Source organism: Bufo bufo, chromosome 4 (genome assembly GCF_905171765.1).
Source record: "Bufo bufo chromosome 4, aBufBuf1.1, whole genome shotgun sequence".
NCBI lineage: Eukaryota > Metazoa > Chordata > Amphibia > Anura > Bufonidae > Bufo > Bufo bufo.
This window is the reverse complement of record NC_053392.1, coordinates 284,506,479-284,578,567: the sequence shown is the minus strand read 5'-3', so window position 1 is coordinate 284,578,567 and position 72,089 is coordinate 284,506,479. Positions and strand designations below refer to the sequence as shown.

At 43.6% G+C, this 72,089-nt stretch overlaps 1 protein-coding gene across 1 annotated transcript; it reads left to right on the top strand.

Annotated features, from left to right (window-relative positions):
• The first annotated feature begins 39,751 nt into the window (after positions 1–39,751).
• On the top strand, positions 39,752–70,397 carry CGAS (cyclic GMP-AMP synthase). Its single transcript, XM_040428647.1, has 5 exons — positions 39,752–40,703; positions 47,400–47,625; positions 58,492–58,746; positions 59,890–59,998; positions 69,825–70,397. Exons 1-5 carry the CDS (start codon positions 39,807–39,809, stop codon positions 70,168–70,170), a joined length of 1,833 nt encoding a protein of 610 aa, XP_040284581.1. The 5' UTR covers positions 39,752–39,806; the 3' UTR covers positions 70,171–70,397.
• Positions 70,398–72,089: the final 1,692 nt, after the last annotated feature.

Sequence of the window (72,089 nt, the reverse complement as noted above, 5' to 3'; positions counted from 1 at the left end):
TGCCCTGACCACCCTGCCCTATGCTTAGGGGAGTGTTTCCGGAAGTACCACACACAGGTACACTATTAGTATAGGGATTGCGTGACACAGGACAGGCACACAGGGGTCTTAGGGCCCTTTCACACAGAGCTGCCACAAACCTCTCCTTGCCCTACTTCTTCTGAGTGCGGCGATACCACATGTGTGACACTTTTTTGCAGCCTAGGTGCGCAAAGGGGCCCAAATTTTAAAGAACACCTTTAGGATTTCACAGGGCATTTTTTAGGCATTTGGATTCCAAACTACTTCTCACGCTTTAGGTCCCCTAAAATGCCAGGGCAGTATAAATACCCCACAAGTGACCCCATTTTGGAAAGAAGACACCCCAAGGTATTTCGTGAGGGGCATGGCGAGTTCATGTAAAAAAAAAATTTTTGTCACAAGTTAGTGGAATATGAGACTTTGTAAGAAAAAAATAAAAATAAATCATTTTCCGCTAACTTGTGCCAAAAAAGAAATATTATAGGAACTCGCCATGCCCCTCACGGAATACCTTGGGGTGTCATCTTTCCAAAATGGGGTCACTTGTGGGGTATTTATACTGCCCTGGCATTTTAGGGGACCTAAAGCGTGAGAAGTAATTTGGAAACCAAATGCGTAAATAATGCCCTGTGAAATCCTAAAGGTGTTCTTTAGAATTTTGGCCCTTTTGCGCACCTAGGCTGCAAAAAAGTGTCACACATGTGGTATCGCCGTACTCAGGAGAAGTTGGGGTCACTTGTGGGGTATTTATACTGCCCTGGCATTTTAGGGGACCTAAAGCATGAGAAGTAATTTGGAATCCAAATGCGTAAAAAATGCCCTGTGAAATCCTAAAGGTGCTCTTTAGAATTTGGGCCCGTTTGCGCACCTAGGCTGCAAAAAAGTGTCACACATGTGGTATCGCTGTACTCAGGAGAAGTTCGGCAATGTGTTTTGGGGTGTCTTTTTACACATTTAAATATCTCTCTAAAATGACAACTTTGTATAAAAAAATGGGAAAAGTTGACTTTTACAGAGATATTTCTCTCACCCAGCATGGGTATATGTAAAAATACACCCCAAAACACATTGCCCTACTTCTTCTGAGTACGGCAATACCACATGTGTGACACTTTTTTGCAGCCTAGGTGCACAAAGGGGCCCAAATTCTAAAGAGCACCTTTAGGATTTCACAGGGCATTTTTTAGGCATTTGGATTCCAAACTACTTCTCACGCTTAAGGGCCCCTAAAATGTATAAATACCCCATAAGTGACCCCATTTTGGAAAGAAGACACCCCAAGGTATTTCGTGAGGGGCATGGCGAGTTCATGTAGAATTTTATTTTTTTGTCACAAGTTAGTGGAATATGAGACTTTCTAAGAAAAAAAGAAAAAAAAAATCATTTTCCACTAACTTGTGCCAAAAAAAAAAATAATATTCTAGGAACTCGCCATGCCCCTCATTGAATACCTTGGGGTGTCTTCTTTCCAAAATGGGGTCACTTGTGGGGTATTTATACTGCCCTGGCATTTGAGGGTCTCCACAATCATTACATGTATGGCCAGCATTAGGAGTTTCTGCTATTCTCCTTATATTGAGCATACGGGTAATGAGATTTTTTTTTTCGTTCAGCCTCTGGGCTGAAAGAAAAATGAACGGCACAGATTTCTTCATTCGCATCGATCAATGTGGATGAAAAAATCTCTGCCAAAAAATGTGCAAAAAAAAAAGAGGGGAAAGGCGTCTGCCAGGACATAGGAGCTCCGCCCAACATCCAAACCCACTCAGCTTGTATGCCCTGGCAAACCCGATTTCTCCATTCACATCAATCGATGTGGATGAATAAATCATTGCCGGAATTTTTAATTTTTTTAATTTTTATACAAAGTGTTTGCCAAAGCATATGAACACCGCCCCTCAGATCATAAGCCTCGGCAAACGTATCTTTTTTACTGCAGAGGAGAAATCTCGTCTTGCAGCGCCGCATACACTGACTTTTGTGTAATCTGACAGCAGCGCAATGCTTCTGTCAGAATGCACATCAGTGCTGCAGCTGGTTCAACGCTTGGTCCACCTAGAACAGGGATCAGCAACCTTCGGCACTCCAGCTGCTGTGAAACTACAACTCCCAGCATGCAAACATGCTCGGCTGTTCTCACAACTCCCATAGAAGTGAATGGAGCACTCTGGGAGTTGTAGTTTCAGAACATCTGGAGTGGTCCTAGAAGGTAAAAAAACAAAAGCAAAAAAAAAAACAGGCCGCAACGCAATAAATTTATTAACATTAACTTTAAATAACATTTGAACAGAACATTAACTTTTATAAACTTTTTTGAACTTTTGAAACAGAACATTAACTTTTTTGCTTACCTGTGATTTTTTTTTTTTTTTACCTTTAGAGGATAAACCTCTCCTTCCCCATGGGACAATGTGCAAAGCGCATACAGAGATGTGGCGAAGTACATGATGCACTTTGTCCCAGGTGAAAGGAGAGGTTTGTGGCAGCTCTGTGTGAAAGGGCCCTAAGACCCCTGTGTGCCTGTCCTGTGTCACGCATCCCTACACTAATAGTGTACCTGTGTGTGGTACTTGCGGAAACACTCCCCTATGCATAGGGCAGGCTGGTCAGGACAGTCAGGACAAAAAAAGGTGGTGTTACGCCTTATTCCACCCCTGCTACAGACACGACATCTTTTTCTTGGGGAACGTTGAGTTGGGGTACCAGGATAGACACTCGGGAAGTGTCTGCCATGTAGCCGGCTCACTACATCAGGGACTTGGGACACGGACCCTCCTGGATACAGGATTTCCGAAATGATCTCTTCCTGGAATTTTAGGAAGGATCCTGTTCTCCCAGCCTTACTGTAGAGAACAAAACTATTATATACAGCCAATTGAATTAAATATGCAGACACCTTCTTATACCAGCGTCTGGTGCGGCGGGACACTAAATAGGGAGCCAACATCTGGTCATTGAAGTCCACCCCTCCCATGTGAAGGTTATAGTCGTGGACAGAGAGAGGTTTCTCAATGACTCTAGTTGCCCTTTCAATTTGTACTGCCATGTCTGCGTGAATGGTGGACAGAAGGTAAACGTCCCTCTTGTCCCTCCACTTTACCGCGAGCAGTTCTTGGTCACACAAGGCAGCCCTCTTCCCTCGTGCAAGTCGGGTATTAACCAGCCATTGGGGGAAGCCCCGGCGACTAGGTCGTGCGGTGCCACAGCATTGAATTCCGACTAGATGTAAGTGCCGAAAGAGGGCCACGCTTGAGTAAAAATTGTCCACGTATAAGTGGTACCCCTTGTTGAGTAAGGATGACACCCAGACAATCTTGCCACTGCTCCCCAGGTAGTCAGGACATCCGACCGGCTCCAGTTTTGAGTCTTTTCCCTCATAGACCCTAAAACAATATGTTTAGCCTGTGGCCCTTTCACAGAGGTTATACAGTTTGACCCCATACCGGGCACGCTTGCTGGGGATGTACTGTTTGATGCCAAGGCGCCCGGTAAAATGTACTAGGGACTCGTCTATGCAGATGTTCTGATTGGGGGTATACGCATCTGCAAATCTGGATGACAAATGGTCTATGAGGGGCCGAATTTTGTGGAGCCGGTCATAAGCAGGGTGGCCTCTTGGATGACAGGTTTTATTGTCAGCGAAATGCATAAAGCACATGATGACCTCAAAACGTGCCCTGGAAATTGCAGCAGAGAACATGGGCATGTAATATATTGGGTCTTTAGACCAATAGGACCGCAATACATTTTTTTTTAGTTAGACCCATGCTGAGGATAAGGCCCAAAAAAATTTTTTATTCGGGAACTGTGACTGGTTTCCACCGGTAAGGCTGGGCATAGAAGCTTTCCGGATTGGCGGTTATATAGTCTGTGGCGTAGCGGTTGGTTTCTGCCACAACTAAGTCATAGAGATCCGCGGTGAAGAACAGCTCAAAAAATTCAAGAGCCGATCCTAAATGAGCTGTCTCCACGCGAACTCCAGACTGGGCGGTGAAAGGGGGCAATACGGGTGCGGCGGAAGCAGGGGAGTGCCAATTAGGATTTGCCAGCACCTCTGGGAGACTAAGGGCTCTAAGGGCCTGTGAACGTGGTGGCTGCGATGGGGGAGTTACTGTACGTGCCACCGTACCAGCTTGAACTGCCCTTCTGGTGCTCGCCACTTCACCGGGGAATACGGCAGTGCTGGTAGAAGGTCCAGGATGTGCTGCGCTGCTGGTGTATGCCGAACCATAAAAAAGATTAGCGCTAGCACCACTCTGCTGCAAATGAGGCTCATCATGTGGGGTATGCAGAACACTGACATGGGATCGGGTACGCCTGACCGTAGCAGGGACCTCAACCTCGTCATCTTCGCTAGCGGTTAGAGTGCCACTGCTGTCTACAGGTTCATATTCTGAACCACTGGATTCAGCGGGTGAGGCGTCCCCATGGCTTTCATCCATCACGGACAGAATCCTGTAGGCCTCTTCAGCGGAATACCCCTTATTTGACATTTTAGGCTCACTAAATTTAGGGGGTATTCCTCTGAGACTACCCAGGAAAAAGAGCAAACCTGCCTAGTAAAAAGGAGTGCTTGCGAAGTAAAGCTGCGATCGCTAATAAAGATCCAAAAAGCTCAAAAGTGATCTTTATAGCGGCGTAGCGATTTTACTGTGTTTTTGCAGTGATCAGAAAAAAAAAATTCTGTCCCTGCGGTGGGGCGGACTGAACGCAAGTGTGCGCACAAGATCAGGCCTGATCGGGCGAACACTGCGTTTTTTGTAGAGCCTAAGGTGACCCTAATGTACTTATATAGATCTGATTGCGATAAGTCTTGATCACTTACAGATACTATATAGTACTAGTGCTGATTAGCGACAGCGATGACGCTAATCAGCGACTAATCAGTGACTGCGGTGCGGTGGGCTGGGCGCTAACTACCTAACAAGTAGCTAACTACCTGGCGGTGATGAGGGACCCTTACAGGGGGTGATCAATGACAGGGGGGCAACCGGGGGGTGATCAGGGAGTTTATATGGGGTGATCAGGGGTTAATAAGGGGTTAATAAGTGACAGGGGGGGGTGTAGTGTATGTGTGGTGTTTGGTGCTACTTACAGAGCTGCCTGTGTCCTCTGGTGGTCGATCCAAGCAAAAGGGACCACCAGAGGACCAGGTAGCAGGTATATCAGACGCTATTTTGTAAATAGCGTCTGACATACCTCTTTGATTGGATCTATTAAAAATCTACAGACTGCCAGCCAATGATCGCTGCCGGCAGGCTGTAGATGAACTTCTGAACTGCGCGATCCTGTGAACGCGCGCTCCTGTGAGCGCACGTTCACAGGAAATCTCGGGTCTCACGAGATGATGCCTATTGAGAGAGCCGCCGCACTCACGCCTTTCGGCGTTAGTGTGACGTCAAGCGGTTAAACATCCCCTATAAAGGAGGGAATAGCCTCCAGCCCATTGTGTTTTTTTCTGTCCTCCGGACAGGTGGTGATCTCCCCCTTTTTTTTTCTTAGGGGGGTGATCTTTTTTTCAGCTTGTCAGACGGTTGTGCCTCCGTCTTTATTATGTATCTGGACTGGCAGCTTACCTGCTGTCGGCACTGTGCTGCAGCGCTTCGCTGCGGTGTGTTGGTCGGCGTCCTCGGTTCTCTTCCTTGCGGCCGCTGGGCACCGCCATCTTCCGGAAGTGATGTTGGAGTATCTGACGTCACTTCCGGAGTTTTTCCTCGGACGCGATTTTGCGTCCTCTGGCCATTTTTTTAATATGATTAGCGATTTCTTACTCCTGTAGGAGGATTTATGGTGTTCCTTCTTGGGGGTGAAACTTTTTATTTCTAATATGTGTTTCTCCTCTGTGGGCGAGGGCTCGATTCTGGGCCCATCCGCGCTCTTATTTAAAGAGGACCTTTCACCAATCCTGACATTGTGAACTAAGTATACAGACATGGAGAGCGGCGCCCGGGGATCTCACTGCACTTACTATTATCCCTGGGCGCTGCTCCGTTCTCCCGCTATGCCCTCCGGTATCTTCGGTCACTAGAATGGATATACCGTTTTCGATCCCAGTCGCCGAGTGGTCTCAATGAGAGATTAACCTATACTTGCTTTTTATGACCTGGTTTCTCTTCCTACCTATAATCCTGCCTCTACCTCCAGTATTCAGTAGAGTTCAAAGCTGTACCTTGTGACGCGTGAAGCGCCTTATTTTTTCTGATGGCATATATCAGTCATCATATATCTCCTTGGGATATGACCTGGTCGTCCACCATAATGTGAAGGGCCTGCTCTCCTCCCACCATTAATGTTTATATATAACAGAATTTATTATTTTTTTGTTTATTTTCTTTCACAAAAATACGAAAAATATTCGGCTAGTACCCGCTACAGATTAACTCTAGGTGCGCTCGGGCAGGAACTTTACCTGTCCCTTTAAATTATCTTCCTATGTCTATGTTCATGAATCGTCTTACGTATATACGCTTAATACATGCGTTTGAAATCTCGGAAGGCATGTATTTACTTTTGTTTTCATTAACATAGTGACATATGCGCTCCAAATCCCGGATGTGACGCGATTGTGCGTTCCAAATCCCGGAAGTGACTTTTTTTTGCGTTCCAAGTTCCGGACGTGACGTTTCTTTCATCGTCACATTATCCACTTCACCGGAAATGACGTTGGGTAATTGTCTAAGGCGCCAGTCTTTAAATAAGAAGCGCAATAAGACAAACATCAGCCGTGTTAGCTCTCTCATCATTCGGCATACGCTCTGTCCAAGTTCCTATCAGTAAGTAAATATCTTTAATATAGGTATATACAACTGTGAAGAGTATACTGTAGGTGATGTTTATTTTACATTGTTACCTTCAGGTATATCTCTTTCTGATGTGAAAACTATTATCTGGACCTAATCATATATGGGAGCTAAGTATCTTTTTTCTTCCTTCATTATTATCTATGTTACACGATTTTATTACCCCCTGATGAGCCGCTGTGGCGGTAGAAACGCGTTGGAGTTTATGTGTTTCTATACATCATTATATTTCTAGTATCGCTCCATAAGCATCCTTAGAGACTATCCTATTAGTCTAACTTATGATATTGGATATAGGGCAAGTTTAGGAGTGCAATAGATTTAGGTACGGGGACAGGGCACCCCCACCATTAGGAGGTGTCCCTGGGCTGAGTAAGCCATAGGGTCATAACTAGGGACACATTTTTGAACCCTTTTACATCAATAAACCATATACCCCCACCAGCATTGCTCGTATATCTCCCCTTGCATTTTGGTCCTTGATTGGGGGGAATAATTGATTATTTTTAGTTTTTTTGTGGGAGTATCTGGCAGATACTGGCATTGTGGACAAGCATGGCTATCAGCGCAAACGTTTTGGGCTAATTTTTGCAGTTCAAATACAAGACAGCAAAGTAGAACCCCCACTCCAACTCCTGCCCCACCCCCATATGTGCCATTGTACCCTGTAGTAACTAAATTAACAACAGAATTAGATGATGAGATATGCACACGGTTAACTGTACCACAGGTTGCTGGCTTTACCCTAAGTTCACACTTGCGCGTTTTACAGCGCGTTCGAACGCGCTGTAAAATGCATAACCGATGCAAATTAATGCTTCCCTATGGGACTGGTTCACACTTTCGCATTTTACAGCGCGTTCGAACGCGCTGAAAAACGCCCGACGCATAAACAAGTTCTTGAGCTTCTTTGGGGCGTTTTGTCGCGCGTTTGCGGCCATAGGACACTGCTGTCAATCACACAAACGCGCATAATACGCGCGTTGGCTATGGACAAAAACGCGCACAAAAACGCGCATATCAAATACGCTCAGGTCTGAACCCAGTGTTAGAGAACCTGAGGAACAGGTTTTCTCTGAGCATGCTAATCAACCTATTGTAAAGTCTGCACGGCCCAGTAGAACAATATATGCAAGGGCAGCAAAGATTAAGGGTTTTTGAACTAGGAGATACCCCTCCCATAGCAGCTGAAGCATTCCCTTTTGTAATAATGGGGAATCAGATGGTAATGAAACCATTACCATCCACTGTCTTAAATGATAGATGCTTTTGAGATGTTCAAAATGTATCTTGTTTCAGACCGTGCATTGAGCATTCCACAATACAATGTACCATTTCACCTGTATGCACGTGAACGCTGCTGTGTTAGCTCAGGACCATGGAGGGTTGTTGAGGCTTGTTACATATACACTCACCTAAAGAATTATTAGGAACACCATACTAATACGGTGTTGGACCCCCTTTTGCCTTCAGAACTGCCTTAATTCTACGTGGCATTGATTCAACAAGGTGCTGATAGCATTCTTTAGAAATGTTGGCCCATATTGATAGGATAGCATCTTGCAGTTGGTGGAGATTTGAGGGATGCACATCTAGGGCACGAAGCTCCCGTTCCACCACATCCCAAAGATGCTCTATAAAAGAAATGCTCCAGCAGCAGAAGGACGTAATGAAAAAATTCCCGGTCTTTATTCAAATCACCAGCATATCGGTGCATACAGCGACAGTGACACAATGACCCACTTGTCCCCACGATATTGGGTTGAGATCTGGTGACTGTGGGGGCCATTTTAGTACAGTGAACTCATTGTCATGTTCAAGAAACCAATTTGAAATGATTCGAGCTTTGTGACATGGTGCATTATCCTGCTGGAAGTAGCCATCAGAGGATGGATACATGTTCTCATTCTGTTTACTCCAAATTCGGACTCTACCATTTGAATGTCTCAACAGAAATCGAGACTCATCAGACTAGGCAACATTTTTCCAGTCTTCAACAGTCCAATTTTGGTGAGCTCGTGCAAATTGTAGCCTCTTTTTCCTATTTGTAGTGGAGATGAGTGGTACCCGGTGGGGTCTTCTGCTGTTGTAGCCCATCCGCCTCAAGGTTGTGCATGTTGTGGCTTCACAAATGCTTTGCTGCATACCTCAGTTTTAACAAGTGGTTATTTCAGTCAACGTTGCTCTCCTATCAGCTTGAATCAGTTGGCCCATTCTCCTCTGACCTCTAGCATCCACAAGGCATTTTTGCCCACAGGATTGCCGCATACTGGATGCTTTTCCCTTTTCACACCATTCTTTGTAAAACCTAGAAATGGTTGTGCGTGAAAATCCCAGTAACTGAGCAGATTGTGAAATACTCAGACCGGCCCGTCTGGCACCAACAACCATGCCACGCTCAAAATTGCTTAAATCACCTTTCTTTCCCATTCTGACATTCAGTTTGGAGTTCAGGAGATTGTTACCACTGTGCAGGCTGGTGGTGGTGGTGTAATCGTATGGGGGAAGTTTTTTGGGCACACTTTAGGCCCCTTAGTGCCAATTGGGCATCGTTTAAATGCCACGGGCAACCTGAGCATTGTTTCTGACCATGTCCATCCCTTCATAACCACCATGTACCCATCCTCTGATGGCTACTTCCAGCAGGATAATGCACCATGTCACAAAGCTCGAATCATTTCAAATTGGTTTCTTGAACATGACAATGAGTTTACTGTACTAAAATGGCCCCCACAGTCACCAGATCTCAACCCAATAGAGCATCTTTGGGATGTGGTGGAACGGGAGCTTCGTGCCCTGGATGTGCATCCCTCAAATCTCCATCAACTGCAAGATGCTATCCTATCAATATGGGCCAACATTTCTAAAGAATGCTATCAGCACCTTGTTGAATCAATGCCACGTAGAATTAAGGCAGTTCTGAAGGCAAAAGGGGGTCGGTCCAACACCTTATTAGTATGGTGTTCCTAATAATTCTTTAGGTGAGTGTATATATATATATATATACACACAAGGCCTTAGGCCTCATGCACACGACCGTTGTTTGCTTCCACGTCCGTTCCGCCGATTTTAGCATTTCAGGTGCGGACCCATTCATTTCTATGGAGCCGTTTGCCATCCGCGTCCATGATCCGTGGTTTCAGTCCGTCCAAAAAATATAACCTGTCCTATTCTTGTCCGCGGAAAACGGTTCGCGGACCCATTCAAGTCAATGGGACTGCTAAAAAACGCGGAGGCACACAAGATTGTCATCCGCGTCCGTGTGTCCGTTTTATTCCTATCATTTGCATGGCAAACCTGTCTTAGACTTTTTTTCACCTTCCTTTATGGTGGTCCTCCAAAAATAAAGAAAGACACACGGAAACGGATCACGGAATAACTGAACCCCATTTTGCGGAACAGAACACAACAACGGTCGTGTGCATGAGGCCTTAGATGGAAGAAAATATACAGTGATCCCGTTTTTATATATACAGTGGGATGCGAAAGTTTGGGCAACCTTGTTAATCGTCATGATTTTCCTGTATAAATCGTTGGTTGTTACGATAAAAAATGTCAGTTAAATATATCATATAGGAGACACACACAGTGATATTTGAGAAGTGAAATGAAGTTTATTGGATTTACAGAAAGTGTGCTATAATTGTTTAAACAAAATTAGGCAGGTGCATAAATTTGGGCACTGTTGTCATTTTATTGATTCCAAAACCTTTAGAACTAATTATTGGAACTCAAATTGGCTTGGTAAGCTCAGTTACCCCTGACCTACATACACAGGTGAATCCAATTATGAGAAAGAGTATTTAAGGGGGTCAATTGTAAGTTTCCCTCCTCTTTTAATTTTCTCTGAAGAGTAGCAACATGGGGGTCTCAAAACAACTCTCAAATGACCTGAAGACAAAGATTGTTCACCATCATGGTTTAGGGGAAGGATACAGAAAGCTGTCTCAGAGATTTCAGCTGTCTGTTTCCACCGTTAGGAACATATTGAGGAAATGGAAGACCACAGGCTCAGTTCAAGTTAAGGCTCGAAGTGGCAGACCAAGAAAAATCTTGGATAGACAGAAGCGACGAATGGTGAGAACAGTCAGAGTCAACCCACAGAGCAGCACCAAAGACCTACAACATCATCTTGCTGCAGATGGAGTCACTGTGCATCGTTCAACCATTCGGCGCACTTTACACAAGGAGATGCTGTATGCGAGAGTGATGCAGAGGAAGCCTTTTCTCCGCCCACAGCACAAAAAGTGCCGCGTGAGGTGGGCTAAAGCACATTTGGCCAAGCCAGCTTCATTTTGGAATAAGGTGCTGTGGACTGATCAAACTAAAATTGAGTTATTTGGCCATAACAAGGGGCATTATGCATGGAGGAAAAAGAACACAGCATTCCAAGAAAAACCCCTGCTACCTACAGTAAAATATGGTGGTGGTTCCATCATGCTGTGGGGCTTTGTGGCCAGTGCAGGGACTGGGAATCTTGTCAAAGTTGAGGGACGCATGGATTCCACTCAGTATCAGCAGATTCTGGAGACCAATGTCCAGGAATCAGTGACAAAGCTGAAGCTGCGCCGGGGCTGGATCTTTCAACAAGACAACGAACCTAAACACTGCTCAAAATCCACTAAGGCATTTATGCAGAGGAACAAGTACAACGTTCTGGAATGGCCATCTCAGTCCCCAGACCTGAATATAGTTGAAAATCTGTGGTGTGCTTAAAGAGAGATGTCCATGCTCGGAAGCCATCAAACCTGAATGAACTAAAGATGTTTTGTAAAGAGGAATGGTCCAAAATACCTTCAACCAGAATCCAGACTCTCATTGGAACCTACAGGAAGCGTTTAGAGGCTGTAATTTCTGCAAAAGGAGAATCTACTAAATATTGATTTCATTTATTTTTTGTGGTGCCCAAATTTATGCACCTGCCTAATTTTGTTTAAACAATTATAGCACACTTTCTGTAAATCCAATAAACTTCATTTCACTTCTCAAATATCACTGTGTGTGTCTCCTATATGATATATTTAACTGACATTTTTTATCGTAACAACCAATGATTTATACAGGAAAATCATGACGATTAACAAGGTTGCCCAAACTTTCGCATCCCACTGTATATATAAAAGTTGGGATCAATGTTGGGTTGAAAGGGATTTTTCATAATTTTACTATTTAGACATCATAGATTATACAAGATATACAAGCCTCATCTCTTGTGGAATACAGTACCCCGAATTAGCACATCTCACACCCTTTGCCAGTTGCTGGACACAATAGCAGCCTCCCTTAACAAAAGGCTATTTAAAATCACACCTCACATACAATGACAGCAACCTATGACAAGTCATTCAACGTATTAGCATTTAGATCAACCTGGTCAATATGTAAAATAACCCTTTTCATGTTTTGTATATAGCAGATACCAGTATTGTTTAATGAAGTTTCAGTTGTATTTTGTGAAACATTATGCTCCCACCCCCAAAAAGCCCTATAAGTATGTGCTGTGAAATAAAGATTTCAGGTATATGACAACCCAAGTTAAGTCTGGGCTGATATTTACCTCCTGGCCAGAAGCAAACCGGATATTCGTTGTACAGGGAAATATTCACGGGTTGGAGGTCTGATGCCTCCTCATATAACCATCATAAACCTGCCTGAAGAAAAAACGCTAACAGGTAAGTACTACCCTCACTGGCATTACAGTGATTGGCTGGCCGAAATGCATCATTGGGTGCTATGTAACACCCGATGATGTGTGTTCGGCTCATTCTAAGTCAGGGAGAGCCATGGATAGGAAGGGACAGAGAGTGTAGGGGGTGTAATCGAATATTAGAAGTGTACAAAAACGTTTCAAAGACCCAAAAGTCCTTGTAAGGACTATTGTGTGTGACAGCAGCAATATATTTTTGTAGCGCAACCTGCGCTAAATTGCTCAGTGTTAGGGAGAGTTGTGCATAGAAAGGGACAGACAGTGTAGGGAGTGTAATAGGAATATTTTTATACAAAAAACTTTTCAGAGACCCAAAAGTCCTTTTAAGGAATATATATTTTTTTGCACATACTGCGCTAAATACTGTGTAAAAGGCCGCTGCAGACAGTTAAATTATCCGCGCCACATCTCCTGTGTAAAGTGTGCGCATCCCTAAAATATTAGTGACATCCAGTGCACTTTTTCTGTAGATGCTGTCCCTTGCGGACAGTGAAATTATCTGCGCCATATCTCCTGTGTAAAGTGTGCGCATCCCTAAAATATCAGTGACATCCAGTGCACTTTTTCCATAGACTGTGCCCCTGTGGACAGTGAAATTATCTGCGCCATATCTCCTGTGTAAAGTGTGCGCATCCCTGAAATATCAGTGACATCAAGAGCACTTTATCCGTAGACGGTGTCCGCTTCTGACAGTGGCCTGACCAGGCCCACATCTGCTGTGTAAAGTGTGCGCTTATAAAAAATTTCTGTAAAATTTTATTAAATTTTTTAATAGACGGTGTCAGCTTCTGACAGTGACCTGACCAGGCCCACATCTGCTGTGTAACGTGTGCGCTTATAAAAATTTTCTCTGACATAAAATGTAATTTTTCAATAGACGGTGTACGCTGTGGACAGTTAAATTATCCGCATAACATCTCCTGTTTAAAGTGTACGCATCCCTAAAATATCTGACATCCAGCGTCCTTTTTCCGTAGACGGTGTTCGCTGCGGACAGTGACATTAGCTGCGATACATCTCCTGTATAACGTTTGCGTATCCGAAATATCAGTGACATTCAGTAAATTTTTTTTGCTGCTGGTGGCAGTGACATTACTTGCGACATTTTTTATTAGCAGGTGGTGACAGCGACAGTACTTGCGCTATACCTCCTGTATAACGTGTGCGCATCCTAAATATCAGTGACATTCATTCAGTTAAATTTTTTATTAGCCGGTGGCGGCAGCGACATTTTCAAGTGCTTTTGGCCAGGGACGCTACATTTCCCTGATGACACACTGGGTGAATGTTGTGGAGGCCAGGAGCAAGTCGTACCCTGGGATGGCACAGGTGCTATCGACGCCAAGGATTACAGGCCCTACTTCCATCAGGGTTTCCGCCGCCACCTACGTTAGTGGCTGCAACCCCCCCCCTTCTCCTCCTCCACTTCCACCTCTGAATTATCATCTTGCAGCACCAGTCAGCCATCGGTCAGTATCTGGAAGCAGTGTAGCACTGCAGTGAGGAAGTGGCAACTGACCGTGCTGAAACTTATTTGTTTAGGTGACAAACAGCACACCCTCGCAAAACTGTGGTAGGGGATAAGGGACCAGACTGAGCTGTGGCTCTCGTCCACAAATTTTTTTTAAATGCTCAGCTCGGCAGCAGGCTTTCGCCCACAACATTTTTTAGATGGTCATCACGGCAGCAGGCCCTTGTTCACACAATTTTTAAAATGGTCAGCTCGGCACCAGGCCCTCGTCCACGCAATTTTTTAGATGGTCAGTTCGGCAGCAGGCCCTCGTCCACACAATTTTTTAAATGGTCAGCTCACCAGCCGGCCCTCACCTACAATCTTTTACAGGGTCAGCTCACCTCCTGATGACGACAGTGAAATCTTGCCTGTTGGTACTCTGGCACACATGACTGACTTCATGTTAGGCTGCCTTTCCCGCGACCCACGCGGTATATGCATTTTAGACAACACGGATTACTAGTTGTTCACCCTTTTCGACCCCCGCTACAAAGAGAACTTATCATCTCCAATTCCTCTGGTGGAGAGGACAAGCAAAATGGCGCTATACCAGAAGGTCCTTGTTGAAAAATTGCTCCACATTTTATAGGGCTGACATCCAAATGGATTGTCAACGTCACGGAGACATGTGATCAGGCAGAAGTTATCTAGAGTCAACAAAGCAGCAGCAGGCCCTCGCCCATAATTTTTGCGATGGTAAGCTCACCTGCAGGCCCTCAACCATAATTTTTTTGATTGTCAACTAAGCAGCAGGCACTCTCTCATCAGAGTCTGGTCAACACAATCCTCACCGCCGGAGGTCGCGTAACTAATTGTCTTGTTGGTTATCGGAATTAACTAGACAAATAGCTCCACCAACTCAGAACGGCCATGCACCACCACCCACAAAATCGAGAAAGAGCTATCAATCTGTCAATCCTTTCCGTGTCCGGGCGAGGTTTGTCGTGTTGAGTCAAATTAAGCACTACTCCTGGTGGTGCCCCTTCGTCAATTAGTTTAAGTTTCAGCTTTGCAACCATACTCCCCCCGGAAACCAAAGACTTTGGTTTCCCGGAAGCTACTCCGCGGGTCATGGGAATAACGCCTCCGGATCGCCTTTGAACCTCTGACTTTCGTTGTTGATTAAAACATTCTTGGCAAATGCTTTCACTGTGATTCGTCTTGCGCCGGTCCACGAATTTCACCTCTAGCGGTGCAATACAGATGCCACCTGCTGTCCCTCTTAATCATGGCCCCAGTTCCAAAAATCAACAAAATGTTTGGCTAAACTTGCACTTTATATACAAGTAAATATACAGGAAAGAATGTTTCCTATCAATTTTTCCTCTAAAATCGATTTTTTTTCTTCAGTTTGGTGCGTATTATTGTCAGTCTGTAAAAGTGGCGTACTATTCGGACAACATCGTTCCCAGCAGCGACCTGCGACTCCAGGATGCATCCAGACAGCCTCCCCATGCTGTTCCAGAACCATTTCATTGGTGTTTCCATCAATTTCTGACATTTTCCTATGAACCAGGCACCCACCCCTCTTCAGAGCAGGGGGTACCTGGTTTAATGCTCGGGTTCTCCCATTGACTTCCATTATACTCGGTCGAGCACCTGAACATCCCGATGTGTTTGGCCCGAGCCCCCGAGCACTACGGTGCTCGATCAACACAAATACTTTTGTAGTCATCTTTCCATAAAAACATCTGCATATGGTTTTGAAATAAATCTGTGGTATTGCAATAGTTCTAACATAATATAAAAGCTATCATGAGAAAAGATATCCAACCCAACAAGCAAAGAGGTCATCCACGTCCCTTTGTCATACATGTAATTCAACTTGTCTAAATTTTGGCTGTAATCTTGATCTCATGGCCACAAATAGTCAAATACTTGAATACTGTAGAGCCCACATTTATACTGTACCTTTTATGTCCAGTTCCATGTGAATAATCATAGCTAAGTGCTCTATAACAATTTTGTATACAATGGCTAAGAAGGGGCAGTCCTGTTGAGTACCTCTTTGAATATGTTTAAGGTCTGTTAAAAATGTTTAAGGTGTTTGTGAATTATCAACTTTAGAAAAGGACTAATTCAGCTATGCCTTTGTCCCATCTAGAGATGAGTGAACTTCTTGAAATTCCCTTGTCCGATTTGGCAAACTTTTCAAAAAGTTTGATTCCTACACAAATCAATTAATCATGAACCAAAGTTGCTCTAATTGCCCTAAAAATTAGTATATAACACCTTCTAGTGTCCTAGGATTTTTTTTAATTAAAAAATTGTTCTCTTGTACAATTTTTATGAATATTTGCTTTTTCTTACCCCCCCCCCTCTCTTTTATGCTCTTGAACACATTGATAGCAATAGTGAGACTGATATATACAGTACAGACCAAAAGTTTGGACACACCTTCTCATTCAAAGAGTTTTCTTTATTTTTATGACTATGAAAATTGTAGATTCACACTGAAGGCATCAAAACTATGAATTAACACATGTGGAATAATATACATAACAAACAAGTGTGAAACAACTGAAAATATGTCATATTCTAGGTTCTTCAAAGTAGCCACCTTTTGCTTTGATTACTGCTTTGCACACTCTTGGCATTCTCTTGATGAGCTTCAAGAGGTAGTCCCCTGAAATGTTTTTCACTTCACAGGTGTGCCCTGTCAGGTTTAATAAGTGGGATTTCTTGCCTTATAAATGGGGTTGGGACCATCAGTTGCGTTGAGGAGAAGACAGGTGGATACACAGCTGATAGTCCTACTGAATAGACTCTTAGAATTTGTATTATGGCAAGAAAAAAGCAGCTAAGTAAAGAAAAACGAGTGGCCATCATTACTTTAAGAAATGAAGGTCGGTCAGTCAGCCGAAAAATTGGGAAAACTTTGAAAGTAAGGGCTATTTGACCATGAAGGAGAGTGATGGGGTGCTGCGCCAGATGACCTGGCCTCCACAGTCACCGGAGCTGAACCCAATCGAGATGGTTTGTGGTGAGCTGGACTGCAGAGTGAAGGCAAAAGGGCCAACAAGTGCAAAGCATCTCTGGGAACTCCTTCAAGACTGTTGGAAGACCATTTAAGGTGACTACCTCTTGAAGCTCATCAAGAGAATGCCAAGAGTGTGCAAAGCAGTAATCAAAGCAAAAGGTGGCTACTTTGAAGAACCTAGAATATGACATATTTTCTGTTGTTTCACACTTGTTTGTTATGTATATAATTCCACATGTGTTAATTCATTGTTTTGATGCCTTCATAGTCATGAAAATAAAGAAAACTCTTTGAATGAGAAGGTGTGTCCAAACTTTTGGTCTGTACTGTATATAGTGTAGGGGATCTTCTCTTTTCAGGGGGTCACAATCACAGATATCTTCGCAGACACGATTATAATGTCCAAACTCTTGCTTTATTTCAGACACTTTAGCAAAGCATAGGTTAAGAAGTCGCAGCTTCATTTTATCACGTGTGACTTCCACACAAAATAACAAACTCTTGCCCGGCTAGGCTCTAACTAAACACATAAGCGTATACCTGACTCACCTAGAGAGCCCTGTTCACACATGGAACACAAATGCAGCTTTCCTAAGCCATTCAGTCCAGCAACCTTCCAGCTGTGACACTTCAATACCTTTTGGGGGATTGGGGCCCAGTAGTCCTCCCGACTCTGGCCTCGTGATCCTTGTTTCACAGGCATCACCGCGACCCCCAAAGTTCAGGCTATCGCCTAGCCTCATGGCCCCTCAGCCCACCCGGCTAAGACCACTCACACAGAGCCTCACCAGGACTCTGCTTCACAAGACACTCTAGAGTGAGCCACACTCAAGATCCAGTAGCAGGATTAATTAGGATCCCTGGACATGAGCATGCCCTAAGTCCCAGACTGGAGCATGGGGAACAGGCACCCACCCAACACATTGCCCGTTCCCAGTAAAAGCCTGCCATGAAATAGCTGAACCAGCTACACTATCTATATAGTGTCCCCCAACTACTTTAGTGGACACCTGGACTAGGGCTTTTACTCCACCAAGGCCGGGCCCCTTGGTGACACGCTCCTGGTGCAAACAACACCTCAATGTTCACATTGCCATAATAGCTATGCGTAAACACATGATTGACTGTGTATAAAACATACTGTGATGTCAAAGGAGGCAGATGGTGTTTAAACACACATGGAATTATGAGAAAAAGCAGTGGCTTGTTGTGCCAAACATCCAAAAACTATGCGTTAATGGGGGTAGCATGCCTGCCTGTATTTATAGATGCACAAGTCTTAATTGTCAGAACAAAGAGTGTCTTATTCTGCACAATCATTAAAAAATTGTGCATGCCTGTCCATATTTATACAATCACAAGTGTTAATTGTCAGAAGAAAGAATGGCTTGTCCTGCACAAGCGTCCGAAAATGATGCATTAATGGGCGTAGGATGCCTGACTGTATGTAACACACACACAAGTGGTAATTGTCAAAAAAAGAGTGGCTTGTTCTAAATGAGCCCAGAAAAAATCTTCTTTTTGATTGGGAGCAGCAGCAATACAGTGTGGATGTGGCAAGGGTACGGTAATAGTGGCACATGGCTGCAATAGTAGCGTCTGCAGTAGCAGCACAACATGGAGCAGACAAGGCAGTAGATGTGTGTGCGGCTGTTTAGGGGTAGTTGTAGTAGTGACCTCTGTGTAGCAGTAAAGGTAATGGCAGTAGGAGTAATAGAAGTGGCAGAAGGGGGATTAGCAGCATGGAGTAGCAACTGCTGTCACAAAGCAGCATCAGCAGCCATAATGTACAGAACATGATGGAAGGCAGACAGACAGCAGCAGTGGCAAGATGGCTGCAGCAGTAGTATGGAACATGATAGTAGGCAGGCCAATAGCCGCAGTGGTGTGATAGTGGCAACAGTAGCCATACAGTGAAATGATGGTGACAGCAGCAACAGCCATACAGTATAGAACATGATGGTAGGCAGGCAAATTGCAGCAGTGGCATAATGGGGCACCATCAGCAAGGGCAGATCTATTCATCAGCCTCGGCCAGAGTAGTGTGAAAATCCTCACGGATCCATGTCTCCTTTATTTTGACAAAAGTGATGTTTTGTACACTGGCAGAGGGAAAACTTTGTCTGTTTGGGTGTCTCAACGCCCCCTGCCACTCTGAAAACTTCTCTGAGATGACACTGGAGGCAGGACAAATCACAACACAGGGAGCATACTGTTCTAGTTTTCCTGCCTAATCATGATACTGCTTGGTGTTAAGAATACCACTGTCATATAAGCAAGCAGGCAATACAACTTGCCATTCTTGTCAGCTTAGCCCCTCACTGAGCCGACAAAAATATTGCACATGTTTTAATGAACACATTATTCTGTGAAAAAAGCGGTCAATAATTGTACTGCATTTCACATTTGTAACACAAATTACAACTGTGTTAGTGTAGGCATACTACATCATAGTGTCTAGTTGAAAAGATGTATCATAACTGGCAAAATATTGCACAATCCTAAACCTGTTACTTTTCCTAGGCCTCATAATAAAACGTATGGAAAACGGAATAGTGTAAACGAAACATGCATCGTCCTCCCAGAATCAGAAAGTGGGTAGCAGCACCAGCTATTCATGCAGTAGTAGTACACAATTATCCCTGGCTTCCAAAAGGCATTCCTACTGCTGATCCTTCTTGCAAACCCAGATAAGCATTTCAGTCCTGTCTATCACTGTCCTCTCCTAGTGGGGTACCTTCTTTTTTTTCCTAAGAAGCCGCAACAAAACCCTACCACACACTATGGGAAATAGTCAAGAGAGTCTCCCTGTGTAATGACCGGCGACACTCACAGGGAGGGAAAAGGGAAAGCCCTGCCCAAGGGAGAGGGAAAGGTGGTGACCCCTGACTCACCTTGCGGCTGGCACCTGACTGCCCTGACGTCCCTAGACGGGTTCCTCACCCGTGCGGCGATCACGTGCCTAAACCCTGGCTTTCCCTAAAATGAGCCCTAGATAGTGAACGGGCCGGTGGGATCGCTAGTCCGCACCACTGACACTAAGAGGGAAACACCAGGGAGAGGACAGACAATGCAGACAAACACATACACCCAGGTGGGCGACCACAGCAGACCACAAAGGTCCAACAGGGATCCGGAGGGTAGCGTTCTGGACCAACAACCAGAGAACGCAGCAACACAGCTCCAAAGGGTCAGAATAGATGTCCAGGCAGGAAGCTCTATATCTGGCAACCAGAGAAGTGTGAGAGGGGAATATAAGGAGGTTGGGAGTGCTGGACAAGGAACGGCTGAGGAGAAGGAGCTACGGATCCCTGAGTGAGCCAAAAGGGTTTGCAAAGCAAACCCAGAAAGCTACCATAAGGAAACAGCCCTATCTTACATAGAGCGCGCAGCCAACCGCTGCGACTTCCTGACCCCGGGTATAACGGAGTGAGGCGTGGTTCTAGACACCCTCGTGACAGTACCCCCCTCTCTACGAGGGGCCTCCGGACACTCAGGACCAGGTCTCTCAGGATGAGAGGCATGAAAAACCCGAACTAGCCTGTCGGCGTTTACCTCAGACGCAGGAACCCACATTCTTTCCTCGGGACCGTAACCTCTCCAATGCACCAGATATTGAAGAGAGCGGCGGACCCGACGAGAATTAACAATTTTGGATATCTGAAATTCTAGATTACCATCCACAACAACAGGAGGGGGTGGCAGCGGTGACGGTTCTAGAGGTGGAACATATTTCTTGAGTAACGACTTATGAAAGACATTATGGATTTTAAAAGTCTGAGGTAACTCCAGGCGAAAAGCCACAGGGTTGACGATGGCTACAATTTTGTAAGGACCAATAAACCTAGGACCCAGTTTCCAAGAGGGAACCTTCAATTTAATATTCCTAGTAGACAACCACACATAGTCATTCACTCCTAGGTCCGGACCTGGCGACCGTCTCTTATCAGCCATGCATTTGTATTTACCTCCCATATTTTTCAAGTTAGCTTGCACCTTCTGCCATACCGATGAAAAAGATGACGAAAACCGTTCCTCTTCGGGAACCCCCAGAAGACCCCCCCTCTTTGAAAGTACAGAATTGGGGATGAAAACCATATGCACCAAGAAATGGTGACTTGCCAGTGGATTCCTGACGACGATTATTTATGGCAAACTCAGCTAACGGTAAATACGATGACCACAACTCTTGGTTTTCAGACACAAAACATCTTAGATATGTCTCCAGGTTTTGGTTGGTACGCTCAGTCTGTCCATTCGACTGAAGATGGAAAGCTGAGGAAAAGGACAAGTGTACCCCCAAACGGGAACAAAAAGCTTTCCAAAACGTAGAAATAAACTGGGTTCCCCGATCCGAAACAACATCGGAAGGGACCCCGTGAAGCTTCACGATTTCACTGACGAATACCTGAGCAAGAGTCTTAGCATTAGGTAGTGCGGGTAACGCAATAAAGTGTACCATTTTGCTAAACCTGTCCACTACTACCAAGATAACTGTTTTACCCGCAGACAAAGGTAAGTCAGTGATAAAATCCATTGACAGATGTGTCCATGGTCTATTGGGAATGACGAGTGGTAATAGAGACCCTGCAGGACGTGTATGTGAAACTTTTGCGCGCGCACAGGTAGAACAAGAAGACACAAAACCCAATATATCCTGACGCAACCTTGGCCACCAAAAACGACGAGACAATAGCTCCAAGGTTGCTTTACTACCCGGGTGCCCAGCAAGTGCCGAATTATGATGTTCCTTTAATAATTCGAAACGCAGGTTCAACGGTACAAACAATTTTTCTGAGGGGCAAGAGACCAGGGCGTCCCCCTGGGCCTCTAACACCTTCCCCTCCAGAACAGAGTGTACCGCAGAAACAACCACTCCTCTTTGAAGAATGGGCACCGGATCACTCACATTACCCCCTCCAGGGAAACAACGAGATAGTGCATCAGCCTTGGTATTCTTTGCCCCAGGACGATAGGTAATCACAAAGTTAAACCTGGTAAAAAATAGCGACCACCTAGCTGATTCGAGGTACAGAAGATTTTTGTGGTCCGTAATCACAGTGACGGGGTGGACTGCCCCCTCTAAAAAGTGACGCCATTCTTCAAACGCTAGTTTAATAGCTAATAGTTCCCTATTGCCAATATCGTAGTTCTTTTCTGCTGCAGATAGTTTTTTAGAAAAGAAAGCACAAGGACGCCATTTGCCAGGAGACGGACCCTGAGACAGCACAGCCCCCACTCCCACCTCTGACGCATCGACTTCAACAATAAAAGGCTGAGAGACATCAGGTTGGACTAGTACAGGTGCTGAGGTAAACCTCTCTTTTAGAGAGGAAAAAGCAACTTTAGCGGCATCAGACCATTTAGAAAAATCAGTCCCCTTCTTAGTCATGTCAGTAAGGGGTTTTACAATAAGTGAATAATTTTTTATGAATTTCCTATAGAAATTCGCGAAGCCCAAGAACCGTTGCAGTGCTTTGAGGTTCTCAGGAAGATCCCAATCTAAAATTGCCTGGACCTTCCTAGGATCCATACGAAAACCTGAAGCAGATAAAAAATAACCTAGGAATTGTATCTCCTGAACGGCGAAGACACATTTTTCAATTTTAGCATATAATTTATTCGTCCGTAGGACCTGCAGTACTTGTCTGACATGCACCTCATGTGTTCTCAGATCAGACGAATAAATTAAAATATCATCTAGGTATATCACCACAAACCTGCCGATTAGATGACTAAAAATGTCATTAACGAAATGTTGAAAGACGGCAGGAGCATTGGTCAGACTGAAAGGCATAACAAGATTTTCATAATGCCCCTCAGGTGTGTTAAAAGCTGTCTTCCACTCATCCCCCTCCTTAATACGAATCAGATTGTGGGCCCCCCTAAGATCAAGTTTGGAGAACCACCTAGCACCCGCAATCTGGTTAAACAGGTCAGGAATGAGAGGAAGAGGGTATGGGTCTCGGATGGTTATCCGATTTAATTCGCGAAAAGGACGCAGGCCCCCATCTTTCTTTTTAACGAAGAAAAACCCTGCAGCCACGGGTGAAGAAGAGGGTCTGATGTGTCCCTTAGCCAAGCTCTCGGAGATATAATCTTTCATGGCTTGTCTCCCTGGACCTGAAAGATTATATAACCTGGTCTTGGGTAATTTTGTGCCGGGAATAAGGTTAACCGGGCAATCATAAGGACGGTGAGGTGGTAACTTCTGACAACCCTTTTCAGAAAAAACGTCCTAAAAATCCGAAATAAATGTAGGTAGGGTAGTTATGGAGGCGACTAAGCAATTGCTATTTAAGCAATTTTCTCTGCACTGCTCACTCCACTCTAATATCTCCCTGGCCTGCCAATCCACCACTGGATTGTGCGCTACCAACCAGGGAAGACCCAGCACTACCGGAGTGGGAAGCCCCTCCAGAACATAACATGAAAGCATCTCGTTATGGTGGTCCCCTACCCAAAGGTGTAAATTATGAACAATGTGAGTGAGGTTTCTCTGAGACAGAGAAGCAGAATCAATAGCGAATATGGGAATAGGTCTCTGTAGCGTACAGAGAGACAAACCCATAGTGCGGGCAAAATGGGCATCTATCAAATTTACCCTTGCTCCACTGTCTAGAAAGAAAGAAATAGTCTCCGTCTTATCACCAAAAACAATAACCGCTGGTAACACAAATTGCGATGTATGTATGGAGGAAACGTATACCCGCTGGCTGACATCCTCCACACAGCCTGGGGTTAGTAGTTTTCCGACGGTCTTTTGTTTCTGAGGAAAGAAGGACAGACATTAATTAAATGACCCCTCTCCCCACAAAAAAAAAAAAAAACACGCCTACGGCGAGCCTCAGGAGGACGGACCTGACGAGTAGTTTCTCCTAGCTGCATAGGCTCGTCTAAGTCCGTACAGACTAACTGCTGCTTGGGAGGGGTTACCAATGGCTCCGGTTTTTTCAACCTGTCCCTAAGGCGTCTATCTATTCGGATAGAAAGGGACATAACCGCATCAAGGGAAAAGGGGGTCTCATATAATGCAAGCGCATCCTTAACCCTTTCGGATAACCCAGAGCAGAACTGACTCCTGAGAGCCGGGTCGTTCCATTGGGTATCCGTAGCCCACCTACGGAAGTCAGAGCAATACTCCTCTACCGGCCGCTCTCCTTGTAGGAGTCTCCGTAATCTTGATTCAGCCAGTGCGACTCGGTCAGGGTCGTCATATATGAGACCCAAGGCCCCGAAAAACTCATCCACTGACCGAAGAGCCTGGGAATCAGTGGGTAAAGAGAACACCCAGGATTGCGGGTCCCCCTGCAGCAGGGAAATAACAACCCCCACCCACTGTTCTTCATTACCAGAGGAGTAAGGGCGCAGTTTAAAATATAATTTACAGGCCTCACAGAATGTCAAAAACTTGTCCCTTCCCCCAGAAAATCTGTCAGGGAGAGGGACCTTGGGTTCCGCAACAACCTGGTTACCAGTAGCAACCGCTGGGCTTGCGGTCAGTTGTAATTGCTGCTGTTGCTGGAGGACCGACGCCTTCAATCCTGCCACCTCCAAAGACAGGCCATGAAACTGTTTGGACAGAGCAGCAATTTGATCCATACTGGATTCTAAGTAGGTAAAAAAAAAATATTTTTTTTTTTACCTACACAAAATAAGGGCCAGATATAATGTAATGACCGGCGACACGCACAGGGAGGGAAAAGGGAAAGCCCTGCCCAAGGGAGAGGGAAAGGTGGTGACCCCTGACTCACCTTGCGGCTGGCACCTGACTGCCCTGACGTCCCTAGACGGGTTCCTCACCCGTGCGGCGATCACGTGCCTAAACCCTGGCTTTCCCTAAAATGAGCCCTAGATAGTGAACGGGCCGGTGGGATCGCTAGTCCGCACCACTGACACTAAGAGGAAAACACCAGGGAGAGGACAGACAATACAGACAAACACATACACCCAGGTGGGCGACCACAGCAGACCACAAAGGTCCAACAGGGATCCGGAGGGTAGCGTTCTGGACCAACAACCAGAGAACGCAGCAACACAGCTCCAGAGGGTCAGAATAGATGTCCAGGCAGGAAGCTCTATATCTGGCAACCAGAGAAGTGTGAGAGGGGAATATAAGGAGGTTGGGAGTGCTGGACAAGGAACAGCTGAGGAGAAGGAGCTACGGATCCCTGAGTGAGCCAAAAGGGTTTGCAAAGCAAACCCAGAAAGCTACCATATGGAAACAGCCCTATCTTACATAGAGCGTGCAGCCAACCTCTGCGACTTCCTGACCCCGGGTATAACGGAGTCAGGCGTGGTTCTAGACACCCTCGTGACACCCTGTTGGTGAGTTGTGTGAGAACAGTCACCGTTTGGACTGCCATGATGAGGGGGTTCAGGGGGAGGTGGGGGACCCCATGCATAGCTGTGTTAGTGGTGGTAGTAGTGGCAGCCATAGCCACAGTGGTGGTAGCAGTAGGGGCAGTGGTAGTGACAGTTACACTCAGGGCAAATATAGAGCAGGGAATCAGGAGACGGGAAGGGGGGGGCATGGAGACCACAATGACAGTATGATAAAAGTTGGAATTGTAAAAGCGCGCACATAGTAAGCAAGTAGTGGGTGCACGTTGCCTTGGAAAGTGGTAAGCTTCCCCGTGCTGATCAGATAATCCACATACAAAAGAAGAGGAGTGGAGACAGCACATCCTTTTGTTGAGATTTATTCCAGATGCAACGTTTCGGTTGGAGAGCCTTGACAACGTTGTATCTGGAATAAAACTCAACAAAAAGACGTGCTGTCTCCACCCCTCTTCTTTTGTATGTGGATAGTCTGATAAAAGTGTCGGGGAAGATGAGGACTATGACGATTATTATGTTGGACAGGATTTGTGAGCCAGATCAAAGTACTGATGAGAAGGTAACATCAGAGAAGCAGGGTTGTGGCAGTGGCAGCAATAAAGAGCAGAGGCAGCCAAGCTAAGGGCTCTTTCACACCTGCGTTCTTTTCTTCCGGCATAGAGTTCCGTCGTCGGGGCTCTATGCCGGAAGAATCCTGATCAGGATTATCCCCATGCATTCTGAATGGAGTGAAATCCGTTCAGGATGCATCAGGATGTCTTCAGTTCCGGAACGGAAGTGTTTTTTGGCCGGAGAAAATACCGCAGCATGCTGCGCTTTTTGCTCCGGCCAAAAATCCGGAACACTTGCCGCAATGCCGGATCCGGAATTAATGCCCATTGAAAGGCATTGATCCGGATCCGGCCTTAAGCTAAACGTCGTTTCGGCGCATTGCCGGAGCCGACATTTAGATTTTTCTGAATGATTACCATGGCTGCCGGGACGCTAAAGTCCTGGCAGCCATGGTAAAGTGTAGTGGAAAGCGGGGGAGCAGTATACTTACCGTCCGTGCGGCTCCCCAGGCGCTCCAGAGTGACGTCCGGGCGCCCCTAGCGCATGGATCATGTGATCGCATTGGACACGTCATCCATGCGCATGGGGCGCTCTGACATCATTCTGGAGCGCCCCGGGAGCCGCACGGACTGTAAGTATACTGCTCCCCCGCTCCCCGCTCCTACTATGGCAACCAGGACTTTAATAGCGTCCTGGCTGCCATAGTAACACTGAAAGCATTTTGAAGACGGTTCCGTCTTCAAATGCTTTCAGTACACTTTGGCTAAATATTCAACTTTGAATATTTAGCAGTAGCTTTTTCCTAATCTTAACTTTACAATTATATATTTATTTTTGGTACTGCACCACTACGAATACCTGGCAAGAAGTCTCAGTGATGGGATTAGGAAAAAGCTACGGCTAAATATTTATCACTAAGACTTTTTGCCAGTCATCCGTAATGACGCAGTGCCTATTTTTCTACAGTTTTTTTTTTACCATATTGCATCACTGAGACTTCTGGCCAGGCATCTGTAGTGGCACAGTGACAAAATATATATTTTTTTCTGTCAAATTGAATGTTTAGCCGCAGGCTTTTTCTAATCCCATTACTGAGACTTCTGGCCAGGCATCCGTAGAGGTGCAGTTCCACACATTCACCAAAATGTAATTCTTTTGTAAAAGTAAATATTTAGCCTCAACTTTTTCCTAATCCCATCACTGAGACTTCTAGCCAGGCATCCATAAAGTTCTGCTCTTTCACAAAAATTTAATTACAATATTTAACTATAGCTTTTGCCTATTCCCATCATCGAGGCATCTTGCCAGGCATCCGTAGTGGCAAAGTTCTGTGCCTTTACCAAACTGTTTTACTAAATCTGTGGAACTGTTTTGGGCAGGAAAGCCATGCTTGCGGTCGGCCAAATGTGACTTCCATGGAATTCGGGAACCCCTGCTCGGATCTGGGTGATTTTTGGATATGTTGTTCACCCAGATCAGAGCAATCCATGGATGTATAATTATGGGGATATGTGGGGTTTTGAGGTGTTTTCTGTGTTTTGGGAAAAATGTGTGTTTTCTGCCTGTGAGTGATTAAGTTAGCCCAATATGTTTGATAATTGTATCACAGGCAGAGCCTATTGTGTTTTGGTAATTGTATTTTGTTGATTGCGTCAAAGACAATGCCCATTGTATTTTGTTGATTGCGTTACAGACAGAGGGAAGGGTGTTTTGTGTACAATTGCTGGGAAGGTTTCAATACTGTAAATGCATGTGATTGGCTAATATATAGACTGTCACAGTCTTCTACAAGGTTCCCAGGGGGAGTGTCCCTTGCTAGGAGACCCGCATTAAAGGCTGAAAAATTAAAGAGCTCCTGTTTTACCTTCAACATAGAGCCTCATCTCATGTGTGTGGGGATTGCTATACGCTGTATACTCCCCTGGCTATAACCGCTAGCTCTTGTAAGAGCTGTTCCTGTTCCTTGTGGTTATGGTGTCGAGCGGAGTGCTTGGAGTCCTCGGGAAGCACTAGGAGCATCCATCAACGGAGGTACCCAGTCGGGGTGCCAGGAGATCCGTTACATTGGTGACAAGCAGTGGGATTGCGTCCTAGTGAGAGGAGAAGCAGCTCAGAGACACCATTTGTGAATTTACTAAATTGAGGGCAACGCTAGTATCCGTACAGCGCCCCTGGATACAGCAGGATGGAATCAACTAGTCTTCAGACAGCGTTCCATGACGAGGAGGAGGAGGCAGCCGCAGACTACAGGGATGCAGACAGAAAGGAAGTCTGGTATGATGCCCTGGAAAATGCCCAGCGGCGGCGAGGTGAGAGTCTTCCCAGTTATGAGCAGCGGCTACAGAAGCATGTGGCGATGCGGATGGGTCTCTTGGGAGAGCAGCCCCTGGATGACTGGGTAACAGAGCTCCTGGTATGTAAGGAGCTTTGGCTAGAGGATGCTTAACGGGCCCTAAGGTGGCATGTCATTCAACATTCCCCCTGGATGGCTAAACACAACTTACCTGAAGGTAAGGATTATAATGGACCTGGGTTACTATGGGAGGCCTTGGAGGAGGACATTGATCTCGGCAGCATGGAGGAGTCTAGGTTTTGGGACATCTACGACTACCGGATGGGCATGCATGTTTATGCTGATGGATGGGAGGTGAGCAAAGACATGACCCACCTGGTAACAAGGGAGTGGGAGCTGGAGCAGACCTACCAACACCTGCTCAGCTCCGTTCATCCCCAACCTACCCGACGAGGAGAGCCATATCTGCCCTCCTACAACAGGGAAGACTTGGCGGTGATACTCCCTGCTTCCCTACCAGCTCCCAAAGTAGGGAACTTCATCGACTTGTTCTAGAAAGAACTCCCGACGGCAGGTAGAGATGGGACCGAAGTCTCTCCACCGGCCCTACAGGGATTCTGGGCAGCCGGCCCAGATCCCCAACTACAGCCAGCGTTACCCGGAGTCCAGACAGTGGGTCTGACTCCCCAGCGGCAGCTTACCTTACAGGGAGAGATGACAACCGGTCTCTCTCCCCAGCGGCAGACAGGATTTCAGGGAGAGGAGATTGTCGGTCCCTCGTCCCAGCAGCAGGCGGTTAATCCCCAAGCAGCATTACCCAGAGTCCATACAGTCGGTCTGACTCCACATCGGCAGCTTACCTTACAGGGAGAGATGACAACCGGTCTCTCTCCCCAGCGGCAGACAGGATCACAGGGAGAGGAGATTGTGTAACATCCCAGAGTATGTCACTAAACTCGTTTCCCCGCTGCAACATGTTAAGTGTATGTATATTGTCATCTGGTATAAGTTAGCATCACTCTCTTCATAATGTGCATTATCCAGGCCTGTATTATGTATTTGCTGTAATTTCTATGTACACCAGCAGGTGGCAGCAGTATGTAACAGGATCTTAGCCAGTTTAGTATTGCTAGATTGGAATAGTTAATTCCAATCTAGCTCCCCCTCTTTGAGGAGGTGTGGAATGTTCCCACATCCTGCCTCATAGGGAGGGAAGAAACCAGTTAGATCCAGTGTGCACCAGCCCCCCTCTTGGGTAAGGCAGTGTTGGTAGGAGCTCCCAGAAACAGGGATCCCAACCTAGGATCCAAGCCTCAGCTGAGGCCCCAGGATCCCTCTTCCCAGCCTGAGTCATCTACCTCAGTGCTGATTGACAAGCAAGCAGCCACCTCCAGATCTCCAGATCTCCAGGAAGCCATACCCTGCGAGCAGAACTGTGAGTGTTTAATCCAGAGACCAGGAGAAGCCAAATACCTTCTTCAGCTAGTCAGGCCCACACCAAGCAGACCACGGACAGAGCAGAAGATAGATACCTGCCAGATCTACTAGGCATATGAATAGAAGCAGAATAGATATTGATTCCTGCCACATATTGCCAATACCTGCTGGGACCTAAAGGACTATTGCTGTAACTTGTATGGATTTATGCTGCACCCATTAAGTAAAGACGAGTTGGATTATATTTCCTGTCTGGATTGCATTCATAGAAACATAGAAACATAGAATGTGTCGGCAGATAAGAACCATTTGGCCCATCTAGTCTGCCCAATATACTGACTACTATGGATAGCCCCTGGCCGTATCTTATATGAAGGATGGCCTTATGCCTATCCCATGCATGCTTAAACTCCTTCACTGTATTTGCAGCTACCACTTCTGCAGTAAGGCTATTCCATGCATCCACTACTCTCTCAGTAAAGTAATACTTCCTGATATTACTTTTAAACCTTTGCCCCTCTAATTTAAAACTATGTCCTCTTGTAGCAGTTTTTCTTCTTTTAAATATTCTCTTCTCTTTTACCTTGTTGATTCCCTTTATGTATTTAAAAGTTTCTATCATATCCCCTCTGTCTCATATTTCTTCCAAGCTATACATGTTAAGGTCCTTTAATCTTTCCTGGTAAGTTTTATCCTGCAATCCATGTACCAGTTCAGTAGCTCTTCTCTGAACTCTCTCCAAAGTATCAATATCCTTCTGGAGATATGGTCTCCAGTACTGAGCACAATACTCCAAATGAGGTCTCACTAGTGCTCTGTAGAGCGGCATGAGCACCTCCCTCTTTCTACTAGTAATGCCTCTCCCTATACACCCAAGCATTCTGCTAGCATTTCCTGCTGCTCTATGACATTGTCTGCCTACCTTTAAGTCTTCTGAAATAATGACCCCTAAATCCCTTTCCTCAGATACTGAGGTTAGGACTGTATCACTGATTTTATATTCTGCTCTTGGGTTTTTACGCCTAAGGTGCATTATTTTGCACTTATCCACATTAAATTTTAGTTGCCAGATTTTTGACCATTCCTCCAGTTTTTATAAATCCTTTTCCATTTGGTGTATCCCTCCAGGAACATCAACCCTGTTACAAATCTTTGTGTCATCAGCAAAAAGACACACCTTACCATCGAGGCCTTCTGCAATTTTGCTGAATTCATTCCTCAATTACTCCTACTAACCGCACTCACTTTATTGCATGTGAGCCAGGATCCAGGAGTCCAGCCGTACCAAGGTAGGAGACACCGTTGAGACTACTATACCTACTATACAGAGACATTATCCCCCTCTGCCATTCCTCACTTGGTACATGAGCTATTATATCTTAAAGGGCCCTGCTACAGTACCTGCGCAAGCTGCAATTGGTGTCAGGAACTAAGAACTATTAATATTGCGCCAGTGTGCATCTGCCCCAATCCGGCTTACTGCATATTTTGGCGTCACTGGGAACAGGATCGGATTGAATTGTGTGCCACCCCTGTCTAACAGAACCGGATCCAATTGTGTGTTAACATGGACCGGATCGCATGTTTCACAGTACTGCAAACGCTGCCGCTTGTGCAAAGACCCTGAAAAGTGACTTTATTGCTGTATTGCTATGCCAGAAAGCGCTAAACCTGCGCTCCAGCATTCCAAGAGTTAATTCGCCATATTCGTTAAAATGGCGCTTCTTCTTCATGCTCAGAAGCGGGAAAAGACAAGAACGCCCTCTCAGGAGCGCGAAATTGCCGAATACGCCTTCCTGGAAGCGGGAAATCTAAAGCCTGCCCACCAAGGACTCTGTAATGCGAGTCAAGGGAGTGCAGACTCCTCCCTCTGGGCTCAACCCTTACCTCCTGCATGCACCAAGACGGAAAGAAAGATGGCCGCCGACGCTAAGCCTGCTCCTGCGAAGGACGCCGCCGACACAATCTCCCAGGCTATGGACCAGCGGGCACCGCGGACGGCGATTGGACCCCGCGATGACTACCAGGAGGCACCGGAACCGGCCGCGACATCAGGTAGGAGCAGACGCGCTCCCTGAGGCCCAGGCCCGGTCCGTACCTGCCCCTGCACCGCTCCCTGAGGGTCCCGATACCTCCAACAGGCCTAGGCCTACTCCGCCAAGGACACATACTGGTACGGCGGAAGCGGCCGGAACTTCCACTCCGCCGCCCAGAAGAGACAGCCCCAGGCCAAGCCACCTTAACCCGGAGGTTCCGCTAGAGATAACCAGCCTCACTACCAAGGCAGTACCAGGAACTGCCACAAGAGGTCAGCGAAGCTCTATCACAGCAGCTGCAGCCACAAGCATCATGACTCTAACTACTGCCATAATAGAGTCAGAGAAGGACTGCCCTGTGGACATTGTCATTGCCCCTAGAGACTTTCAACCGCTGCAACAAAAGCGAAGGAGACTCCCAGTCCCTCCTGTAGGCAGCAGCAGGCCATCTGCCAGGCGGATTTTACCACTGTTGCTCCTGACTACTATAGCAGAGCCAGAAAAGAGACAGTCTGTGACTATTATCACTGCCACTACAGAAATCTCTGGGCCTACTACTATTACTGCTACTGTACAGTCTGAACCCATCAAACAGGAGCACTGCCCTGATGTGTGTGAGGATAAGGAGGAATCCACTGATACGGCTCCATGTACTCCGGAATCACCACAGAATCCAGAGCTTCTTGCTATGAAAGACCAAGGGTCTATCTTTTATTGTTGTCCTGAGAACCTGTTACCTGCCAGGAAAAAGCCAAGGCTTACAGAGGATTTTCCAGAGAAAGGTGATCCTGCAGTTCCAAGTTCTGCCACAGAAAGCCACCAGGAGATTGCAGATGAAGCTTCTGCGGGAATTACAGCCGCTGAGAGCACCCAGGTTAAAGAAGAACTTTTGCCTCCTCAAATATGGGATCCAGGAGGAATATTTCCAGACTTTCCTGTGAGGAAAACTACCCATTGTGCAAATTACCCACTACCTTGTGTGGATTACAAGTAACTCTTATTGTTCCTGTCCACAGTCAAGCACTTAAAGAAAAAGGACTTAAGTGATATTTGAGCGTATTATTACACTGATATTTGCATGTTTTTGCACTAATTTTTCCAGTTTACCTGTTATGCAACGATCAAGATAACATGCCCATTGTGTGTATTATCATTCCAGATGCCGCAATGTGAATTTATGCACTGTTTACAATGATTGCACTTAACAAAACTGTAGCAACTTACTTAAAGTATGCCTTTTTTACAGCTCTTGTTCTCTCCCCCCTTCATACGGACTGTCTTCATACGGACGCTGAATACTAATGGCCTACACCCGGTGATGTATACCCATAGGTACCCAGGGTAGGACCAAGTGGTAAGTCCAGACAGATCCAGTTACTTCACAGGTACCCCTGCTGCTTCGGGAATCGTTAGAAGCCCTAGGCTGCTCCTTCCCGCTTGTTAAATGTTCCGGATTGTTCCCATCCGGAGGTGTCTCATTTCCAGGAGATCCATGGGAACGTACTGCCCTCCTCCTGTGACTTGCCAGAAGACATGGAGACGATAAATACCTCCCCTTATGAGCGTTTGCCTAAGGTAAGACGCCTCAAGCCTTAGAGCCACAACTTAGCTTCCTCTTAGACATCATAGTGATCGTGCTACAAGCCAGATTTCTTCAGGCTCCCTTTCATTTGCAGGTATTCCATTACATAATGGTGGGATTACGGAGTAAAGACACCGCCATGCTTTCTTTGATGTTTAAAGGATCCAGAACATACAAAGTCAGTCAGTAAAGGTTTTGCTTTGTGCAGTATTAGGTTACCTGGTTATACCAAGAGAAGGAAACTGTGTGTTGGACACCTTACTCTAGCGGGCAGGAACCTCGAGGAAACCATTAAATGTTTTGTATTTGTATGTCTTTATATGTAATTCACGCAGCACTTTGTATTTTATTGGGTACCCAGAGCTGATTCCTCATCCGCCTATCGTACACCGAGGACGGCTTCACTTAAATGTAAAGGGATATGTAACATCCCAGAGTATGTCACTAAACTCGTTTCCCCGCTGAAACATGTTAAGTGTATGTATATTGTCATCTGGTATAAGTTTGCATCACTCTCTTCATAATGTGCATTATCCAGGCCTGTATTATGTATTTGCTGTAATTTCTATGTACACCACTGCTGGCAGCAGTATGTAACAGGATCTTAGCCAGTTTAGTATTGCTAGATTGGAATAGTTCATTCCAATCTAGCTCCCCCTCTTTGAGGAAGTGTGGAATGTTCCCACATCCTGCCTCATAGGGAGGGAAGAAACCAGTTAGATCCAGTGTGCACCAGACACCCTCTTGGGGAAGGCAGTGTTGGCAGGAGCTCCCAGAAACAGGGATCCCAACCTAGGATCCAAGCCTCGGCTGAGGCCCCAGGATACCTCTTCCCAGCCTGAGTCATCTACCTCAGTGCTGGTTGACAAGCAAGCAGCCACCTCCAGATCTCCAGATCTCCAGGAAGCCATACCCTGCGAGCAGAACTGTGAGTGTTTAATCCAGAGACCAGGAGAAGCCAAATACCTCCTTCAGCTAGTCAGGCCCACACCAAGCAGACCACGGACAGAGCAGAAGATAGATACCTGCCAGATCTACTAGGCATATGAATAGAAGCAGAATAGATATTGATTCCTGCCGCATATTGCCAATACCTGCTGGGACCTAAAGGACTATTGCTGTAACTTGTATGGATTTATGCTGCACCCATTAAGTAAAGACGAGTTGGATTATATTTCCTGTCTGGATTGCATTCATTCCTCAATTACTCCTACTAACCGCACTCACTTTATTGCATGTGAGCCAGGATCCAGGAGTCCAGCCGTACCAAGGTAGGAGACACCGTTGACACTACTATACCTACTATACAGAGACATTATCCCCCTCTGGCATTCCTCACTTGGTACGTGAGCTATTACATCTTAAAGGGCCCTGCTACAGTACCTGCGCAAGCTGCAATTGGCGTCACGAACTAAGAACTATTAATATTGTGTGCATCTGCCCCAATCCGGCTTACTGCAATTGTCTGTCCCCCTTCCCTGCACCAACCAGCATCACTGGGAGTGGAGATGGTTGCACCCACTACCCAGCACCAGGCAGTGGTACCGAGAGTCGAGACAGTCGGTCTGACTCCCCAGCGGCAGTATGTTTTGCAGGGAGAGGAGAACATCGTCTCCATTCCCCAGTGGCAGTGTACCTTGAAGGGAGAGGAGACAACCGGTCTCTCTCCCCAACCACACGGGGACAGCACCCCTAACTTCGATGGTGCAGATGGGACTGCAGTCTCTGCACCAGGCCCACCGGGATTCTGGGCGGCCGGTACAGATCCCCCACCAACCCCGCCGGAATGCCAGGAGGAGGAGGTAAGAGATTCCTCCTCTCCACAGCCGATCTGCAACAAGTTCCTGGGGGTAGAATTCCCTGACCACATCCCAGCGGAAGAGCTGGCATCTGGGCAGAGCGCAGTCGGCCTCTGCCCTCCCCTATCTTCTTGTCCAGAGCCTGACTCCCCACAGACTAGCCTAGCTGATGCGCTGGCACCAGGGCAGAGTACCGCTGATCCCTGCCCACAAAGCAACCTCCACTCCAAGCCAGGGATTAACACAGAGACCGGGAGTACCAGTTACCAACATAACCTTGGTGGACTCACTTAACAGGGACAGGCTACCAAATTCAACAGGTCCAGTATTTGGTTGTGGGTGGACTGCCAGACTAACACTGGTACCGACCGGCGTGAGGTCAGGTATCTGGTTAGTCTTCCCTGGGAAGGGGAGATGTGTGGCAAAAATAACCTCGCCACTGGGTTTTGGAGGGGCCTGTTTGCCAGCCTCTTGCCTCAGGATTATGGCCCATATACTAACTTTAAAGGAGAAGACAGACTGGCCGCACAGCCTAAATCTGTGATACTGTTTTGGGCAGGAAAGCCATGCTTGCGGTCAGCCAAATGGGACTTCCATGAAATTCGGGAACCCATGCTCGGATCTGGGTGATTTTTAGATATGTTGTTCACCCAGATCAGAGCTATCCATGGATGTATTATGGGGAAATGTGTGTTTTCTGCCTGTGAGTGATTAAGGTAGCCCATTATGTTTGATAATTGTATCACAGGCAGAGCCTATTGTGTTTTGGTAATTGTATTTTGTTGATTGCGTCAAAGACAATGCCCATTGTATTTTGTTGATTGCGTTACAGACAGAGGGAAGGGTGTTTTGTGTACAATTGCTGGGAAGGTTTCAATACTGTAAATGCATGTGATTGGCTATTATATAAACTGTCACAGTCTTCTACAAGGTCCCCAGGGGGAGTGTCCCTTGCTAGGAGACCTGCATAAAAGGCTGAAAAATTTAAGAGTTCCTGTTTTACCTTCAACATAGAGCCTCGTCTCATGTGTGTGGGGATTGCTATACGCTGTATACTCCCCTGGCTATAACCCCTAGCTCTTGTAAGAGCTGTTCCTTGTTATTGTGGTGGTTACGGTGTCGAGCGGAGTGCTTGGAGTCCTCGGGAAGCACTATGAGCATCCATCAACGGAGGTACCCAGTCGGGGTGCCAGGAGATCCGTTACAACGTGCGATGGTGCAGTGTGTTTTCAAACACGCTGTTTGTTAACACCGTCAACCATGCTTTTACCCTTAACTATATATGTCAGTGTCATTCTGCCATTATTTTCTACTGCTGTTATTGTGTTCAAGAGCTTAGGGAAGGCAGAGAAAGAGAAAATACTCATAAAAAGGAGACTAGAGCAGTGAAAAAGGCAAAAGAAAAAATACTGGATACAGCGCTGTGCTCCATCAAAAAACTCCTAGATGGCAAATCCTGGACCACATCTGCAGTTCTACGGGAGGTGTACTGACATCCACATACTTGTTTAGTCATTGTGGTGAGCCTGAAATTGCACAATATTTTCCATTTTATGTCATATGGCTATTACCCCATGTCGTGCTTTGCTTTCTTTGCTTATTCTAGTAGAATAATGGGTGTTTATATTCTAATTTTCAGGGCAATTGGAGCAATATCGATTTATTTCAAATTATTCAGCTACGAAAGGAATTTTTATTTGAAATTCAGCAAATTGGACACGAAATAAATTGCGCTCATGTTTAGGGCTCATACACATGAACATATTTTTTGTCCATCTCCATTGGTTTATATTTTAGTCTTGAAATGACCAAGGACTACATCTGCTTACTAGCATTGGGCGCGAATATTCAAATCGCGAATACTAATCGCGAATATCGGAACTTCAAGAATTTGCGAATATTTAGAATATAGAGATATATATGATACCTCCCTGCTTCTTGCTTGTGGGCCAATGTGAAGGCTGCAATGTCTTTGTCTGCGCTTAGCAACATCCCCAGAAACCAATAGGAAAGTTGCCTACCCCTTACTATATAAGAACATCCCCAGCAGCCGTTTTCTACAGTGTTTTAAAGTTCTGAGAGAGACAGCAGTGTCATTGCTGTGCTCTGTGCTTTCCACTCATTACATTAGATAGATAGTTAGATAGCTTATATATATAATACAGATAGTTAGTGGGAGATAGTCAGTGTAGGTTATATCCTGATATAGTGCAGCTGATAGGTTCCAGTGCAGGGTGTTAGGTAGTGGGACAATACATAGTGCACCAATCAGTAATATGTAGTCAGATCTGCTAAAATGTGAAGTTTCACCTATTGCGCCAAAATATTTGCATTATTAGTGCCAATTAGCGCAATCGCGAATATATTGGAGCACTCTATGTGTATATAAAGCCATTTTTAATGTTCTGCCGTGCCAACCATTTTTTCCAGTCTCAGGAAACTTCTAGCAGCTTGGAAAATGTAGCTAAAGTGACCCACGCCTGTATTGTGCGCACATTACATTGCTGATTTTCTCAATCAAGAAAATAATCGCGAATTCTCGAATATATGATGAATATTCTACAAAATATTTGTGAAATACCGCGAATTCGAATATTGCCCCTGCCGCTCATCACTACTGCTTACAAGCATTTATAGTTATAATTTAATAATAATGTAGATTATAATCCAACACACACTCTCATTGTAAAGTGTACTGTCTATTATACATGGAGGTTTCCAGATCATCTTGTCTAACACTTTTGGCATAGAAAGTGAATCAGCTGTATCCTGGCTGCCCACTTAATGAAAAAGAAAATGTGGCCATGGTCCAGTTCTGACACTCACATGCCAGTTGTAGGCATCGTGACCTGTCTGGTGATGTGCAACTGTGTATTCTGACACCATTCCATCATATCAGTAATTTGTGCCTCAGTAGCTCTTTTGTGGGACGTGACCGAATGGGTTAGCTCCCCAAGAACATTAATGAGCCATGAGCACCAATGATTCTTTCAGCTGTATAGTTGTCTTTTCTTGGACCACTTGTACTAGGTACTAATCACTTTGCCATTTTGGAGATGTTTGATCCAGTCAGGGGCGTACATAGAAATCATGGGGCCCCATAGCAAAACTTAGAATTGGGCCGCCCCCCAATAAAAAGTACAATTATTACAGCTGATTAATGAGGGTGCGAGGTGTTGCAGTGACATTGATAATGAAAATTGGAACAAAGGCTCATGCACACGACCGTATGTATTTTGTGGTCCGCAAAATGCGAATCTGCAAGGATAAGGATGACGTCTATGTAACATCTGTGCTTTTTTTGTATATCCATTGTAACAATGCCGTTTCTTGTCCACAAAACAGACTAGAATAGCACATGTTCTATCTTTTTTGCGGGATTGCGGAACAGATATACGGATGCAGACAGCACACGGTGTGTAGTCCGCATTTTTTGCAGACCCATTGAAATAAATGGGTCCGCATTCTATCCGCAAAAAAACGGAATCCACGAAAATACGTCCGTTTGCATGAGCCCTCATTGAAAAAAGTTTATTTAGCCTGCTCCATCACAATGCTGTACATGTACATAGCAGAGCAGGAAGAAAAAAAAATCTACATACATAGAGATGCAGTATGTTTCAAGTTCTGCGGGGGGGAGGGGGGGGGGATGATCCAGACCATTTTTAAAATAGGGTGATTTCTAATAGGGCAATGAGAGACAGAGAATGGATCGTCCCTTAGAACTTGAAGCATAAATGGGTGGGGTGGGGTGGGGGTTGTATTTCTATGGGGGTGCTGCGTCTATGAGGGAGGGGTTGTATGTCTATGGCAGAGATGCTGTGTGTCTTGCAACTTCTAAAACTAACTGTTCGTTTGCTGCCCCTTGACAGATGCCATTATAACAATGGTACTCACCGGTCACTGGTTTTTAATGTTATAGCATATCGGTGTACACTCAGGACAAACCCACATATTTTTTACATTGCCATTTTTACTGATTCCAACACTGGACATACAATTTAATTCTCATCGCATGTAAGTTTCTCTTTCTTCACATTCTTCCTTCTGTCTTCTTCCTATTCTTATGTTTCGCTTCTACTTCTGGAATTTAACCAGTTAGAAAATCACTGTCAGCCTCCTGTGTTTGTGGTGTTAGGGCTCATGCACACAAACATATTTTCTTTCCGTGTCCGATCCATTTCTTTTGCGGACCATATGCAGAACCATTCACTTCAATGGGTCTGCAAAAAAGAACAGAAGTTACTCCGTGTGCATTCAGTTTCTGTATGTCTGTATTTCCATTCTGAAAAAAATATATAGAACATGTCCTATTATTGTTCGCATTACGGACAAAGATAGTACTGTTCTATGAAGGGCCAGCTGTTCTGTTCTGTAAAATACGGAATGCACACGGATGTCATCTGAATTTTTGACGGATCCGGTTTTTGCAGACCGCAAAATATATACGGTCGTGTGCATGAGCCCTTAATGTCCTCTTCTCAGGTTACCTGACAGATTTTACAGCTATATACCTTTCAACTATACTTTTATTTGACATTGGTTAATGAATAAATACAAATCATTTCACTGTAAAGAATTTGGTGTAGAAAGTTCATATCAGCAATTCCTTGTCCTGTTCCTGAAAGCCACATAGACTTTTAGTTTCATTTCTTTGAGAAGACTCTGAGGAGGGAGGGGCACCAATTATAAAAGAAAGAAGGAACACATTTTTCAGCTCACTCATATGGTGTACACACCTTTGAAATGGAAGGCAGAGGACAGCCAGCTCAACGGAAGGAAATGTCCACACGGCCAAAAGAACCAAGAGGTAGGGGACGTTCTGCTCCTAATCCAGTTCAATCAGAAAATACTTTAGCCTCAACAGTGAAGAGATCAGAGAAGCCTGGAAAACATACATCATCTCAAGGGGATGACAGATGTGATGGACTTTCAAGTTGTAGGAAAATCTCACAGAAGAAGTCCCCAAGAGTACAAAAAAGCAACAGTAATCCTGCAGATGACACAGATGAGAATAATGACATGAAAACATCCAGAAAACAAAGTTTAAAGGATACGTCAGCAAACAAAGAGAAAGACAAAGGAACATCATCAGGAAGTAATGACAAGATAGCACAACTTACAAGCAATGTAAGGTATTTACCCAATGGATTACACTGTACAACTGAGAAGAAACCCTCCAGAAAACGGAATACATCAAAATCATTGGACCAAGAGACAAACAGAGCAGAGGATAAATCTTCTGCCTTTAAAATGATAGACAAACCACAAAAATTAAATGCTAAATATAAATCCAGTGATGAGATATGTGAAATTGAACGCCAAGCAGAAGTTGCTTCAGAGAAGAAAGTTTGTGGTAAAACAAGTAAAGCAGAAAAAATGAAAATGTCAAACTTAAAGAATGAACATGTCGCTGAGCCCAAAGAAAGAGATGTGAATGTGAAAAGTGTTAATTCCAGAACTAGGAGATTGAAGGATGTGGTTGATGTAAAATTAAGATTGAAGATGGATTATATTTCAAACGCAGCACAGAACGTTAATAAGGTTGTAGATGTAATACTGAAATCTGAACAATTCCGCAAAGATTCTCTTTTCAAGGACATAAAAAAAATGAGCACTGGCAGCTACTATGAGCATGTTAAGGTAAGATAACTATGTTAACGCCTATTCTTAAAAGGCATAGGAAAATTATTTCCATTTATAAATATAACTTTTAGACAAATCAAAGTAGTTCTCATAACTTACTGGGTTTTCTGGCTTTAATCTCATAGCAGAACACTGCAGTCAGAATCTGAATATCCACTAACTAGGGAATGACATAATAAGGCTATATGGCTAGGATGTATGCTGCATTTTTAGCAGGCCCAGTAGTAGAAATGCCTATTCTTGCCCACAAAACAGATAAGAATGGGACATGTTCTATCATTTGAGGATGCGGTCAGCACACGGATAACATCTATGTGCTGTCCACATTTATAGCGGTCCTATAGAAATAAATTGGTCTGCATGCAATCCACAAAAAAAAATGGATCGGACACACAAGAAGAAGAAGAAGTTGTGTGCATGACACCTAATACTTATACTGTAATAGAAATAATGTAATTTTCTGACTTACGCAAGGTCCAGTACAAAGTGAATGAGGAACAAGCGGTCATTATTACAACTGGGTGTCTACCATCCACCATATTGTCAGCAGCACATCGCATTACACAGTATTTTTTTTCTCACTCATTTGTCCGGTGGTCGGCAGCACTTTTACATGAGCCAATTATCAGGAACAAGTATTTGAATGCTTGTTCCTAATAACTGGCCCATTACTTGGGCTGTGTAAAAAGGGTCCTAACAGAGAGGACCTCAAATACCAATTATTCAGAGACATTAAGCTGCCCGCACACATTAGATAGGTGATGGCCGACTGTTCTCTCTCTCATCCCCTTCATTCACATACATGCTCAAACGGCCTATGTATGCATGTGTTCTGAACAGTGAGATGGGAGAAACCAGCAGCTTATCTCCCTGAGAACAAAAGGATCGTTAGTCATTCTAATTCAATGATGGTCAAATAGTACACAGAGATCTACCAGTGCACCTTGATATTAGGCTAACTGTCTGTTCTCTAGATTCCACACTTATAGGGTAACTGTCATTTGAAAACAATTCTGAGGCATCTTAGTGATGTTCCAACAGTTTTGATAAGTGAAGGTTCAGATCTTGAGACCTCCAATGCTTGTTGAATTGAAAGGGGTAGATGGGCTTAAGCTGAGCAATGTCTTCCTCTGACTGTGATCAACTAGCTTTCCTTGGAGGCAAGTACATAATCATGTATCGATTAATCATATACTTTCTATGAGTCTATACACTGCTTTTCTTGCATCTCTGAGTAGAGCCAAGCAATCACAGCTGAAAGGGCATAGCGCTCAGTGGCAATTATTAAACACTTACCCTTCATAGATTCTCTCTCTTGATTAAATATTACATTTCTGTTAGATCACGCAACATGTACTAATTTTTCTTTTGGAATCATTTAACAGAAAATCCTCCCGTGCCTGGACATTACTGTTACATACTTGTTTTAGTGCTTTGTAGTTTAATTTTTTCACTCGTAGCATCCACCTAATGTGTTCAGAGTTGGAGAGAAGCCACTACTAGTGCCCTGATTCTTACGCTGGGTTCACACCTGAGCGTACTCTGTATGCGCTTTTTACAGGCGCTTTTATCGGGCGTTTACATACGCGCGAACAAACAAGCAAACGCCCATTGCCGCATGTTCCCGCTAAGTCTATGTGCACAAACGCGCGACAATACGCCCCAAAGAAGCTCCTGTACTTCTTGGGGCGTAGGGCGTTTTACAGCGCGTTCGTACGCGCTGTAAAACGCTCAAGTGAGAACCATGCCCATAGGGAATCATTGGTTTTTGCCTGTTGAGCGTTTTACAGCGCGTAGGAACGCGCTGTAAAATGCTCAGGTGTGAACCCAGCCTTATAGCCGGTCTGTTAGTGATAGAAACAATCACTCCACCATCCACGTACAAAAGGATCTAAGCAGTGGTACTGAGCTAGCTAATGTGTTCAAATGACACATTAAAGGGAATGTGTCAGAAAATTTGGTGAGAATTTTTGTTTTAATTTTCCATGTCACTATATATTTACAAAATACCTGGAGAGCGCAGGCCAGCTTATGGTGAAGCAGGGAGCTGACAACTCCCTGCTTCATCATGGCATTCAACTGTATCTGCGTGCCATGGACGCAGATACAATTGAGTGCAGGGGCCCCCGGAAACAGGATGAATTGTTCCAGTGATCGGGTGCTTGGAAAAGCGGACCATCTAGCGCCTGTGCAGTCACACACCCTAAGGCCGGCCCCGGTAGAGCAGATATGAGATGACCAGGATGAAGTGGCTTGCCAAGGATGGGAGGCTTACCGCCCCGGGTGCCGCTCTCAGGGGGTGCCAGAGCCCAGAAGCAATGAGAGCTTTCATCAATACAGATGGAAGCGCTCTTTGCTGGAGCACCGGGGAGCTGCAGTCCTGTCACTCACCTACCACTCAGCTCCCCGCGCTCCTTCTCTCGTGCACTGAATGGGGAAGCAGAAAAGCTTCTACTCCCTGCTTCACTATTCAGCCTGCAGGCACAGATCGTGCTGTCGGCCTTTGTGGGAGGAGCCTCCAGCTCAGACATCTGCCTGTGCTCCTCCCACACAGTGCTGCAGAGAGATCTGTGTCTGCAGGGGAGAGCTGGATGTGAGCTTCAGGAACGGGACAAGGTGAGTAGTTACTGTTTTTTTTTTTTTTTAACAGAGGGCTTTACTACTGTGAAGGGGGCACAATGGGCATTACTACTATGGAGGGGGCACAATGGGCATTATTACTATGAAGGGGGCATAGAGGGCATTACTCCTGTGAAAGGGGTGGGCATAACTGTTATGGGGCACAGAGTGGGCATTACTACTATGAAGGGGGCACAATAGCATTACTGCTGTGAAGGGAGCACAATGGGCATTAATACTGTGAAAAGGGGAACAGAGGGCATTACTACTGGGAAGGGGCGTAACTGTTAGTGAGGGCATAACTACTCTGAAGAGGCACAGAGAGGACATAACTACTGTGAAGGGGCACAAATAGGGCAATTTAACTGTGAAGGGAGTACTGATAGGGCATTACTACTGTGAAAGGGGCACAGAGGGCATAACTACTGTGAGGGGGCACAATGTGGGTATAACTACTGTGAAAGTTGTACAATGAGGGCATAAATACTGTGAGGGGGCACATATCTGGACAAAACTACTGTGAAGGTTGCACAATGAGGACAATACTACTGTGAGGGGGTACAATTTTTTAAAGTATTGGGGGATGGGGGTGCTAGAGAAAGGACCTCTCCTGGGTAACAAACACCTTAGGCACGCCACTGCCATAGGATAGGTTCTGCTGTGCATGTGGTCCCGGCCAGAGCTTTTTCCTATAGTGTGCAGGCATGGACACCGCTGCTGGACTGCAGGGTGGTGATAACCTCTGGAAAAGAGCTGTGCATAATGCTTTGGAAAAATGAATCCAGCCAGTAAAGGAGGCAATATGGACAATCACAATACATTAGTAAGTGGCTTGTATTAACTTAGTCGTCATGATAAATGCTATTTGCTGAAGTAAGACAACCCCTTTAATTGCTATTTTACATTGAATTTTGGCACTATGCACTTTTCCAAGGGTATTTTGGGGTTGATAAGTACAGTCGTAGCCAAAAGTTTTGAGAATTGCATAAATATTGGAAATTGGAAAAGTTGCTGCTTAAGTTTTTATAATAGCATTTTGCATATACTCCAGAATGTTATGAAGAGTGATCAGATGAATTGCATAGTCCTTCTTTGCCATGAAAATTAACTTAATCCCCCAAAAAAATTTCCACTGCATTTAATTGCTGTCATTAAAGGACCTGCTGAGATCATTTCAGGAATCGTCTTGTTAACTCAGGTGAGAATGTTGACGAGCACAATGTCAGGCTGATTGGGTTAAAATGACAGACTTGACATGTTAAAAGGAAGGTGATGCTTGAAATCATTGTTCTTCCATTGTTAACCATGGTGACCTGCAAAGAAACACGTGCAGCCATCATTGCATTGCATAAAAATGGCTTCACAGGCAAAGATATTGTGGCTACTAAGATTGCACCTCAATCAACAATTTATAGGATCATCAAGAACTTCAAGGAAAGAGGTTCAATTCTTGTTAGGAAGGCTTCAGGGCGTCCAAGAAAGTCCAGCAAGCGCCAGGATCGTCTCCTAAAGAGGATTCAACTGCGGGATCGGAGTGCCACCAGTGCAGAGCTTGCTCAGGAATGGCAGCAGGCAGGTGTGAGCGCATCTGCACGCACAGTGAGGTGAAGACTTTTGGAAGATGGCCTGGTGTCAAGAAGGGCAGCAAAGAAGCCACTTCTCTCCAAAAAAAAACCCCATCAGGGACAGATTGATCTTCTGCAGAAAGTATGGTGAATGGACTGCTGAGGACTGGGGCAAAGTCATATTCTCCGATGAAGCCTCTTTCCGATTGTTTGGGGCATCTAGAAAAAGGCTTGTCCGGAGAAGAAAAGGTGAGCGCTACCATCAGTCCTGTGTCATGCCAACAGTAAAGCATCCTGAGACCATTCATGTGTGGGGTTGCTTCTCATCCAAGGGAGTGGGCTCACTCACAATTTTGCCCAAAAACACAGCCATGAATAAAGAATGGTACCAAAACACCCTCCAACAGCAACTTCTTCCAACAATAGTTTGGTAAAGAACAATGCATTTTCCAGCACGATGGAGCACTGTGCCATAAGGCAAAAGTGATAACTAAGTGGCTGGGGGACCAAAACGTTGACATTTTGGGTCCATGGCCTGGAAACTCCACAGATCTTAATCCCATTGAGAACTTGTGGTCAATCCTCAAGAGGCGGATGGACAAACAAAAACCCACAAATTCTGACAAACTCCAAGAAGTGATTATGAAAGAATGGGTTGCTATCAGTCAGGAATTGGCCCAGAAGTTGATTGAGAGCATGCCCAGTCGAATTGCAGAGGTCCTGAAAAAGAAGGGCCAACACTGCAAATACTGACTCTTTGCATAAATGCCATGTAATTGTCGATAAAAGCCTTTGAAACGTATGAAGTGCGTGTAATTATATTTCACTACATCACAGAAACAACAAACAAAGATCTAAAAGCAATTTAGCAGCAAACTTTGTGAAAACTAATATTTGTGTCATTCTCAAAACTTTTGGCCACGACTGTAGGTTGAACTTTCCATTATTTCTGTGACCGGCATTTCTTCCATTCAGCTGGTGCTTCTACAGTGATGTTCTGTGATTCCGGTCATGAGACCAACACTTTGCTCATTGGAATGAATGTACTTAAAGCCCTATGTATATTTTTGGAATATCTGTCTAAACTCTATTAGTTTTAGAAATTTTCTTCCCTTGGTAGTAGTTTTTCCTAGCGACACGGGTCACATAACCCAGGTCTGTCATGTGACTCAGGTGTGCATTAGGATAGATGTCAATCCTCTGCCCAACGAGATACCTGTATTTGTAAAAGGGTGTGCACATTTTGTACCGGAAACACCTGGGTATTACTAAGCGAGATGTGTATATAAGGAGAGGAACTTCCAGTAGTGCACCATCCCCGGCCAAAGTGACAGCGACACGTGTAGGGTGTGGGAAACTGTCTGATGTCTGCTCTCCTAGTATTATGCCTTATCATTGTTTATATTGTGATGTATTTATTTCCCTCCTTGTGTAATGTTAATTAGTGGGTTTTCGCTATGGATATGGGACATACAACTTTAGAAGGAATAGACTACTTATTTTGTATGATATGAATGGCATATTTATTTGGAGGTGGGCGTTGTTACACATTTAGTCCACCAGGTGTCTCTGTTGTTCCAAGTTTCAGTTTTTTTCGTGTGCAACTTTTTAATTGTACATCTTTCTAACCATATTTATTTAATAAAGGTTTTTGTAGTGCTTGCAATATGTCAGTTTACATGGTTATTTTTTGTTTATGTATAACTTGCAAGTTTTACGGAATCTTTTCCCCCAAAACCATATATCAATCTGCTCACCTCCTCCTGCTCTATGACATGCTGCATCCAGATTGCACTGCAGTTTGTGATGACTGCTATTTGTTAAATGATGGAATCAGGGGACATTAAATACTTCTGCAAAAGCATGATTTCATTGTAATAACTTTTACACAAAAAATCAACACCACATACAAGACAGTACTTTACCTAACAGTTTTAATGAATGTATTTGCCTTATTCAGATTTCTCCTTTTTCCTATGACCACTCTTAGGGGCTGTTCACAAAACATTTTTAATACACGTTTGCCGTATATATGTTAAATGTAGAAACAAAATTTATAGAAAAACATGCAATTTCTGGGATATGCTTTCTAACATGGATGGGTAGGCGAACAGAGTGATACATTTGTGAATGTTTTTTTAATGAAAAAACATATTGGTTGTACAGAAAACTTTTTTCTTTTTAAACTTCCCCAGAGATTAAATGTAAGAAAATGATGTTTAACGGATGAAAATGTAATGCTTGATGTTTCCATCCGTCTCTCATAGACTACTGTGTTAAAATTTATATGTCAAGCACACAAAACCCTTTTTAAAAATGTAAACAGACATATGTAGTCAAATTATGCAGATATGTAATACAGTATTTTTGCCCAATTATAGTCTATGGTTACATCAAGCGACATGTTTCAGTACATTTTTATTGCATTCAAACGTAAATTCTTGACTGGAAGCAAAAGGGATATTACCAACCCCACAATATGTTGAAATAAGAATCTTCACATTCACAGATCTCAAAGCCAAATGAATTTGACATCATGTTAATGATCTCCCAACGACCATACAGCACAATCAAAATTACAAACCTGGACAATGAAGGTCCTTTCTACACATTGGCGTACAAAGAACGAAAGCCACAAGCCATGACTGAATATCTAGATTCGGAAGGGAACATTTCTGCCAGGAAAATCGTGGGTGAATTCAGAGCTCTTATTAAGCAAATCATTGGCAAACCAGGTAAGCATGATGCTTGTATTCACTGATCACAGGAAACGTACTATACATGTATGTGAATATACAATACATTTTCTGTGATTTACGTCTTGGAAGAATCCTAATAATTTTCATCTGACTCTAACCATTGTGTAGAGAACCAATCACGTGGTCATCATTTTAGATGACAAACTAGCCACAATGGTTACAGTGTGACAATTATACCTTATTGTTGTATTCAGGTCAGTGCAGGCATACATGACGTAGGCAAATCCTACATTTACTGTTATGACATCTATAAATAAGGACTAAAAATAGTCCAACATATAATTTTTATGATGCATATGGATAAAAGGAACATAATACCTTAAAGGGGTATTTCCATCACAGGCATTGATGCCATAGGTGTGGGTCCTGCTCCAGTCTCCACAATGGGCCCCTTCAAGTGAAGGTGAGTTCACTGCACTTGCGTGGCCATTCTCCACTATGGGAGCACTATAGCTTGGCTATTTCCAGCAGTCCCATAGCGATGAATGGAGAGGTGCACTGTCCTTCACTTCGGGAGCTATTTCACTATGCTATTTTCAGAGCTCCCATAGATGTAAATGGCGAGCATGCTGTGCAAGTGCTGTGCACTCTCCTTCATTTCGGGGGCTCTGTTCTGGAGATAGGAATGGCTCCCAGAGGTGGGACCTGCACCTATCTGACATTGATGACATATCCTAGCGATATGCCATCAATTTCTGACATGGGAATTCCCCTTAACCACCTCCGGACCGCCTAACGCAGATTCGCGTTCCGGAGGTGGCAGCCCTGCGCAGAGTCACGCATATATGCGTCATCTCGCGCGAGCCGAGACTTCCTGTGAACGCGCGCACACAGGCGCGCGCGCTCACAGGAACGGAAGGTAAGAGAGTTGATCTCCAGCCTGCCAGCGGCGATCGTTCGCTGGCAGGCTGGAGATGTGTTTTTTTTTAACCCCTAACAGGTATATTAGACGCTGTTTTGATAACAGCGTCTAATATACCTGCTACCTGGTCCTCTGGTGGTCCCCTTTGTTTGGATCGACCACCAGAGGACACAGGTAGCTCAGTAAAGTCCCACCAAGCACCACTACACTACACTACACCCCCCCCGTCACTTATTAACCCCTTATTAGCCCCTGATCACCCCTGATCACCCCATATAGACTCCCTGATCACCCCCCTGTCATTGATTACCCCCCTGTCATTGATCAACCCCCTGTAAAGCTCCATTCAGATGTCCGCATGATTTTTACGGATCCACTGATAGATGGATCGGATCCGCAAAACGCATCCGGACGTCTGAATAAAGCCTTACAGGGGCGTGATCAATGACTGTGGTTATCACCCCATATAGACTCCCTGATCACCCCCCTGTCATTGATCACCCCCCTGTCATTGATTACCCCCCTGTAAAGCTCCATTCAGACGTCCGCATGATTTTTACGGATCCACTGATAGATGGATCGGATCCGCAAAACGCATCCGGACGTCTGAATGAAGCCTTACAGGGGCATGATCAATGACTGTGGTGATCACCCCATATAGACTCCCTGATCACCCCCTGTAAAGCTCCATTCAGATGTCCGCATGATTTTTACGGATGCACTGATAGATGGATCCGATCCGCAAAACGCATCCGGACGTCTGAATGAAGCCTTACAGGGGCATGATCAATGACTGTGGTGATCACCCCCCTGTCATTGATTACCCCCCTGTAAAGCTCCATTCAGATGTCCGCATGATTTTTACGGATGCACTGATAGATGGATCGGATCCGCAAAACGCATACGGACGTCTGAATGAAGCCTTACAGGGGCGTGATCAATGACTGTGGTTATCACCCCATATAGACTCCCTGATCACCCCCCTGTCATTGATTACACCCCTGTCATTGATCAACCCCCTGTAAAGCTCCATTCAGATGTCCGCATGATTTTTACGGATGCACTGATAGATGGATCGGATCCGCAAAACGCATCCGGACGTCTGAATGAAGCCTTACAGGGGCGTGATCAATGACTGTGGTGATCACCCCATATAGACTCCCTGATCACCCCCCTGTCATTGATTACCCCCCTGTCATTGATTACCCCCCTGTAAAGCTCCATTCAGACGTCCGCATGATTTTTACGGATCCACTGATAGATGGATCGGATCCGCAAAACGCATCCGGACGTCTGAATGAAGCCTTACAGGGGCATGATCAATGACTGTGGTGATCACCCCATATAGACTCCCTGATCACCCCCCTGTCATTGATCAACCCCCTGTAAAGCTCCATTCAGATGTCCGCATGATTTTTACGGATGCACTGATAGATGGATCGGATCCGCAAAACGCATACGGACGTCTGAATGAAGCCTTACAGGGGCATGATCAATGACTGTGGTGATCACCCCATATAGACTCCCTGATCACCCCCCTGTCATTGATCAACCCCCTGTAAAGCTCCATTCAGATGTCCGCATGATTTTTACGGATGCACTGATAGATGTATCGGATCCGCAAAACGCATACGGACGTCTGAATGAAGCCTTACACGGGCGTGATCAATGACTGTGGTTATCACCCCATATAGACTCCCTGATCACCCCCCTGTCATTGATCAACCCCCTGTCATTGATCACCCCCCCTGTCATTGATCACCCCCCTGTCATTGATCACCCCCCTGTCATTGATCACCCCTCTGTAAGGCTCCATTCAGACATTTTTTTGGCCCAAGTTAGCGGAATTATTTATTTTTTTTCTTACAAAGTCTCATATTCCACTAACTTGTGTCAAAAAATAAAATCTCACATGAACTCACCATACCCCTCACGGAATCCAAATGCGTAAAATTTTTTAGACATTTAGATTCCAGACTTCTTCTCACGCTTTAGGGCCCCTAGAATGCCAGGGCAGTATAAATACCCCACATGTGACCCCATTTCGGAAAGAAGACACCCCCAGGTATTCCGTGAGGGGCATATTGAGTCCATGAAAGATTGAAATTTTTGTCCCAAGTTAGCGGAACGGGAGACTTTGTGAGAAAAAAATTAAAAATATCAATTTCCGCTAACTTGTGCCCAAAAAATTTTTTTTCTATGAACTCGCCATGCCCCTCATTGAATACCTTGGGGTGTCTTCTTTCCAAAATGGGGTCACATGTGGGGTATTTATACTGCCCTGGCATTCTAGGGGCCCCAAAGCGTGAGAAGAAGTCTGGTATCCAAATGTCTAAAAATGCCCTCCTAAAAGGAATTTGGGCACCTTTGCGCATCTAGGCTGCAAAAAAGTGTCACACATCTGGTATCGCCGTACTCAGGAGAAGTTGGGGAATGTGTTTTGGGGTGTCATTTTACATATACCCATGCTGGGTGAGAGAAATATCTTGGTCAAATGCCAACTTTGTATAAAAAAATGGGAAAAGTTGTCTTTTGCCAAGATATTTCTCTCACCCAGCAAGGGTATATGTAAAATGACACCCCAAAACACATTCCCCAACTTCTCCTGAATACGGCGATACCACATGTGTGACACTTTTTTGCAGCCTAGGTGGGCAAAGGGGCCCATATTCCAAAGAGCACCTTTAGGATTTCACAGGTCATTTACCTACTTACCACACATTAGGGCCCCTGGAAAATGCCAGGGCAGTATAACTACCCCACAAGTGACCCCATTTTGGAAAGAAGACACCCCAAGGTATTCCGTGAGGGGCATGGCGAGTTCCTAGAATTTTTTATTTTTTGTCACAAGTTAGTGGAAAATGCTGATTTTTTTTTTTTTTTTTTTTCATACAAAGTCTCATATTCCACTAACTTGTGACAAAAAATAAAAACTTCCATGAACTCACTATGCCCATCAGCGAATACCTTGGGGTGTCTTCTTTCCAAAATGGGGTCACTTGTGGGGTAGTTATACTGCCCTGGCATTCTAGGGGCCCAAATGTGTGGTAAGGAGTTTGAAATCAAATTCTGTAAAAAATGACCTGTGAAATCCGAAAGGTGCTCTTTGGAATATGGGCCCCTTTGCCCACCTAGCCTGCAAAAAAGTGTCACACATCTGGTATCTCCGTACTCAGGAGAAGGTGGGGAATGTGTTTTGGGGTGTCATTTTACATATACCCCTGCTGGGTGAGAGAAATATCTTGGCAAAAGACAACTTTTCCCATTTTTTTATACAAAGTTGGCATTTGACCAAGATATTTATCTCACCCAGCATGGGTATATGTAAAATGACACCCCAAAACACATTCCTCAACTTCTCCTGAATACAGAGATACCAGATGTGTGACACTTTTTTGCAGCCTAGGAGGGCAAAGGGGCCCATATTCCAAAGAGCACCTTTCGGATTTCACAGGTCATTTTTTACAGAATTTGATTTCAAACTCCTTACCACACATTTGGGCCCCTAGAATGCCAGGGCAGTATAACTACCCCACAAGTGACCCCATTTTGGAAAGAAGAGACCCCAAGGTATTCGCTGATGGGCATAGTGAGTTCATGGAAGTTTTTATTTTTTGTCACAAGTTAGTGGAATATGAGACTTTGTATGAAAAAAAAAAAATCATCATTTTCCACTAACTTGTGACAAAAAATAAAAAATTCTAGGAACTTGCCATGCCCCTCACGAAATACCTTGGGGTGTCTTCTTTCCAAAATGGGGTCACTTGTGGGGTAGTTATACTGCCCTGGCATTCTAGGGGCCCAAATGTGTGGTAAGGAGTTTGAAATCAAATTCTGTAAAAAATGACCTGTGAAATCCGAAAGGTACTCTTTGGAATATGGGCCCCTTTGCCCACCTAGGCTGCAAAAAAGTGTCACACATCTGGTATTGCCGTACTCAGGAGAAGGTGGGGAATGTGTTTTGGGGTGTCTTTTTACATATACCCATGCTGGGTGAGAGAAATATCTTGGCAAAAGACAACTTTTCCCATTTTTTTATACAAAGTTGGCATTTGACCAAGATATTTATCTCACCCAGCATGGGTATATGTAAAAAGACACCCCAAAACACATTCCTCAACTTCTTCTGAATACAGAGATACCAGATGTGTGACACTTTTTTGCAGCCTAGGTGGGAAAAGGGGCCCATATTCCAAAGAGCACCTTTCGGATTTCACTCGTCATTTTTTACAGAATTTGATTTCAAACTCCTTACCACACATTTGGGCCCCTAGAATGCCAGGGCAGTATAACTACCCCACAAGTGACCCCATTTTGGAAAGAAGAGACCCCAAGGTATTTCGTGATGGGCATAGTGAGTTCATAGAAGTTTTTATTTTTTGTCACAAGTTAGTGGAATATGAGACTTTGTAAGAAAAAAAAAAAAAAAAAATCATAATTTTCCGCTAACTTGTGACAAAAAATAAAAAGTTCTATGAACTCACTATGCCCATCAGCGAATACCTTAGGGTGTGTACTTTCCGAAATGGGGTCATTTGTGGGGTGTTTGTACTGTCTGGCCATTGTAGAACCTCAGGAAACATGACAGGTGCTCAGAAAGTCAGAGCTGCTTCAAAAAGCGGAAATTCACATTTTTGTACCATAGTTTGTAAACGCTATAACTTTTACCCAAACCATTTTTTTTTTACCCAAACATTTTTTTTTTATCAAAGACATGTAGAACTATAAATTTAGAGCAAAATTTCTATATGGATCTCGTTTTTTTTTGCAAAATTTTACAACTGAAAGTGAAAAATGTCATTTTTTTGCAAAAAAATCGTTAAATTTCGATTAATAACAAAAAAAGTAAAAATGTCAGCAGCAATGAAATACCACCAAATGAAAGCTCTATTAGTGAGAAGAAAAGGAGGTAAAATTCATTTGGGTGGTAAGTTGCATGACCGAGCAATAAACGGTGAAAGTAGTGTAGGTCAGAAGTGTAAAAAGTGGCCTGGTCTTTCAGGGTGTTTAAGCACTGGGGGCTGAGGTGGTTAAGCTCCTTTTAGATGGCTGATAGGAAACTCACCTGTGTTTCAGCTGGAAACATGCATGAATTTTAAAGGGAGTCTCTCACCAGGAAATGTGACTGTTAAGACAGGTACAGTGCCTTGTAGGACTAGCTGAGGTAAATGTAATAATACCTTTCACTTAGTGATTCGTTGTGTAATTCTGGAGAAAAAGTACTTAAGTGCACTGTGGGTGTGCCCATGCCACTCTATACATCGTTGCTGCCCCTTGCTTCCTCTGCTAATCCCTCCCTTTCTTTGATTGACAGATGTTCCTGCATAGTTCTCACCCAGCCCTGTCAATCACAATGAGAGTGAGGGGTTGGCGGGTGCAAGGTGCAAGGGTGCACAGAGTGACTTCGGACAACCCTTGGTGCACTTAAAGCATGCCTACACTTTCAGATAATTTTAAAGAATATGTGTGTGCACATAAGGAATATCACTATATATAGCTATTATATGATTTGTGTATGGCATTTTAGCAGTTTTCCCCCTCTGTATGCTTTATCTTTAATTATCAGTTCTTCCTGAACTGGTAGATGGAGAATAGCTTGTATCATGTCTTCCCATAGACTACACATAAAGACAGGAGACACTGCTCCCTAACTCACTTACTCAAAAGCACCATGTAGGACATTATAGAGAAGTACAGAGCAGTATAGATACAAGATATAACATTTACTATTAGCTGTTGTCATGGCTGTGCTGGTCTCTCTGACTCTGCTGCTCACTGCCCCCCCCCCCTCCCCATTGACCACTAAGGGATTATGTATTATGATGCTTTAGTGAGCAGGCAGCCCCTCTTGGTCTTACAAAACAGAAAGTTAGTTTAAGGATTGGGGGGGGGGAAGCTGAGAAGGGAACAAGGCATTTTTCTCTGAAAGGATATATTACAAAGTTAATCTTGCCTCTACTATTGATTTATGCAAAGTTGTGTAAAAGTACAGTGACCTTTATTTGCTTATTTGCAAATGAATTAAAAATACTTTTTCTCCAGAATAAAGAAAGAGATTGTGAAAAGAAAAAGATTAATAACAAGCAGCTGAGCTAGCCCTACAAGGCTTGTACCTGGTTTAACAATGAACATCCTGGTGACAGCCTCCCTTTACAAGAGAGTCTGTATCATCCCTGTGTGGTCTTTTTATCACAGACCCATTCATTTGAATGAATGAGTCTTGTGGGGTAAAATGGACAAGTTAAGAATATGTTGCGACTTTTTCTTGATGGTCAAATCGTCTGTGTGGAAAATTAGCCATGTAAAACCATTCAATTTAATGGGTCAGTGTTGTAAACTCACGTGGAAAGGGCCCTTTAAACAGCATATATGTTGACCTTGCATACATGCATTCAAGTCCAGAGTCATAACTTGAAGCACCTCTGTCCCAGTGAAAAACCTGTAAGACTTTATATAGCACCCCCCTAATTATGTTACCACATAGCACTGGTTTTCTGATATAGGACAGAGGGTTTCTGAATTCCTCAGGCTCTGGGAAAACTGGAATTTCCAATGGTTACCAAATCCGATGGCAACTTTGTAAAGCTTTTGGTAAAAAGCAACAGCAAACCGGTCTCTGTAAGCAAACACTCCAACTTTTCTTCTCACAATTATGATAGATTTTCACTAGTCTTTCCTAGCAGCTCCTCTCTCTTAAAGGGAATGTCATTAGAATATTACCCATTGTATAAACCATGTTTTATTGTTGATTTTTTTTCTAATTTTCCATATCTCCATATTAAAAAAAAGTATAACATCATGCAATTTTTGCCCTGGCCACTAGGCCTCATAATAGGTCATGATTATCGGTTTTGTAACTTTTCACTAGCTGTTATCATTATCACAACAGGCAGAATTACAATGACAAGTAATACCTTTGCATAGATAATGCACTATCCAAAATTCACAATAGGTGATATCACAGCTCATCTAATCCTTCCTGACCTCTGCACAGGTCACAGAGCATGCCTAGAAAACCCTCCCATAGCTGTCAATAAGGCCTCCTCCTGGCCACTCTCCTATCAGCACAGCAGCTAGGCAAGAGCGGTAATAAACCACTCCTGTCTTCTCCTCAGGGTCCCTGCTGTGTCTGTCAGACGGAACCCGACCTGATTCTGCTAGATTGCAGGAGCTTTAATCCCAGCGCTGGGATTAAAGCACTGCCTGACTGTTATATACGTGCTATCTGCACAGGGTATGTGAGGATAGGACGTATCTATCCAGTGGGCAGTCGGGAAGGGGTTAAATATAGGTGAGAGGGTGATATGGAAATAGAATTAATAAAAAATAAATAAATAACAAAAAAAAAGTTTTAGAAAGTTGCTTTACTTGCGGTTTTCGGCTGCTGGCGGCGGTGCCATCGGGTCCCCATGCGGCTGTAGGGGGGACCCGATGGCATGGAAGGCAGCGCGATGCCAAAGGAAGCCATCGCGCTGCCTTCCGGTGACGAGCCTGTGAGATCCAGCCCCCTGTATCTCACAGGCCGGAAGCTGTATGAGTAATACACACAGTATTACTCATACAGCCAATGCATTCCAATACAGAAGTATTGGAATGCATTGTAAAGGATTAGACCCCCAAAAGTTCAAGTCCCAAAGTGGGACAAAAAATAAAGTGAAAAAAAAAGTTGAAAAAATAAAGTTTCCCCCCCCAAAAATTAAAAGTTTCAAGTAAAAAATTTAATTTTCCCCAAATAAAGTTAAAAAAAAATGCTAAAAAATAGGGGGGGGGAGTATACATATTAGGTATCGCCGCGTCCGTATCGATCGGCTCTATAAACATATCACATGACCTAACCCCTCAGATGAACACCGTAAAAAATTAAAAATAAAAACTGTGCTAAATAAACCATTTTTGTCACCTTACGTCACAAAAAGTGTAATAGCAAGCGATCAAAAAAGTCATATACACCCCAAAATAGTTCCAATCAAACCGTCATCTCATCCTGCAAAAAATTTTGACCCTACCTAATATAATCGCCCAAAAACTGAAAAAACTATGGCTCTCAGAAAATGGAGACACTAAAACTATTTTTTTTGTTTCAAAAATGATATTATTGTGTAAAAAAAAAGTATACATATTAGGTATCGACCGGCTCTATAAAAATATCACATGACCTTACCCCTGTGCTAAATAAACCATTTTTTGTTACCTTACATCACAAAAAGTGTAATAGCAAGCGATCAAAAAGTCACACACACCCCAAAATAGTGCCAATAAAACAGTCAGATGAATGTTGTAAATAACAAAAAATAAAAACTGTGCCAAAACAGCTATTTCTTGTTACCTTGCCTCCCAAAAAGTGTAATATAGCGCAACCAAAAATCATATGTACCCTAAACTAGTACCAACAATACTGCCACCCTATCCCGTAGTTTCTAAAATGGGGTCACTTTTTTGGAGTTTCTACTCTAGGGGTGCATCAGGGGGCTTCAAATGGGACATGGTGTCAAAAAAACCAGTCCAGCAAAATCTGCCTTTCAAAAACCGTATGGCATTCCTTTCCTTCTGCGCCCTGCCGTGTGCCCGTACAGCAGTTTTTGACCACATATGGGGTGTTTCTGTAAACTACAGAATCAGGGCCATAAATATTGAGTTTGGTTTGGCTGTTAACCCTTGCTTTGTAATTGGAAACAAATTATTAAAATGGAAAATCTGCCAAAAAAGTGAAATTTTTAAATTGTATCTCTATTTTCCATTAATTCTTGTGGAAAACCTAAAGGGTCAACAAAGTTTGTAAAATCAGTTTTGAATACCTTGAGGGGTGTAGTTTATAGAATGTGGTCATTTTTGGGTGGTTTCTATTATGTAAGCCTCGTAAAGTGACTTCAGACCTGAACTGGTCCCTAAAAATTGGGTTTTTGAAAATTTCTGAAAAATTTCAAGATTTACTTCTAAACTTCTAAGCTTTGTAACATCCCCAAAAAATAAAATATAATTCCCAAAATGATCCAAACATGAAGTAGACATATGGGGTATGTAAATTAATAACTATTTCTGGAGTTACTACTATGTATTGTAGAAGTAGAGAAATTGAAAGTTAGAAATTTGCTAATTTTTCCAAAGTTTTGGTAAATTCGTTTGTTTGTTTTTTAAATAAAAAAGATTTTTTTTGACTAAATTTTACCAGTGTCATGAAGTACAATATGTGATGAAAAAACAATCTCAGAATGGCCTGGATAAGTAAAAGCGTTTTAAAGTTACCACATAAAGTGACACTGGTCAGATTTGCAAAAAATGGCCTGGTCCTTCAGGTGAAATAAGGCTGTGTCCTGAAGGGGTTATGCCATGATGGATTAAAAAAATTAATATCAGACATCATATAGTACATGACAATCTCGTCCTAAGAAATCTAGAACCAGCCCCTGTACCCCACATGGATCCAGAGATCTCCCCATTCATTGCTGCAATTGTTGTTCTAGATTTATTTCAGGCTGGGAGCTCATGGGGTGTGTCCTTTCTGCTGCTGTTGTTGTTTCCATGTAACGGTCGCAGCTTCTAACAAGATATGGCAGGTGACAGTTGATTTAAATTGAGCTTGACGGCTAAATAAGGAAAAGAACAAACAGCAGGTGGCGCTATACAGATACATTTTATTGACTAGCTCAGTGGCTATATTATATTTTTAATTACATGCAATTACAAAAGTATTCAGATCCATGTGCTGGTTTGAAAAATGTAGAATGTTTTAATAACAAACAATAGGTCATTTCCTGATGACACATTCCCTTTAAACCCATTGTTGCTGTGCTTAAAAGTGGTCCGAAACAGCACATAATCAAAGACCTACCAAGCTAGCTCTGCAATTGCACAGATTATTCAGCAGGGAATAAACTATAATTGAAATAGGTGTATGTATTATGTATGCTCAGACTATTCCATTTTGTAGCATTATTATAATGATAATAATATAAATGTGTACCGTATATTTTTTCTGATAGGAATGGAGGAAGTATCTCTACAGAGGAAAGATCCTGGGAGCCCTGCAGTAACTCTTATTATTAAAAATGAACTTCAGGACATTTCAGTAGATCTTGTACTTGCCTTAAAAATACCCAGCAGATGGCCTGAACAAACTAATAGTGGAATGAACATTGATAACTGGCTTGGTACGAAGGTAAAACAGGCGTATATAAAAAATCACTTCTACATGGTACCCAAACAAGCAATGGCTGGAAACAGAATAATCAATGCAGGTAACGGTTTTATTTGATTTTGTACATTTATTATATAACTATTATGATAGAAGATCTGTTTACTGCCAGGTTTCCCCATAGATTACAGCAGATCCCTGGGGTCCTAGCAAAAGTATACTTTGTGATCAGCTTATTTCTAAGGGTCCCTTCTAGCAAGTAAGTTATGTTCTAACTAGAGAAAGCCTTTAGGCTACATGCACAGGGCAATGTAGTTGATGCAGATTCTGCTTTCATTTTTTGCAACAAGTATTCAGCAAAATCTGCACATGTTAAGTCTCATTCACAAGTCTGTGTCCGTGCTTAAATCCGTGAAAAGGTGGTCAGCGATGCCTTCGTGAAGATTTCCGTGATAAATCAGTGTCCACTTTTTGCTATCCGTGTTTCACTGACACTGAACAGCTGAAAAATTATTTTCAAAGCATCTTTTCCCAATGATCCGTGAAACACGGATGGCATCCGTGGTTTTCACCGACCCATGGACTATAATGGGAGTGATGGATCTGTAAACACAGACAAAATAGAGCATGCATCCATGCTAAAAAAAATAAACTGACCCATGGACCATGCTAAAACACAGATGTGTGACTACACACATTAAAATGAATGGGGGCGTGTGAATAAGGCTGAATCAGCTGAAATATCTGACATGCTGCAGATTTCAAAATGCACACCGCTAATTACAGGTTAAGTAATTGCAAATTTCCTCAGCAAGTAGATGAGATTATTTAGAATCTCATCTATTTGGCTGCTACTGTATTACAATGTGGATCTTCCAGTTTCACATCTGGAAATCTGTCACCATGAATCTGGACTATTGTCTGCAATACTATGTAAATCAGTAGTGCTGAAGATAAGGAGTCCAGATTGATATTTTTTTTATTTTCCTACTGTCCTCCTTTCCCCCATTGTGAGTCCTCTAAAGGGCATATATGATGGATTTCATTTTAGTGCCATCACATAAATAATGTGTTTATTTTGTTTTTAAATGTTGTAGCTATTTTATTTTTAAAAAAATTCTCAGGGGTCATGGACACACACATCCTTCAGCATTGTCTTTATTACTCATATTTGCCTTCCTGTTTCATCACAAAACACCCATTGTATATACCACAGTAAAGCAGCTAGGAGCTTTTATTTTCACAGATACATGGCGAATTTCATTTTCAGAAATTGAGAAGAAAATATTAGCCAATCATGGAAACGTAAAAACCTGTTGTGAAAGTGGAGGAAGCAAAAGAGAGATGTGCTGCAGGTAAGTGCCAACAGATACACTGCCTGAGTCCTCAGGTGCATGGCTGAGAAAGGTTGCATGGGGCCGTAGACACACCATGTGTTTTTCTAAAGTGCTATATACACATGTAGCCACCATCATTTTGACTTGTTTAACATTAAAGGGGTTCTCCAGGAATTAAGAAAATGAAAATACTTAAATATTACTTTAGTATAAATATATTCCCAAATACCTTTTATCAGTTATAATTAGAGATGAGCGAACTTCTGTTTTAAGTTCGGCGTCTAAAGTTCGGCTTCCGGTTAGCGGAGGATCCCGATATGGATGCCGAATTCCGTTGTGGTCCGTGGTAGCGGAATCAATAATGGCCATTATTGATTCCGCTACCACGGACCACAACGGAATTCAGAATCCATATCGGGATCCTCCGCTAACCGGAAGCCGAACTTTAGACACCGAACTTAAAACAGAAGTTCGCTCATCTCTAGTTATAATGGCTCATTTTGTCTAGGGAGCAATCATCAGGGGGAATAAAATGGCTGCCGTCCTATTAGTACACACAGAAACGGTCCACACAGGAGGACAAGTTACTTCACAACACTGAGGTAGAGATGCTTCATCCTCCTCTCTGCTCTGCTTGTCAGGGATTATGATCCTGAATACAGTTTAATAGAAGACTAAGTACAGAGAGGAGGTGGGGGTGTAGATAATGAGCAGCAGCTCTTGTATTTAGTCTCTATTACCACAGCCCCACATTATCATAGTCTGTTCTGTCTGTCCTCTCTGTACTTCATGTCTCATGAACTCCATTCCCACAGAGGTTAATTTGAAGATTTTATCATTTGTATTCAGGATTATAATCCTTAACAAGTAGGAGAGGCGGATGAGGCAGCTCTTTGGCTCAGAGTTCTGAAGTAACTTGTCCTGCTGTATGATTAGGACAGGTTTTGTGTGTACTAATAGGAAGGCGGCCATTTTATTTCTCCTAATGATTGCTTCCTAGACAAAACAAGCCATTGTAACTAATGAAAGGTAATTGTGAATATATTTATAGTAAAGAAATATTTAGGTACTTTCATTATTTTAATTCCTGGAGAACCTCTTAAAATACACATTACAGTAACACAACAAATTGCATTACAGTGACCATCTTGGTACAGCTGGTGTCATAAGCTGGTGCATGCAGGAATTTTTTTGCTGGAAAAATTTGTCATATGACATCCAATGAATTACCCCGGTCCAGTAGAACCCACCTTCTCATAGAAACTGATTTGTCTGACAGGATCGATCCCTCCTAAGCCCATGCTGTCATACACTTATTATAACCAGGACAGTAAGTATTAGAAAACCTTCAAACCTTTTACCAATAGATGTTAAACTTACCGGCCTATATTATCAGTGCTAATTTTTTTTACCCCCTTTTGAATATCGTCACCACACTTCATAAGCGTTCCTGTGGAACAGACCATGTCATAATACTGTACATAAATAAATAAATATATATATTTTTTTTTAAATACCGGTAATCCTAAAACCATCACATGAGCCATAGACAGCTCTGGATCTGACCTCACTGATATCTACAGGGGAGTTTCCTAGGCACGCTGTGACCTGTGCAGAGGTCAGGAGGGTGTAAATAAGTTGAGAGATCACCTATTGTGAATAGTGGATCCTGTGTTAGCTATACAGAGGTGATAGATGTGATTGTAATTCTGCTTGTGATTACAATGCGATAGCTACCGAAAAGGCTACCTGTACAGAAGAGGTCTCAATTTATGATTAGGTCTAGTGGCCAGTGCAAAAATGTATGATTTTAGATTTTTTTAAAATATAGTGACATGAAAAATAAAAAACAAAAATCACCAAAAAAGATTTTTTTTTTAACCTCTACTTAAGGACAGGTACGTCCTGTGTATTTCCGATCACCGCTGCGCGGCAGGCGGTGATCAGAACAGAGTGCCTGCTGAAATCATTCAGCAGGCACTCTGTGACAATGCCAAGCGAGGTCCTGTGACTCCCCCCCCCCCCTACCGTTTTGATAACCGCGTCTAATATACCTGCTACCTGGTCCTCTGGTGGTCCCTTTTGCTTGGATCGACCACCAGAGGACACAGGAAGCTCTGTAATAAGTAGCACCAAGCACCACACTACACTACACCCCCCCTGTCACTTATTAACCCCTAATTAACCCCTGATCACCCCATATAGACTCCCTGATCACCCCCGTCATTGATCACCCCCCTGTAAGGCTCCATTCAGACGTCCGTATGTGTTTTATGGATCCATGGATCGGATCCGCAAAACACATACGGACGTCTGAATGGAGCCTTACAGGGGGGTGATCACCCCACATAGACTCCCTGATCACCCCCCTGTCATTGATCACCCCACTGTAAGGCTCCATTCAGACGTCCGTATGCGTTTTACGGATCCACGGATCGGATCCGCAAAACACATACGGATGTCTGAATGGAGCCTTACAGAGGGGGGATCAATGACAGGGGGGTGATCACCCCCCTGTCATTGACCACCCCCCTGTAAGGCTCCATTCAGACATCCGTATGTGTTTTACGGATCCACGGATTGGATCCGCAAAACACATACGGATGTCTGAATGGAGCCTTACAGGGGGGTGATCAATGACAGGGGGGTGATCACCCCATATAGACTCCCTGATCACCCCCCTGTCATTGATCACCCCCCTGTAAGGCTCCATTCAGACGTCCGTATGTGTTTTGCGGATCCACGGATCCATGGATTGGATCCGCAAAACATATACAGACGTCTGAATGGAGCCTTACAGGGGGGGTGATCACCCCATATAGACTCCCTGATCACCCCCCTGTGATTGATCACCCCCCTGTAAGGCTCCATTCAGACGTCCGTATGTGTTTTGCGGATCCGATCCGTGGATCCGCAAAACACATACGGACCTCTGAATGGAGCCTTACAGGGGGGTGATCAATGACAGGGGGTGATCACCCTATATAGACTCCCTGATCACCCCCCTGTCATTGATCACCCCCCTGTAAGGCTCTATTCAGACATTTTTTTGGCACAAGTTAGCGGAAATTGTTTTTTTTTGTTTTGTTTTTTCTTACAAAGTCTCATATTCCACTAACTTGTGACAAAAAATAAAATCTCACATGAATTCGCCATACCCCTCACGGAATCCAAATGCGTAAAACATTTTTGACATTTATATTCCAGACTTCTTCTCACGCTTTAGGGTCCCTAAAATGCCAGGGCAGTATAAATACCCTACATGTGACCCCATTTCGGAAAGAAGACACCCCAAGGTATTCGCTGAGGGGCATATTGAGTCCATGAAAGATTAAACTTTTTGTCCCAAGTTAGCGGAAAGGGAGACTGTGAGAAAAAAAAAAAATCAATTTCCGCTAACTTGTGCCAAATTTTTTTTTATCTTCTATGAACTCGCCATGCCCCTCATTAAATACCTTGGGGTGTCTTCTTTCCAAAATGCGGTCTCATGTGGGGTATTTATACTGCCCTGGCATTTTAGGGGCCCTAAAGCGTGAGAAGAAGTCTGGGATCCAAATGTCTAAAAATGCCCTCATAAAAGGAATTTGGGCCCCTTTGCGCATCTAGGCTGCAAAAAAGTGTCACACATGTGGTATCGCCATACTCAGGAGAAGTTGGGCAATGTGTTTTGGGGTGTCTTTTTACATATACCCATGCTGGGTGAGATAAATATCTCGGTCAAATGCCAACTTTGTATAAAAAAAATGGGAAAAGTTGTCTTTTAGAGAGATATTTCTCTCACCCAGCATGGGTATATGTAAAAAGACACCCCAAAACACATTGCCCAACTTCTCCTGAGTACGGCGATACCAGATGTGTGACACTTTTTTGCAGCCTAGGTGGGCAAAGGGGCCCACATTCCAAAGAGCACCTTTAGGATTTCACAGGGCATTTTTTACACATTTCAAACTACTTCTCACACATTAGGGTCCCTAAAATGCCAGGACAGTATAACTACCCCACAAGTGACCCCATTTTGGAAAGAAGACACCCCAAGGTATTTCGTGATGGGCATAGTGAGTTCATGGAAGTTTTTATTTTTTGTCACAAGTTAGTGGAATATGAGACATTGTAAGGAAAAAAATAAAAATAAAATAAAAATCATCATTTTCCGCTAACTTGTGACAAAAAATAAAAAGTTCTATGAACTCACTATGCCCATACCTTAGGGTGTCTACTTTCCGAAATGGGGTTATTTGTGGGGTTTTTCTACTGTCTGAGCATTGTAGAACCTCCGGAAACATGACAGGTGCTCAGAAAGTCAGAGCTGCTTCAAAAAGCGGAAATTCACATTTTTGTACCATAGTTTTTAAACGCTATAACTTTTACCCAAACCATTTTTTTTTTACCCAAACATTTTTTTTTTATCAAACACATGTACACATTTAGAGAAAAATTTATATATAGATGTCGTTTTTTTGCAAAAATTTTATAACTGAAAGTGAAAAATGTCATTTTTTTGCAAAAATTTCGTTAAATTTCGATTAATAGCAAAAAATTTAAAAATGTCAGCAGCAATGAAATACCACCAAATGAAAGCTCTATTAGTGAGAAGAAAAGGAGGTAAAATTCATTTGGGTGGTAAGTTGCATGACCGAGCAATAAACGGTGAAAATAGTAGTGCAGAAGTGTAAAAAGTGGTCTGGTCATTAAGGGTGTTTAAGCTAGGGGAGCGGAGGTGGTTAAGGTGAAAATGATCCCGGTCCTTAAGGGGTTATTTTTTTTTTAAATCTTGCTCCAGTGAATTTGTAATATGACTTATGGATAGATGGTGATGATCATTTTCTTACTGGGACTACGATGCGCTTCCTGGTCTAAATCAGTGGCCCAAGTTGTGCATGCGCAGTCAGGCAACCTCTGTTACTGACTGCCCAAAGCGTCCAAGGCTGCCTGACTGTGCATGCGCAACCTGCGTACATTGTGGGTAGTAACCAGGCTAGGATCACATGATTTAAACTTTTAATATATAGTTTTTTTGTTGTTGCTATTAGTCTCCATACGGTGTTAGTACATGGGATCTTTTGATCCCCTCTTCTATTCACCCTAATATAGATCTAATAGGATTTTTACTCTCACCATGCTGAGCTATGCCTCGTGTATAGCTCAGTATGGAGATTGCCATGACAGACCTGGAGTGCTTCAGCAGGCTGCCATGTCAAAAGATCAGAGCCCTGTGATTTCAATGCAGAGGCTGCGTTCAAAAGGCAGAGTATGGAGCGGGACTGCTGCAGAGGCCCGCTCCATATATCCCCTCACGCATTATGACACACAGGAACATCATAATGTGTGAAGGGATTAACATAAAAACATCAGAAAAAAAGTGTGGTACCATGAAAACTAATTTATTGTTCTCATTAAGAGAAACCAAATAAGATATCTTTTAAAGGGAATAGGTCACCTCAGTCATCGCTAAGTAAGGCAACTGCATCGTAGCACATTGTATCGTATTGACAAATGTACCTTTGTTATAGCCAGTGATGTTTCCTATCTTCAGAAAAATAACTTTGCAGGATTGTCTGCATTTCAAAGTACCCAGCTGGGTGTCAATCTTGGCTGAAAGAGCCCAGGCCCGCTTCTTCTTGACTTCTGAAAGATGCCTCCTGCTCGGTTATGTATGTCCCCTCCGTCACGTTCGGGCCCTAACGCTGCTCGACTGTTTGCTGCCGCATCGCGGTATTTCAGCACAGGCTGAACATGTCACTGGGCTCAGCACATGCCCAGTTGAGGAATTGAGTCTAATGCTCTCAGTGGGACACTAAGTTCCAAGCACAAGCATTCTTTACTCTGCAAATGCACGAGATATGAAGGCTAGGGATGAGCGAATCGACTTCAGATAAAACATCCTAAGTCGATACGCATAAAACTTCATTCCAATACTGTACGGAGCAGGAGCTCCATACAGTATTAGAAGGTATTGGCTCCGATGAGCCGAAGTTATTGCTTCGCAAAGTCTTGCGAGACTTCGGGTAATAACTTCATAAATTTATTTGTACTGTAAAAACCATTTCCCGAACCAGAGATAGAACAAATTCTATATTTTTGCGCAACGGAAGCATGGAACGGAACACCACGAAAGTGCTCCGTAGTGCTTCCGTTCTGTATCTCTGGATTTGCGGACCCATTCAAGTGAATGGGTCCACATCCATGATGCAGAATGCACACGGCTGGTGCCCCGTGTATTGCGGAACCGCCGTATGCGGCCTGCAATACGGCCATGGGAGCACTACGGCCTAACACTCAGTTACAGTTTTGACGGAAGACACTTTAAACCAAAACGACAGTTACACTTTTAATAGTACTTGAGTTTTCAAAAAAAATTGGCATAATGGCTGTGCTTCTTTGAACAATCAAATTTGGGAAAGGAATAGGTCCTTTTTGTACTTCCCTAACGTCTTTTTCAGCCTAATTATTCTCCTTCGCTGCACTGCTAGATGCATTTCTCTCACAAACAATAGGAGTTTTTCTGTGAAATCTGCCAGCACTGTACTCCTGCAACATCCTTTCCCTTACTTCCCACTGTTTTTAGCTCCGGAGCACCCAGAACAGATAAGGAAAGGGAAATCACGCTTGGGGCTCATGCACATGAACGTGTGCAGCCTGTGCTGTGGACTGCAAATAGCAGTCCAAAATGCATAGGCACCGGCCACGTGCCCACCATTTGTGCATGTGGACATTCACTTGAATGGGTCCGCGATCTGCAACATTTAGTCTGCACCTCCAAAAAAATGGAACATTCTATTTTTTTGCGGTGCACTGAAGCACTCAAGTGAATGGGTTCGCATCCATGACACGGATTGCACGCCGCCTGTGCCTGTATATTGTGGATCTGCTGTGTGGGGGCCACAATACGGCACGGGCTGCACACGTTTGTGTGCCTCAGCCCTTAAAAGCTTGCCAACCTAGGATGAGAATGCTCGTCCTAACTGGCCGGTACATAATGCTTTAGGATGATCATTCTCATCCTAGGGTTAACCAGCTGCCCCACATGTGCTGCCGCGATCAGGGGCCCCTCTGCATCCTCCAGCATCAGTGAAAACACTGATGCCGGCGGATTAACCTCCTTTATGCTGACCGCGGCATACAGTTGGTTTGCGGCAGTTTGTACATCCCCATCAGGTGAAGGGGACCCGATGGTTGCTATGGCAGCCCCGATACCTTGCACAGGCATGGGGACTGCCAGCTACGGAAGCCCAGGAGATCCAGCCCTAGGGCTGGGTCTCCTAGTCCTAGGCAACTGTCAGCGTCTTACACAGTGTGAGGCACTGACAGTTTAATACATCACAATACAGATGTATTATGCTGTATTGAATCAGGGATTAGACCCTGAAATGTTGAAGTCCCATAGTGGGACAAAAATTAAATATTAAAAGTGAAATAAATGTGTTTTTAACAATAAAAAAATAAAAAAATAAAAATAAAATAAAATAAAAAGGAGACAGAGCTTTATTTGGCTGTTAACCCTTGATGTGTTACAGGAAAAAATGAATTAAAATGGAAAATCTGCCGAAAAAGTGAAATTTAAAAATGTAATCTCCTTTTTCCTTTAATTCTTGTAGAACACCTAAAGGGTTAAAGTTTGTAAAATCTGTTTTGAATAACTTGAGGGGTGTAGTTTCTACAATAGGTTCATTTATGGGTGGTTTCCACTATGTTAGCCCTACAAAGTGACTTCATAACTGAAGTGGTTCTTAAAAAAATGTGTTTCAGAAATGGTCTTAAAATTTTGCTTCTAAAATTCTAAGCCTTATAAATCCTTAAAAAATAAAATTACATTTACAAAATGATGCAAACATGAAAGTGGACATATGGGGAATGTAAGGTAATAACTCTCTCATGATGTATCACTATCTGCCTTAAAAGCAGAAATTCAAATTTTGAAAATTTCAAATTTTTCCAAATTTTCCGGACATTTGGAATCTTTTTTTATAAATAAAGGTGAATTATATCGGCTAAAATTTTTTACTATCATGAAGTACAATGTATCGCAAGAAAACAATCTCAGAATGTTTTGGATAAGTAAAAGCATTCTGAAGTTATTACCATATAAAGTGACATGTCAAGTTTTCAAAAAACGGCCTGGTCCTTAAGGTGAAAAAAGGGAAAGATCCTTAAGGTGTTAAAAGAACTGCTTCTGAAGATAACAGGAGGTCCTGCTTTTCTTTATCAGTCTCAAAAGCTCAGCTAGCTCGGACACGCCTCCATTTCCTATGGGCCATATTCTGTGCCTCTGTTACTGGGGACGAATCTTGCTTGACAACAGACCGTGGACTGCAAATTACCGTAGGTGGAAGTGAGACCCCTAGTGGCCATTACTTTACAGCTTTTTTTCAGGTGGATCCAGGCATATTTTTTTTAAATGTAGTGAATTTGCTAGTTACACCATTCTCTATTAAATGAAATTGTGTGAAAGTACAATGACCAACATAAAACCAGAATATCAGCAAATCAGTTTTATTTTTAATCTATAATCCTAATAACTATATTATGTTTAAAACTACTATGACTAAAAAGCCACACGTCGCATTTTGCAAAACGGAATTGCAGACCCATTCATTTCTATGGGGCCACACGACGTGCGGCCCGGCTCAGGAAATGCGGACCTGCACCTCCGGGTCTGCATTTCCGTTCCTGAAAAAAATAGAACATGTCCTATTCTTGTCCGCAATTGCGGACAATAATAGGCATATTCTATTAGTGCCGGCGATGTGCGGTCCGCAAAATACACTACAGACGTGTGAATGGAGCCCTACAAAGAAAATCGGAACACAAAGGTACTTTTCTACAGAACAACGTTTTAGACAATTATCAAGATCAGGAACAAACTAAACGTTCCTGATAATTGCCTGCTCATCAGTGGAGATGAGGGCCCCATTTACATGTAGCAATCGCCTCCACTGTATGGGAACAAGCGATTGCTTATGCCCACAGAAAATCCCTGTTCCTGGGCAGAAGATTGCAGTTTACACAGTATAATCTGCTGCACAGAAACAATGATTTTAGATGCCGGCTGAACGACAGGATGACCCAATGAACAAGTGTGGGCTTGTTCATCGGGTAATCACCAGCACCTTTTACACAGGCCAATTATCAGGAATTATCTTTTTTTTTTACAAATGCTTATCCCTAAAAATTGGTGTAAAAGAACCTTAAATCCACCCCTAATGAAAGAAGCAAAACTTTTAAATGTCAGCAAATGTAAAATCCATAAACACCATAGGTCTCATTTAGATGGATGTATTGGTTGAGTAAAAAGACATTAATGGCATATCGCTAGGATATTACACCAATATCAGATTAGGTGCAGGTATCAGAGAAGGGACCTTCACCTATCTCCAGATCGGGCCCCTGAAATTGAAAGAGAGAACGCCGTGCAAGTGTGGCCACCGCTCCGTTCACTTCTATGGGACAGCCGGAGATGGCTAGACCAGAGCTCAGGTATTTTCAGTAGTCCAATAGAAATGAATAGAGAGCAGCTGCCCACGTGCGTCTGCTCTTCACTTACTTCAGGGGTCCTGTTCCGGAGATAGGTGATATCTGACATCGGTGGCATATCTTAGCGATATGTCACCAGTCTCAGATGAGAGCCCCCCTTTAACTGTTTATATTCCAGATGTAACACCTAGACACCCTGCAGTTACATTATAGCACAATGGGGGTCTTTCCTTAATGTATTTCAGATCTTCCTGTAGCAGAAGAGTGATCTTCTGGTAACAATGTAAAGAGATGCTATTTAAATAATTTAAAAGTAGCTCTAAATGTTAATTTAGAAGTATTTAACAATGGTTATATTTTTGTTGATTTTCAGAAAACAGTGTCTTAAACTGCTCAAATACCTACTAGAGCTGCTTAAAAATAACGGAAGTCAAAGAAAAATGGATCAGTTCTGTTCATACCATGCCAAGACTGCACTACTGCATCACTGCTCACTATGTCCAAAAGATGAAGACTGGAAATTAGAGGATATGGAATCATGCTTCAACAGATATGTTGAGTTCTTCCAGGACTGTCTTAAGAAGTATACTCTGTGCAACTTTTTCATACCTTCCCATAATCTTTTCAGTGCACAATCTGTAGATAAATCAAGCTGCGACTATCTTTTTAAGGAACTAGAAAAACAAAAATCAAATAACTACCCTATTTTTTATGAATAGGGTAGTGCACATAGAACAGTGATGGTGAACCTTTTACATACCAGTGCCCAAACTGCAACCCAAAACCCACTTAGTTATCGCAAAGTGCTAACACTGCAATTTAACCTGAATACTACAGTCCAATATAGTATATCTTCCATTTAGCTATAATAGCCTGCCTGCTCTCAATGCGGTGCTTGTGCTGTTCATAGTGCGCCCTGCGCTGATGAATGGCAGGAAGAGTCTAAGGCATACTGGTACACCATAGACTTTTTCCAGGGTGCGGGTGCCCACAGAGAGGGCACCGAGTGCCGCTTCTGGCACCCGTGCCATAGGTTCGCCACCACAGACATAGAATATAATATTCTGATAAATATGTTAACCCTGCTTTTTCTACATTACTCTGTAATATAAAATATACTATCAATAAAATATAGAACATGTGGCCTATGTGATAAATATGGCTTGGCTTATGTAATATCATTACAAAAATTAACAAAGTTAATAGATGTCACACGATCCTTAACATGTCTGTATTCGATGACTAGTGTAGAGATGAGCAAGTCTATTTGGAATTCGTTGTGAATTTTCCCAAAAATTCAGACCCTAATGAAACCAAATTTCGTATGATTCGTTTTGGATGAGATAGTGAGAGATTATACTCCACTAGAAGAGATGTGCAAGTCAGTACTCCTTCAAAAGAAAAAGAATACAGCGTGTCTCTGTATTACACTTCTCTGTATTAGACATGCAATTCAGTTTTTCTTCCAAAAGAAAAAAAAAAATAGCTTCTCAAGAGAAAACTGCCCTGGTTAGCTGAGGGGCCTTTGTCGGCGTCTTGGTGGGTGGCCTTTCTCATTATGGAGATCACCTAGCATGCATGAGGAGTATTGTAGTTCAGCCAATTCTGCTCTGCATTTCTGTGAAAAAATATATGCAAATTAGCAGATCTTACTTTTGATGCCATCAGGCAGGCTTAGTGTTCTTTTCATTTGGGAAGGAAAGCTAATTTGCTTATCTTTGGGTTTCTGGGAAAGATATTCAAACTAGCTTTACTTGTATATAAAAAAAAAACTGACGGAAAATATGCTAATTTGCATATAGTTTTCTCAGAAAAGCTAACTAGGCTTTTAAGACAATTATTTTTTTTGACTTTTGGAAGAAATTACTTGCATTTCTCATTCAGAAAAGTGTAATACGGGGACACTCAGTATACTTTTCCTTTTGGAAGGAGTACTGACTTGCAAATCTCTTCACCAGTGCAGTATATTACACGTGGGTCTCTCTTCTTGTCTTTAAAAATGTGTCCCAGGAGACTAGAGTATTATATACCAATTTTTGGGGCAGTTGGAGCATATATGAATCGGGTAGAATTGAATCATACCTGAATCAATTTTAAAAAAAAATTGGCAAATTGAACACACAATGAATTTAAAGAAATTTGCTTATCCGTTCTTTAGTGCTTTATGTGCTAATGCAAACTATTAATGTTTATAGATTCAGTTTAGAGCTAGGGAGGGGAATTTGGAAATTACATAGTATAATTCACAATTTCATATAATTAATAAACTGATTGGTACATATGTGCAGCTTCGTTATTTAACACATTGCATATTTGTTGTGGAATTCGGGTTTCAAAATCTGCACAGAAATTCTACAACAAAGAACAGCAGATTCTAGACATGATGCAGAATTTCAAACGCTAAGCATGCCACCATCAGTATTGGAAAAATGCTGATTTTTAGTGCAGCACTCTCAGTAGTACTAGTATTATGTGCAGAGAATACAGAGTTGACAGAGCACAAAAGCTGCAAAGGCATGGTTGTATTATGTGCGCAGTTCAGGTTAAAGGGGTTGTCCGGGTTCAGAGCAGAACCCGGACATTACCTCTTCACTCATTTAGCATGTCTGAGTGGAGCATCAGAGCATTTCTTGCTCCA

Coding starts and splice junctions, on each gene's coding strand:
- CGAS (XM_040428647.1), top strand. CDS start 39,807: ATGGAAGGCAGAGGACAGCCAGCTCAACGGAAGGAAATGTCCACACGG. Junction 40,704..47,399: donor GCTACTATGAGCATGTTAAG/GTAAGATAACTA, acceptor TCACATTCACAG/ATCTCAAAGCCAAATGAATT. Junction 59,999..69,824: donor AAAAGAGAGATGTGCTGCAG/GTAAGTGCCAAC, acceptor GTTGATTTTCAG/AAAACAGTGTCTTAAACTGC.